A 72,089-nucleotide genomic window follows, 5' to 3' on the forward strand; every position below is an offset into this window, starting at 1 on the left:
GTTTCACTGTTGCAGTCATTACATTTGGGTAATCTGCTGGCAGGTTGCCCTCAGTCGGCCTGAATAACAAAGTCTTGGGTCCTGTGTTGGTTGCTGTCCCTTCTTCCATGACGTCAGGTCATCAGGGGTATAAAACATGCAGCCAATGCCATTTTAATTCGTCTTTCTTGCCGCGCGGTGCCCAAAGCAGAAGCAGTTCGCAAGTGCCGGTCAGCCGAAGTCTTCAACCTAAAGCTAAGTACCCCATTGGGGAAACTTTTTCTTGCTCCTTACTGATGTCAGTAAAAGTTAATAATTGTATTACTTGTGAAAAGCAAATACCTCATAAGGATTTTAATTTGTACTGTATTTCTTGCCTAGGCACTGACCACAACGTGCCTTGCTGTCGGTTTTGTGCTAAATTTAACCAACGCACTATTAAGCATCGGTATATTTTTGCTTCTAAATATTTTGGCTCAAGATTTAACTGTCCAGAAATGTCGTCAGTTAGCAATCCGACAACTGGAATTCACAAAAAATGCAAAGAAAAAGACAGAGACAGACCGTCGAGGTCCAAAACTGATGACGAAGCTTCTCCTAAGCCAGTCGCCGGTTCACCGGTACTCAATGAGGCACTTTTGCAGCCCTTGATTCCCTCTACTTTTGATTGGCAGGCCTCTACCGAGACCCATTTGGAGTCTGGTATGCCGCAAGACACTTCAAGTATTGAACCCACGGATGTCTCTCCCTTAGATGGGTCTGGAGCCACTGAGCAGGCACCGGCTTCTGAGGGTGTTTTCAGGCCTAAAGATTTGTATATTAAACCAATGCCATCATCAAACACAAGGCCAAAACCAACATCTATGTCTAAAAAACCAACGCGTGGGCCACGTGTTCAGGCCCCTATGCCTAAAAAACAAATGATCAAAATGGCCGAGGATTTAATTACCTTGATCGGGGGTTCCCAACCCCCTCCTGCTAAGAGGCCTAGGCAAGGCACTGATTATGAATCTTCAGATCAGGTTTCCATTTCTTCTGATTCCTCTTCTGATCAGGAATTTTCTATTCAACCTTATGAGGACTCCGATGCAGAAGAAACCATCCCTTCTGCTTCTCCTCCTGAGGATTTTTCTTTTGGAGAAACTTTGCATACCTTAAGGGAACATTTTCATTGGGAGAGTCAGGATTTTTCAGAATCCAAAAAGAGGCATAGGGATTTCCTTCTTCTTCCTCAGCATAGGTCTTTGGCTATACCTCCTGTTTTAGACATTGTTGATTATGTGTTCTCAGAATCCAGCATGGCTCCTGATTCTCTGCCTCCGGCTCCTAGTAAGCCAGACAGATATTACAGGGTTCCTGACTTCCACAAGTTTCTTTTTAAAAACCCTTCTGCTGACCCTGAAACAATTTCTCAGGGTCCCAAGGGTGTTAATGCTTCTACTGCTAAAAATCCTACCCCTTCTAATAGAGACTCCAGGGCACTGGATAGATGGAGTAAGAAGGTTAACAATAGCATGTCATGGGCTTACTGAAACAGAAAATGATGTTGATTTCTGACTGTGTGGAATATAAAGAGTTACAGGATTTATTGCATTCAGCTGAACAAGTTGGAAAGCATACTTTGCAATGTGGTTTTAATTCCTTGGAGGCCTCTTACAGGGCCGCCGTAACTGGATCTGTGATAAGACGGCATGCATGGCTCAAGGAGCAAAATCTGCCTGATCATGTTAAAGCAAAAGTGTCGGATGCTCCTTTACAACAGGACAGTCTATTTGGTAATAAGGCAGAAGAAGTTTTGAAAAAAGACAGAAGACAGAGCTAAATCTATGCAAACTGTAAAAGATTTCCTACAAGTGCAGCCACCCAGGTTCAGTAGGCACTGGCCTACTAAGAATTGGTCCTTTCCAGTACCCAAAAGAGCAGGTCAGGTCAAATCCAGACACTCCAAAGGCTCCAGGTTTCAGTCACAAGGAACTTACAGAACAAAACAATGGGGTGCCTCCACTTCCAAATCTGGAAGTAGCAAGGCACCCCCCTATGATAAACAGTCTCAATGACTTTTCTCTGCCATTTCTAAACACTTATCTTTTGGCAGCCCCTTTGGGGGGAAAACTAGCACTTCATGCACAAAATTGGCATCTAATTGTCTAGGACAAGTGGGTTTTAAGTATAGTATCAAAGGGATACAGATTTAATTTCCACATATTGCCAATTCCAAACAGATGGCCAGATCTGCCTCCAAATCAGTGGGCAGAGGCCCAGAAACAAGTTATGTCCCTCATGGATATGGGGGCTATTCAACCAGTACCAGAAAAGGAAAAAGGACAAGGTTTTTTATTCAACACTTTTCCTGGTACCCAGAAAAGATAAATCATGGCGTCCATTTCTGGACTTATCCATTCTAAATACTTTCCTGGACATTCCAAAATTCAAGATGCTGACTCTACAACAGTTACTGCCTATGCTGGGCAAGGATGCCTGGTTGGTAACTCTAGACTTAAAAGAGGCTTACCTGCATATCCCAATCAGGGAATCTTGCAGAAGATATCTTCGCTTTAAAGCAGGCTCTTTGCATTACCAGTTCTCTGCACTGCTCTTTGACTTATCTGCTGCGCCCAGGGTCTTCACAAAGTGCCTAGCACCAGTAATTGCATTTTGCAGACAAAAAAACATTCAAATTTATCCTTATCTGGATGATTGTCTAATTCAGGCAGAAAACAAGGACATTCTTCTACAGCGTCTGGCGTTTGTAAAAAGGCTTCTAACATGCCTAGGGTACACTATAAACGAAAAGAAATCACAACTGGTACCCTCTCAAATAATTACATTCCTCGGTGCAAGCTTGAATACAACTGCCCAGATGGTTTACCTCATGCCAGACAAATAAATTCAATTGATGGCATACTTCAAACAAGTGACTACAAAAACCCAGCTATCTGCAAGACAAATTCTGCAGGCCTTGGGGTTCATGGCTTCCTGCATTTTACTAATTCCATATGGAAGACTGCATATGAGAAAACTTAAATGGTACCTAAAAATCTTATGGAGTCAACATTGTCACAGCCTGGAAACAATGATTCCTATCATTCCTTGCCTGCAACAAGAGTTCCTATGGTGGGCAGAGGCCTGTCACCAAAACAAGGAACTGTCATTCATTCCACCCCCTGCCACCCAAACCCTGACTACAGACGCATCAGATTATGCTTGGGGGGCCCATCTGGCAGGGAGACGCATTCAGGGCGAATGGAGCCCAAATCAAATGCACCTACATATCAACCAGAAAGAAATGCTCGCTGTACAGAATGCTCTGACAGCCTTCAAGGACTTTCTTCATCCAGGACAACTACTGATAAAGACGGACAACACCACAGTTATGTGGTACATAAACAAGCAAGGGGGTACCCACTCCTACCCCCTATGCAGACTAGCCATGGACTTGTGGAACACAGCCTTGACTTACCAAATACATCTACAAGCTCAATTCCTGCCAGGAAAGCAAAATACTCTGGCAGACGAACTAAGCAGAAATCTTATGGACCCACACGAATGGAAACTGGGTCCACAAATCTTCAGCATGTTGACACGAAAATGGGGGAGCCCAGACATAGATATTTTTGTCTCTCCCCAAAACTATCAGTTGAACAAATTCTGCACACAAATTCATCACAAAAAAGCTTGTAAAGTGGATGCTCTATCCTTCAGCTGGAAAAACTTATCAGTCTATGGCTTTCCCCCTCTGCCTCTGCTCTCCAAGGTTTTACTAAAAGTCAGACAGGGAAAACCGAAAATTATTCTGATTGCTCCAGACTGGCCTCACCAACACTGGTACCCGCTCCTACGTAATATGTCACACCTTCCTCCATGGTATCTGCCTCAGACAACTTATCTACTGTCTCAGCAGAACTATCAAATTCTGCACACTCAGCTCCAAACTCTGAATCTTGCAGCATGGCTAATCAACTAATTTCACCAGTCACATCTCTCAGTAAACCTGTGATGGATGTCATTTTGGAGGCTAGAAGGCCTAGTACTAGAAAATCTTATGCTGATAAATGGAAAAGATTCTGTGTCTGTGGAACCAAGCACAAGGAATAAACACAGCAATGCCCAATATTCCTCAGATTCTGCAATATTTAACTGAGATGCTTCATAAGGGCCTATCTTTTTTTCTATAACAATCCATGCACCTCTGCCATTTTGGCTCATTACAACACAGAGCCTCCTCTCTTTTCTTATCCCCTGCTAAACAGTACCTCAAAGGGGCCAAAACTTTGAGACCTCCCAGGAGAGCACCAACTCCTACATGGGATCTCAATTTTGTGCTGGAAAAACTCACCCTTCCTCCTTTTGAACCAGCTGCTACTGCAGACATAAAATTTCTCTCTTGGAAGACAGCTTTTCTTTTAGCAGTCACTTCAGCTAGAAGGATTTCAGAACTGCAGGCCCTCATGGCAGTGGAGCCTTTCATTATCTTTTATCCGGACAGGGTGGCCCTCAGGACCAATCCATCCTTTATGCCTAAGATGGTATCCAATGTGGCTCTTAATCAGACCATTCATCTGCCAACTTTTTTCCCAAATCCACAGAATGAGGGGGAGCAGATTCTGCATTCATTGGATGTACACAGACAACTAAGATTCTACTTAAACAGGACAAAATCTCTAAGAAAATCTGAGCAATTACTGGTGGCATTTGCTGCAGGGGCAGAGGGAAAGGCTATTTCAAAGCAGACTATTTCAAAATTGATAAGCCATTGTATTCTTTTCTGCTACATGCACCATGGTAAACCTGTCCCCAAGGGGATAAGATCCCATTCCACCAGGGCTGCATGTACTTCTGCAGCTTTTCTCAGAGGAGTTCCTACCAGAGACATTCTAGAAGCTAGTACCTGGAGCTCAGTTCATACGTTCACCAAACATTACCATTTACCTCTATTCTAGAAGCTAGTACCTGGAGCTCAGTTCATACTTTCACCAAACATTACCATTTACCTCTCTTTTCTAAATCCAGAGCAGGCTTTGCCACTGCTGTCCTGCAGGGTCTTATAGCTGCTCCTAATGCTATATAATTCCATCCTCCCAACCATAGCTTTGGGATTCTACCCAAATGTAATGGCTGTAACAGTGAAACACGAAGAACATAGTACAGTTGTGTACACTTACCATAAATGTAGATGTTCGAGTGTATTCACTGTTGCAGTCCTGGTTACCCACCCGCCATCCCCCTTTTTCTCTCTTATTATACCTCTTCTTTCTTTTACTATGCTCAAAAGCCTTTTTGGTGTGTTTGATTTTAGTTGGAGGTATATTTTTTGTGTTCTAAATTACATGCATATATATATATATATATATATATATATATATATATTGCTCCCCATTTGAGGGGGCACCTGACATCTGGGGCAAGAAAAACTGATTAAAAGGGTGTCGGCTGCATGTTTTATACCCCTGATGATCTGACATCATGGAAGAAGGGACAGCAACTGACACAGGACTCAAGACTTTGTTATTCAGGTCAACTGAGGGGAACCTGCCAGCAGATTACCCAAATGTAATGACTGCAACAGTGAATACACTCGAACATCTACCTTTATGATAAGTGTACACAACTGTACTTTTCTTAGTTTCTGTTTTCACATAGGAAGACCTAAGTCAAGCTGTTGATGTGCAGCCATCTTGGAAGTCTATCGTATTTGCTTTGGGGCCTTGCAGTCTGTGGTAGTATCAGCACAAACATTTGTCTTTCTTATATGATATATTGCTCAATTTACTGATTTGTGAATTACTCCGCAGTGGTGGTGCTGTGGTAGCGTTGTCGCCTCACAGTAAGACATTGTCCTGTTCGATTCTCAGCTAGAGCCTCTTCTGTGTGGAGACATGCATGAATGGGCGTACGTTTGTTGAAGGTTGTGCGTCAGGGCTGGCAACTCGGCATTAAAAATCTACTGTCAATCATTAGCGGACCGAAGTTCCGCTGTGGCAACCCCTAACTGGGAAAAGCCAAAAGACACAACAACTGATTTGTGAATCACAGAGAATAGTGGTGGGTACCATGTGCAAATCAGTTCTGTACATAAACTTTTATAGGTACACATTACCATTACTATATGCATATATTATAGGGAATAATGCACCTTTTGTGAATTATGTAAGGCTTTGGTGTGTGGTCTTTATCTTGTACCAGTTTAAGCAACTGCAGTATAAATTTGTGAATCTCACGCAAGATTTGTAAATTTAACAGGTGCTACACTGATGCTTGGTTAAGGGTGATGAAATGGGAAACACATGGACATGGCTTCATTCAGGTAGGTACATCTGCTACATCTTATTGGCCAAACTTTGGACTTGGTGATTTAATTTGGTGTGTCTAGTTTTGACACAGTGGAACAATATTCATGGTCTGGCCACCGCCTTGCTCATTTCACAGTGCAACTACTCCAGTTATAGCCCCTGATCTTGAAAAGGTTGAATGCAAGGATTGGTGTGCCATAACTTATTATCAGTTTGCCACTTTCCTTGAAGGGCACCTTATGGTGCCAAGTGTAGGTGGTCCCATCTCAGCCAATAATGTGGCTGTGCATTCCTTACTGGACCTACTTGTTATGTATGCCATTTTTCACCTCAAGCCATGTGAGCTATGGTTTGACCTGAAGCTCCATGATTTGAGGAGACAATGATAAAAAGCTTGAGTATAAATGTAGACGCACAGTGCTACTTTGATTTTAAGGTTATGTTTGATAAAAACTGCACAGTTTATCTGCTCTGTACTTCCTTTGGTCACTACTAACATACAGTACAGATGGCTACAACTAGAAGTCCATCCATATCAAGCAAACTCCTGTTTTAACTCATTACATCCGACTGACAACTCCAGGTGCATCTGCAGTTAACTCCTACTGCCACCTCTAGGCATCAAACATTGTTTGTTCATATTTGTATCAATAATTACAAAACCATGCTATATACAAGGTTTTAAAATATTTCATCTTAAAGCTTACACAATGGCAAACTCAACTACACTGACTAATACTTGACTTCTATCTAGTGCAAGTAAATAGATATTAACTGTTGTTTTTATGATATTAATTTATGTAGCTATACTTTTCACATTTTTCTAAATATCTCAACAACCAAGTAACATAGACAGAACGCCTTAGCCTCATATGAAAGGTCTTAGCTAGATGAATAAAATGCTGCTGACAGTATGTGTGTAACTTGAATGGTTGCTGAGATATTGTAAGTTGTTTACAAAATATTACAAATGCAATAGTTACTCCCCAGGGTTCTCAAAAGCCTGCACAGAGTGCAAGATGAGTGCAGTATCTCACGCAGGCAATATGTCTGCCATGTGATCCAGGAACAGCCGGCAGGGGGGTGCATGAGAGCTCCAGCACTAATCTTGCACGGACTAAGCCCTGGTATGCAAATCACCTCATTTGCTGAAGAAATTCATGCAAATTAGGTGATATTGCAATCCAGGAAGCTTGCAATAGTCCGTGCAAGACAAGTGCAATCTGCAGAAATGTACCTGGTTACTAACCGAGTACATTTCTGCATATTCCAAAACAGAGCTATGACAGCTCCAAATAAAGGCTGCATATTATTGAGGAAGCATGCCAATGGTCAAGTAGAAGGCCATTGGCATTGCAAACTGTTTAAAAAATTAATAAAACAACTTTAATTTTTTTTCTCTGATCTCGGCTGTTTAAGCAAAGGGCAGCGGCGCGCAAACGGGATCGGGGGAAAAATAATAAAATAAACTGAAAATGACCATTCTAACAAAAATCAGTATTCTGCCATGCAAGTCAATGGCAGGCAAAAGGCAACTTGGCCAATGAGTAGTGGTTGCTAAGGGGGAAGGCTCAGTGTGGGGCATGTAACTATGCATTAGTAGGCAACCCTATGCAAATGAGGGAAAGGTTAGTGAATCCCAGATTTTCCCAGATTGCGTGGCAGGTCCCAAAAGTGTAAGAGTATAAATAGCTATGTGCAAGACTAGGATATAGGTGACATCATGGCAGGGTTGTCAGGCATATTGTAAGTGGATTGGCGACCTGTGGCTTGAGATTGCTCCTAGGTTAGCACAGCTAAGCCAGGGGTGTGTCTAAGCCTGCGTAGCACACTTTACAAGGTGTAAGCGGGTGTGCATGCTGCACCCAGGTCCTACAGGAAGAAAAAGGAAGTTAAACCAGGAAAAAGCAGCTCTGTGCACATATGAGCACTCTGTTTGCATGGTGCACACACGGGCTTAAACAGGGAGGCAATGGGAAGGGAAAACAGCAGTAGGAAGGTAATCAGGGAGAACTAGCTTAGCTGACAGGTGAAATGTATTGGAATTAGCCAATTATACAGGCAGCAGACCAGCCCAGCCCAGCACACCACTATAAATTATGCAAACACCTTTCCCCCTTGTTCTCCCAAAAACGCTGCACCACCAGTGTATACAGACGGGGAAATTTTATAAAATGAAAGCAAGAGTAAATATGTTGCGGGCTGCTTTTGCTATCATAAACCAGCATGTGAAAGAGGCTGAGGGTGGTGAGGATGTGAATGCTGCTGAGCAACCCACAGTGAGGAGACGGAGAAGAGTGTACAGACCAGGGTAACCTACCAAGGGCTACATGAGCTGGAGATAGTGGAGCACTATAGGGTGGACAGGGATCTCCTACAGCAAATTGTTGAGCTGTGCCGGCCATGCCTCACACACAGAACTAACAGAGGGGAACCCATCCCAGTGGATACCAAGGTATGTGTAGGTCTAAGAATACTAGCTACAGGTACCTTCCAAAGGCCAACTGGGGATATGATGGGGATTTCACAGGCATCAGCATCCAGAGTACTCCACTAGTTCCTGGATGCCATGTCAGCACATGTCGGTGAGCATGTATTTTTCCCCATCACCAGTGAGGTGTTAGCCAGCAATATGTGTCTCTTTCACCAGATAGCAGAATACCCTGAGGTAGTGGGTGCAATAGACTGCATGCACATATGCATTAAAGAACCACCAGGTGAGCAGGGTAGGGTCTACATCAGCTGCAAGGGCTTCCCCTCCATCAACTGCCAGGTCATGTGCGATAATGAATGTGTGTGCTGGCTGCCCTGGAAGCTACCACGATTCCCACATCTGGCATCTGACGCAGCTGTACCAGAAATTTGCCAATGGGGACATCCCATATGGCCATCTAGTGGGGGATGCTGGATACGCACTGAAGCCATGGCTGATGACACCCATCAGAAATGCACACACACTCGAACAAGAACTCCATAATGACACACATGCACAAACACAAATCATAATAGAGCATGTGTTTGGGATGCTCAAGTCATGGTTCCGGTGCCTGGACACATCTGGTGGAGCTTTGCAGTACTCACCAATTACATGTACCCAAATTGTCCTTGTATGTGCCATGCTACACAATATGATCCTGCAGAAACAGCTGCAGCAGGAACAGCATGGGGAAGGGCCTCACAGCCCCCCCCACCAGTGCCAAGGCCTGCACAGGCACAGAGTGACTCAGAGGAGGGACAACCTGAGCCTGCTCCAGTAGGCAGAAGGAGCCGTGCCCAGTATGCCCTGGCCTTGGCCAAGAGGCAATGCATAGCACATGCACTGACACATTAGGGACCCAGGGAATGATACTTCTCTCTATGACTTGCACATACAGTAAAAGGGATGCCAAACATGACACTACCTGTTGTCAACCATGTATAGGAGTGTACTATGTGCATCCGACATACGCAGCTCTGCATCACCACCCTCAATACTGGGACACCCACAAGGTAAGTGACGCAAACATGCCAGTTGGGGGGGCACATACCCAACATCAGTCACAGCCAGCAGGATAGGTGTAGACAAACACAAACAAATGCTGCACTATGGCCTCTGAATGAGCCCCATGGGTAACCACTACCCCAGCCCTACACAGACAGACTACAGCAGGCCAGCCAGTTGGATGTCAGCTGTGAAGGCTAGGAAGTCAGAAACTAATATGTAGGGAGTGAAAGCTATGATCTGTAGTACACTGGTATGCCTCTAGCCAGCATGATAGGTAAGACTACAGACAGAAATGGTGTACCTGACATTCCAGTACAGTCCTAGCAAATGTGTAAAAGTGTAAGGTGTGCCCCACCATCCCATGTACACTTATTAACAGTCAGGTGTGCCCCTCACCCCTGCGTAGAAATGTAGAAACAGTTTGGTGTCCCCCCCTGCTAAGCAGAAATGTAGCAGCAGTCAATGCCAAACGACTGATGTATACCCTGCAGACACAGCATTCTACCTGTCGGTGTACAGCACAAAGGTCAGCACCACAATACGAACCACCTGGACTTGATCCACGCATGCATTATATAGATGGCCATACTAGGCATGCTCACACACTTAGAGGAATGAAGGCAATGTCAGTCAACAACATACTGAAAGCCCATACTGGGCATGCTCACACACTTAAACACAAGAAGGCCATGTCAGCAAACAACAGTGGACCAAACATATCTGGCAGTTGCAGATCTCAGTGCAGACACATGTCAATATGCACCACTCCTGCCTTGCATACACAGTGGATAGGAATACAGACATATATGTAAGGACAACACACTATTATAAGCCAAAGGTAGATGTGCATGGATGTGTTGAAGAGGGTGACCATGACAAGGAGACATCTGGGCCTGTCCCACCCAGCACAAAGCCAAAGGGCCCCAAACACATGAGGTGCAGGTGTCATTCACTGCAGATACTAGCCACCAGTATCTGTCAGCATGACGGCATGTTGCATGTGCCAGCTGCGCAATATGACTGTACAAGGAAGATGTCACCTAGTAGCTGTATACATGTACCTGTGGCATATGACCCTGTGTGTGCCCGCATGTGGCATGTCAACCCCAACATGAATGTGTTACGGCCCATGCACACACTGCCCTCCCCATAGCAGTATCATGACAAGCCTGCTGAGGTCATCCAATGTGAAATACATCTTTGGGGGAGCTGTATCTCAGTAATACCCATGGCGCATCCCATAACCATGTACTGCTGTACTGATAAACTAGTTAGGTAGCAGTCCTAACCCCAGACTTGGCAACTGTGTGAGTGTGTGTATGTGTGCGCATCTTGGTCTCTGGCTGTGTAGAGAGAAATACTTTCTAGGCTACTCCCACTCAGTACAGTTCATATACACAACACTGGCAAGGCTGCAGATGTCATGCACCTAGAAATAGACCTTTGTGGAAATAATAGCCCAGTAATCTCCACAGTGTGCCTTGTAACTGTGCACTGTTGTAGTGTGATAAAGTAGTGAGGTAGGTGTTCTAACCCCATACCTGGCAATTGTGAGTGTGTGATGGTGTGTGAATCTGTGTGTATATGTGTCTGAGTAGGGAGCAATGTTTTTAGTTCACTCACACCCCATACAATACACATACTTGACTTTGTCAAGGCTGCTGATGTCATGCATCTAGAAATACACCTCTGTGGAAACCATAGCCCAGTAATCCCCGTAGAGCACCTTGTAACTGTGTACTGCTGTAGTGTGATAAAGTAGTGAGGTAGGTGTGCTAACCCCAGACCTGAGAACTGTGTGTGTGATGGTGTGTGAATTTTTGTGTGTGTGTGTGTGTGTGTGTGTGTGTGTGTGTGTGTGTGTGTGTGTGTGTGTGTGTGTGTGTGTGTGTGTGTGTGTGTGTGTGTCTGACTGAGTAGGGAGCAATGTTTTTAGGCCACTCACACCCCGTACAATACACATACTTGACTTTCTCAAGGCTGCTGATGTCACGCACCTAGAAATACATCTCTGTGGAAATCACAACCCAGTAATCTCTGTAGTGTGCCTTGTAACTGTGTACTGTTGTAGTGTGATAAAGTAGTGAGATAGATGTTCTAACCCCAGACGTGGCAACTGTGTGTGTGTGTGATGGTGTGTGACTCTGACTGAGTAGGGGAGCAATGTTTTTAGGCCACTCACACTCCGTACAATACACATACTTGACTTTGTCAAGGCTGTTGATGTCATGCACCTAGAAATACATCTCTGTGGAAATCATAGCCCAGTAATCTCCGTAGTGTGCCTTGTAACTGTGTACTGTTGTAGTGCGATAAAGTAGTGAGGTAGGTGTTCTAACCCCAGACCTGGCAACTGTGTGTGTGAATCTGTGTGTGTGTTTGACTGTGTAGGGCACAATGTTTTTAGGCCACTCACACCTTGCACAATACACATACTTGACTTTGTCAAGGCTGCTGATGTCACTCATGTAGAAATGCACCTCTGGGGGAATCATAGCCCAGTAATCTCCATAGTGTGCCTTATAACTGTGTATTGCTGTAGTGTGATAAAGTAGTGAGGTAGGTGTTCTGACCCCAGACCTGGCGATTGTGTCTGTGTGTTTGATGGTGTGTGTTTGTGTCTGACTGAGTAGGGAACAATATTTTTAAGCCGCTCACACCCCATAAAATACACATACTTGACTTTTTCAAGGCTGCTGATGTCACTCACCTAGAAATACACCTGTGGGAAGGTCATACCCAGTAATTTCTGTAGAGTGTCCTGTAACTGCGTACTGATGTAGTGAGGTGTAGGACCGTGGTAGGGTTCCATCTCCATCCATGGCAGTTCTGCATGTTTTGTGTGTGTTGCAATGTCTGTGTGTGGAGCAATGCATCATAGGCTACTCACACGCAGTACATTTCAAATGCCCTACATTGGCAATCCTGCTGATGTTATTCAATGTGAAGTAACAATTTGGGGAGAAAGCTCTTTAGTAATGCCTGTGGTGTGACCTATAACAGCTCTATGCTGTGGTGTGATACAGACCTCAATCAGAGGTTCTATACCCACACATGTCAGTTGTGGATATTATGTGTGTGTCTCACTGGCTGTGTAGGGATGCAATACATTTTAGGCTAGTCACTTGCAGTACAGTTGAAATGCTCTACTTTGGTAATCCTGCTGATGCCATTCACTGTGAAATATACCTGTAGGGAAACAGTACTCTAGTAATGTCAGTGGCACGTACTATAACTGTGCAGTGCTGTAGTGTAATAAAATAGTTAGGTAGGGGGTTCTACTCCCAAACATGACAGGTGTGTGTGTGTGTGTGTGTGTGTGTGTGTGTGTGTGTGTGTGTGTGTGTGTGTGTGTGTGTGTGTGTGTGTGTGTGTGTGTATGTGTGTGTGTGTGTGTTTGTAACCCATATCCTGTGTAGAGATGAGTGTGTGTCAGCTGTGGGCATTGTGGAGGGGGGTTTGCTAATTAATTTTATGGTGGCCCTACTATATATCACAATGTTGGCCATACAGGGATAACTGATGTAAATTATCTGGGAGGCTGGTGTGCAAAGCCATACCTATACATGTGACATCAAGGCCAGACAATCCAAGTTAGCAACCCCACTATTACCCAGAGCACACACTCAACATGTGTCATATGAACATACATGGCTAGGCAGCATGCAATTCGTGGGTAGTACACTGCATTTTGGCCACTGATAGTAGCTAAGCAGTGATAGCAGTGGGCTACAGAGGACATGCCACCCTGCCCATCTGTCCAATATGCACATACATTCAGATAGTGCACCTCTACCATGTTCCCCAATGGACACCTGCACCACCTGTTTTGCCTTCACATGTGACTCACAACGGACATACCATGCCTGACAACATGTCCTGTATGGACAGATGACACTGACATCAGGGAATGCTGTTGGCATGCCATCAATGTAGGTGAAGGGTAAACCTGCTGCCCAGTACCAGTCCCTGCCACAGGTGGGCAAGACTGGCACATCTGATGATAATCTGTGTTCACAACATGGGCCCGACACCCCAGGTACAGTTCCACATGTCACTGTACATGCATGTGGGAGGTGTGCACATCCCAGACACAATCCATGTCATGGACTAAGGAACATATGCATGGCATGTGGTGTACAGCATAGGCCACACACAATAGTCACCCAGGTGACTGGATGGGGGATGCAATACCCACCTGTGTGGGTAAATGCAGTAATTACAGGCCTGAGCCACAATGCAGACCATTGTCATGTGGCCTGACGCCAAGGTATACCCATCGTCTACCCTTGTACAGCCTGCTGGCACAGTTGACCACCACACACCCGTGTAGACATGCATCCATGCATGTCAAAACTGCCATCCTGTGTGTTCATGGGTATGTGTTGTATGGTGCATATGTCCACATCCACAATCACTACAACCCCCCAGGGCATACTGAAGCATGCTGTCTGATGTGTGACATCTCCTCGTACCCTTTGCCCATACGGCCTCCATATGACCAGTGTGGTGCATGTGATACCTGCACATTGATGTGTTGTAGCAATCCCACTAATGACGAGTTGCACTCCTGGCCTTGCCAAGTGTGTCAATGTGTGTGCGTCCCTGTGAAAGTGTGCCTGTGGTGACGCTGGCACCTGTACATGCAGACAGGCATGTGTACGACACCTACTGTATATCTACTGTGTCCCTGTTGCAGATGTCACTCACCCTCACATATATGTTCTGAGTGCTCCACATCAGGTAACCCATGTGGTGCATCCAATAACTGCATCAAACTGTGATAGCACTACATAGTTGTCGGTGGTTTGATACCCTGTGCTGGTAGGTGTGTGTCACGCACATGCTTCAGTTTTACACTCCCACCCCTCCCTGACATGTATTTGCCTCTGTCTGCCTCCCCCACTCCCTCTCTGGTGGATGTGGGGACCCACACCTGCCTTGCGTAGGCAGCAGCATGTGTATTTTATGTGATGCTCATGATCAGCTGGTGGTCTCTGCATGAATTGCAGCCCTCCCCTAGCTGATTGCATGTGGAACAGCTGTGGTAACAATCCCATAGCCAATTGCATGGAAACACATTCCAATACCTATGAACCTCATGGTGGTGTTGAGCCTTTTCAGTCACTGTGAGCAGGAACTAGATCTGCTGTTTGGCAAACAGCATCCCAGATGGATAGTAGATTTACCTCCAACAATGTACACTGTGGAAACAGGCCAACAAACAGGAGGGGGGTGTGCCTGATCTGACTACAGACTGTAAGTGCTGGTATACTGCATTTTGAGTAATGTTGGTTTAATAGTCTTTGTCTGGATATGCCTGCTGTACATGTAGTAATACCTGCCATGTCAGTTCCATGTATATGAGGAATCCCCATCTGCAGGGACATCTGCAGACTGGACAGTGTTGTGCCTATGGTTTCATGTGTTATCCACAGTGCATCCCTCTGTGTAATGCAGATGGTAGTGTGAGGATTGCAGTCTGTTGATGGTGAAGGCCGTGACAGTTACTGACTTCATATCCCTCATAGGACATATGTTGCAACAAACACCGTTACAATGGAAAATATGCAAGGTTATCACAGCAACATGTCTATATTGGCCCTGTGTATGCACTGTCAGCCACACCACTGTCAACATTTGTACATATGGTATGCATGAAGTGGTGCATATGTGCTGTACACCATAAATAGTGTCATCATATCTGATAACAAGCCAGTGATATATCAGAGTGCTACACATGTCATGTACAGTAGGAGTTATAGTCCATGACATAAGCTGGACATTCTTTGGATGTTTGTACAGTACTGAGGTCTGTGTAGTAATGGTGAATGTCAGCAGTGTGTGTATTGTTAATATGTGCTTTAGCCTGTGTACAGACTGTGGTAGATGTCATTGTCCTACTTCCCTGTCTATCAGATGTTACATGCTGCCCCACTGTATGGTACCGTTTTGCCATATACATTTGTAGGGCCATATACACACATGTCCAAAACCACAGACAGCCATCAGACCAAACCGTGTATCATCCCAGTATATGTAGGGACATTCTGTGACTAGCACATATGAGGATGGTGTAGAACAAATAGTCCATATACTCTAATATTATGCTAGCCTACCATATGCGGCTGTGGCTGTGTTCACATTGGTTGTGGTAATGCACTGTCACACAGGTGTATCTTACCCTGTGCTGTGACATGGCTGTTGAGCCTTCTATATATGCAAGTACATGTGCATTCCCCCATACAAGATGTAGGCCAGTGTTGAGCCAGTCTGCCTGTAGCCAGCACAGTGCATTGTTACATGCCTAGCAGCGTAGCAGCATTTAACCAGTGGGATGTCACGTGCAGATACTTGCTAGATGTACTGCTGCCAGGCCTCCCTTAAACATCAGGTATGTCAGACAAACCAGTGGGATGCTGCACAGATGTATGTCAATATCTAGTGGGTAGTATGTGTCCATGGCACCCCTGTACCAGCAGTCATTATGTGTCAGGCCAGACAGGAGTGTGTGACTCCAACACCTATGGTGCCAAATGTATAACAGTCGTTATGTGTTATAACCATCTACATGGCTGTCTACATCCATATTGTCAGGCCAAGTACACATGTGGTGCACTAAGGGAATATGTGCATACCTCTGGACTGTGCAGGATGTGTCTGCAGTTCCATATAAAGTGGCCAATATCTCTGCTGCACTCCACTGAGGCATTACATGCTAGCAACGGTACATTACAATGATGTCCGTAGGATGTCTGTCATTACCCAATGGCACACATGTTATAAGCAGATGTCAGCATCAACACACCTCATGTCTGTGAAGACAAACCCAATGAAAGTAGCAACAGGCTAGTAACATACCTGTGATACATACCTGACATCCCCTTACACTACGACATTGTGCCTGTAGGGGCTGGGGTATTGCTACACTCCATGTCCAGGACATATGGTGGAAATATATGTACACATACCAATCCAGATAGCCATATATATATATATATATATATATATATATATATATATATATATATATATATATATATATATATATATATATATATATATATATATATATATATATATATATATATATCTATATATATATATATATATATATATATATATAAAATGACATGTGTACTACATTGAATTACCACTGTCATGGCAAGCACCCACTATAAATCCCTCTTTCCTGTGTGATGGACATCAGTCCTGTGTGTGGGCATCAGTGATACAGGCAGCAGGTAGCAAGACCTCTTACAGGAGCACATGCACACTCAGAGCAGACACATTTGTAGGAGGTTTAGGAACTACAGACAGACTGTGGGTAGATTTGTGTAATGCTTTGCATAATATTGGTGTTACAGGGTGTGTGTGTGTGTGTGTGTGTGTGTGTGTGTGTGTGTGTGTGTGTGTGTGTGTGTGTGTGTGTGTGTGTGTGTGTGTGTGTGTACATACTAGTGTACCTTGGAATGCATTCTATCTGCTTAAGTCACTACTGTGGGCCTACCTCTTGCTGGGCAGATGTATGCATATCATATGATGTCCAACCACCACACAAGCCCTGTGTCAGATATGACACTGGCAGTGTGTGTGTTATGTGCTACCAATACATGGCTACACCCATATCTATATCTAACCTCAATTCCCTGAGTAAGGGTATGTTGCAGACTATCCTGTAACACCAGCACCTTGCTTGTGTATGGCAACAGTGTTCCACATATATGCCTGTGTTCCAGCCTCTGTCCCCCATCTACATACAAAGCTCTGCACATTTGTCATGCTGTCAGGGGTTGTGCTGTAGAGAGTTGTATGTATATTACACTGCCGTTGCAGCCATTAGTACACTGCTGTTGTATCCCTTGCACATACACTGGGCTGGGGCCATATATGTGTGGGCATCACCTACACAACACATATGCACCCTTATGCACTGCAGAGGCCAGTGTATGTAACAGTGGTATATGGTCTTGTATTATTGAGTCCAGGTGGGGAGCACCATAAATGGCCAAGGCTGTTTCAAATATGGGGGTATCAGGGGTGAGCTGCCACAAGGTATGTGGATGTACAGTACTGTATACTCCACCTATATTGCAACTACTAACATGACTTGGGGTACTGCAAGCCTACTGCTCCCTACAATACAGACTGTTCTGTGCATTATGCCTTGATATGTTCCAGGTACAACCCACTGGATTACACAAAGAGGCTGGACTCTGCCCTTCTGAGCTGGGAATTTCTGGTTAAAGGCTTATAGTGCCTGCATATTTGAACTGTTTCTAACTGAAATTGGTACACCTTGTTTGCTGTAGCATAGACTAGATCCAGGCCTGCTGAATCTAGCTTTGTTTGTATGCTTGTTGTTTGTTTGCTTGTTATTTCCCTGAAACACTAATTCCACCTAAAACGCAGCTTTTCAGCGCTTCTGTGGATCCCTAGTGATATCTGCATTGCTTACTGTACTTATTTTCTTGTTTCACTTGAAAGAAAGTTACTATTTGTCATTTTTGCATTTAAGTTACTGTAACACATTGCATTTAAGTTACCTGGCACTTGCTCACTAAAGCAATTATATAAGTCAGCACTAAAAAATTAAAAGCACTACACCCTCACAAACTCCCCTTGAGTACCTTGTTCCCCATTGGCCCTTTTTGTCAATTATAAAGGAATTCCCAATACTATTCTAGCATGTCCAAAGGTCAGTTGTCAATCTCCTCTCCGGTCCAGCTGGTGAATCTGGGAATCTTGAGGCAATGTTACAACTGCCTCATGTACACAGACAACCCTCTCCTCCTCCCAACAAACTCCAACACATGTGAGAGATGCAACCATATAGCCAAACTGGAGGCTAATCTCTCTCAAATCAGTACTGGCATAACCAGTCAGGAGGAGAAGGAAACCACACTCACTATGATTCCAGTCTCACATAGACCTACCACGACAGCAAACCAAACACATAAACACACAAAAACATACTCGGAGGCTCTAACTAAAAATCTGCCTAAGCAGCAGAGACCTCCAAAGCAGACACCCAAGCAACCGCTACCCCAAAACAAAACATGTGCAACACATAGCTCACAAAGCCAGTGTGCCAAACAGTCACAACCCTTAAGGCTAAACAACACGCCTGATACACTTGTAATAGGTGACACTATCACCAGGCACACTGACATCCCGCTCACCAGGCTGAACAAGGAGAAGGTCACGGTGAGCTGCCTGTCGGGCGCTAGGATCCGCCACATAACACAAGCACTCAGGTCACTCCAAGGCAAGTACAAATATGACTCGGTCATTGTCCATGATGGTGTGAATGACCTGAGACATACCTCCCTGGACTACATGAAAAGAGACATAGAGGAGCTCTCTGAGCATGTAGCCCAGGCTGGTATGACCCTGACCTTGAGTAGCATCTTACCCTCACCAAGAATGATGCCACAATATGAAGACAAGATGATCAATTTCAACAACTGGCTTAAGTATTGGTGTCATTCAAAGGGGATCCAATGCCTGTCAGCCTGGGATGACATGCTCGACATGCCACGATGCTTCGCTAGAGATGGCTTGCACATGTCACCCCTGGGCTTTCGGATATTGGCAAAGGCTCTTGCTTCTCCCATAGTGCCTTTTTTAGGCAAGGCTCAAAAGATAAACCAACCTCCATAGGTATCACATAGAATAAGAAACTAAGAGTAATGCTACTTAATGCCAGAAGTCTAAACCTCAAGATGCACACACTCAAAACTATCCTTAACATGGAGAACATCGATATCTGTGCAGTAACAGAAACCTGGTTCAAGGCTCCTGAGAGCACTCCAGCACTACCAGGTTATACATCATACCATGCTTTTCGGTCCCAAAACATGGACCGAACCACAAAAGGAGGGGGAGTATCAATATTCGTCAAAGATATGCACACCTCCAGGTTGGTGGCACAGCATGAAGCATCAGAGACTATCCATGTGCAACTAACAGTGGGTAAAACTGCCTTCCAGTTTATAGCCTGCTACAGACCACCCTCCCAAACCCAGGAACCCCACTCAGCCTTCTTGAGAACACTGGAAAATATGAAGTTCTCTCCAAACACCATTATATTGGGTGACTTCAACTACCCAAACATAGACTAGGAGCATTACTCAAGCTCCAATACCCTAGCCCAAAGGTTCTTTGAATTTATAAAATCAAATGCTATGGAACAACTTGTTACCACTCCCACAAAAGGGGAAAACATACTGGACCTGATCATCACCAACATGGGGACTCTATGCTCCAGAACAGAAGTGTATTCCTCACTAGTAAGATCAGACCATAAACTAATCTCACTGGATATTCACATCCCGACCCCACCCCCTGCCCAGAAAACCACAGTAAAAAACTTCTCTAAAGCAAATTTCAAGCTCCTCAAAACCGAGGTGGAATCCTTCAAAGCCCCTGAGCCTGTGGAAAATACGGCCCAGACCGCAGAATCCTTTATAAACACATTCTATGAACAACTTCAGGAATGCATGGATCATGATATCCCAAATAAAACAAAGACCCAATACTCCAAAGGCAGACGTCCTGTCTGGTGGACCCCAGCCATAAACAAACTATACAATAGAAGGAGGAAGCTACTACATGATAGAGCAAAATTCCAAAAAGGGAAGGCATCTCTGATCAGTATTAGCAAAAAACTACAGGCACTCATAAAATCGTCTAAGGCCAGCTTCGAGAGAAAAATTGCACAGGACACTAAGGATAATCATAAGGCTTTCTTTAGTTATGTTAGGAACCTGGGTGGGAATTTCCAGATATGCTCAGAATTAGTCCAAAATGACAAAAAATACATCGAACGCACAGACATTGCCAACATCCTAGCTGACATGTTCAGCGCAAACTTCTCCCTCCCCCCACCAAAAGGGCAAATATCTATCCCAGCAGAGTGCTGCCCCCCTGACATTTCAGATGCTCAGGTAAGAGCCGCCCTCTCCAAAGCAAAAAACACAGCATCAATGGGACCAGACGGTGTCCCGGGCTGCGTCCTACATGAACTCCAAGAAGAGCTAAGTCCAAACATAAAACTACTGTTCAATCTCAGCCTTACTACAGGATATGTACCCAAAGAGTGGCATACAGCAACAGTGGTCCCTCTCCACAAAGGTGGTGCCTCAACGGATCCTGGAAACTATCGCCCCATAAGCCTGACTAGCTTGGTCTGCAAAGCTATGGAAAGGATCATCATGGACCTCATAAATAAAGATATTGGGGACCTACAGACACTGGATCCTACCCAGTTTGGCTTTGTTAAGGGCAGATCCTGCCTCTTAAACCTGGTCGATTTCTTTGAAACAGTCACCAAGGCCATTGACAAGGGGAAGGTGGTCCACACAGCCTACCTGGTCCTCGCAAAAGCCTTCGATACAATACCCCACTCGGGCATTATAGATAAGCTCACCAGCTTAAATATAAACCCCTATGTCACTAGATGGGTTGCAAACTGGCTCAAGGACAGAACCCACATGGTTAGAACTGCTGGAGCCATGTCAGACTCCAAACCAGTTACAAGTGGCGTCCCACAAGGCTCAGTCCTGGGACCTCTCTTGTTCGGTATATATTTATCGGAGGTACAGGCCAACACGGAAGGACTGTGGCTGAACAAGTTCACAGATGACTGCAAACTGGGCGCCATAATCGACTCTCCAGCTGACACAAGCATCCTCTAAAAGGGCCTCATAGAAACAGACAACTGATGCCAGAGCCATGGCCTCAAGCTAAATGCCAAAAAGTGTATAGTCATCCCCTTTGGCAAAAACAAAGTGCCCACAAATTACCACATAGGTGGTAATCCATTAAGTACAGAAGTAGTAATTAGGGACCTGGGGACCCAAGTTGATAGCAATCTCTCATTTGACAACCACATGGCCAAAGTGGTTAGAAAAACATTTTATATAGTCCACCTAATCATTAAGGGATAAACATCTAGATCAGGGGAGGTCATCATGCCTCTTTACTCATCCCTCATCAGGCCCATAATTGAGTACAATGCCCCTTTTGGGATGTACCTTACCAGACACCTGCAGCAACTGGAAAGACCCCAAAAGTACCTCACCAAGAGGATCAAAGGGCTCAAACAGATGCCATATGCTGCCCGGTTAAAGAAACTCTAGCTCTACTCAGTGGCATACCATCTGCTCATAGGCGATCTGTGCCTGACGTATAAAGCCATGACCAACCCGGAATTAATGGACATGCTGCACCTCAAAAAATCCAAATCCCATCGAGCTAAACGCTCAAGAGACTTGAACCTCAGAACTGAAATAAATAGGACATGCTGGAGGGACAGATTCATAACCCAGAGGCTCCCTTCACTCTGGAATAAAATCCCAGTCCAGGTTAGGCAGAGTCCCTCATTGACTCTCTTCAAGAGGAATCTTGATGAGTGGATGGGAGATCGTAGATTTACCCTGGGTATCACTTCTGTGTCACTGTTAGACAGAGGCACATTATACTAACCTCGAAAAAGGGTATAGCAAAATTAATTTAAAATGGGTGGCGAAAGCCAAACACAATCTGGCTAGACTTATAAATGCCCTAGGGCAGATAGCCTAGTATGAACCTATGAACCTATGTCTTTACCTCCTACGGAGATTGTACAGAGTGTAGTTAGAGGCTACTGAACTACACACCTGCAGTACATACTGTTGATTGTGTGGTACCCTGTGGCCCAGTCTATCAGCACTATTGTACATTCTGAAGGGCTTGGCTTGGACTGCAAAAGTTGTAAACCTTCAGACTACTGTATAAGTGTAACTGTTTCACAGTTGCAGTTCTCCGTTTATATGGTTGTCAGTATTGGAACAGCTATATGATATGGCATATAGAACCATTATGGTACACAATGAAAGTAGTCCCATTCCTGCAAACCCGCGTGTGGTGTCTGTACTATGACCTTTCTATGGGTATATGTTGGAGGCAATGATTGACATTTGTATGTTTAGCCCATACAGTGTCCAGTTGTTCAGATGTTAACAACAGGCATACTGGCTGTTCCATATTGTGTGCACCTCCTACATACATATCTGCTTGTACATATATCTGCATGTGTATGTGTAGTTATATGTGTATATATATATATATATATATATATATATATATATATATATATATATATACATGTATGTATATCTGTATCAGCATATATGTGTATGTGTATGTGTATACTGGGGGACGTCGATGGCTTCCACATAGTACATGTCCTGTGAGAGGCAGACTGTACTTGGTAGTGTATTGCAGGGAGCAGGTGTTTGTGGGTGGATGCCTATTCGTACAAGAGGTATAGTGTGTGGGCCCTCTCAACCCCATTAATGGTGCATGTGGACATTGGTGTATTTGTCAATCTGCAATTGCTATCTACAGATTTATGGCCATATAAACCTATATAGATATATTAACCTGCTAACAGATATATAGGTTTATGTGCATAGATAGCAATATATATGCATATAGAGGTAGTAAAACAACATATATATTTGAATACACGTGTATCTATACATATATGGGTATGTTGCATCTGTTAAGGTTGCACTATAGTTACACATGCAGACATCTAGAAGTTGGTAAACATTCTCTGCACTGTTGCATGATAGGACTGGCTGATATCTTTCTGAAACATTGAATATCTGTATACCTGTCATGGCTTGATGGTACATCAGTTTGCCTAGGGTGTGCAGGGTCTTTGGTTTGAGCCTTGCCAGAGTAGTTTAACTTGTTGCTGGCCAGACCATGTCCTGTTGGATAGAGAGTGATTAAGGCACTGTAAAGCAGTTGTAAGCAGGTTTGTGTGTTCTGCCCAGCAACAAAATAAACAGGTCCTGCAAGGCTTGTAACCAGGACCCTGCACATCATACACAAAGTAATTTACCTCTAAACCATGGCAGATATGCATAATCATGATGTGTCCATATACATATCATCTAGCCCAGGTATCCAACACTACAGGGAATGTATTCCACCATGTACATGTATTTGTGTGTGTGTATACATATATATATATATATATATATATATATATATATATATATATATATATATATATATATATATATATATATATTCATCATTGACTGGATATCACATATCTATATATGTAGATATAGGTATAGACATATCTATATACATATATATATATATATATATATATATACATATATATATATATATATATATATATATATATATATATATACATATATATATATATATAAATATATATATATATATACACACACACACACACAAGCCAATACATACATAGATATGCATACAGCCAAAGATATATATGTATATATCCACATGTCCCCAGATAGACAGCACTAGGAATGCATATATGTTAGCATATATATGGCTCACCTTTCAAAGCGAGAAGTCCATGTGTCCAGAGGCCGGTAGGCCTATAGTATGTTCCCAACATTGTACAATCCTGCAATACATGCATAGAATCTGCAATGTGCGAATGTCAGTATGCATTCGCTCACTGCAGATTAGGCAATTTGCTTGTGGATGCCACTATAGTGGGGATGGGGAATAATTGCCTATCCCCACTGTAGTTCACACTAGGGGTTCATATATCACAGTAGGCTGGTTGTGGGGGGCCCGGCCCTCCAGAGGGAGGGTGCAGTGAGTCATGCACCCTGCACCCTCTCTCTGGGGGGGTGCAAGGAGTCATGCACACCGCCACTACGATATGTATTCCAACTTGCAGTTTGAGTGTCAGCGAAGGTGCCTGTAGAACTGCAGTTCTCTTAACTGTGGTGCAGTAAGAAACAACTGGTTAGTCCTTTCTGTTTGCAGAAAGGACTGTTCAAAGGAATGATTGTCCCCCTGTCAAAGGTGAACACATATATATCAGTATAGGCATATATGGACATACATCCATAGATGGAACTGGGAAAGTAACCCCAACATATATGTCCACATGCACCATTGATGGGTTTGAGAGACCCAAACAACATACATCTGGCATGGATAGGTACCCCCCCCAGCCAAATATGTCTGGCCTGCAATACACTACCAACCTTAGCAGATCCCATAAGCAGGACCCTACATGACAAGGGCAGTACACGTTAACAGTTCTCCATCCCATCTGTAGGATGTAAGGCTGGCAGTACTAACATATCATGCAGTACAGTCAAGTGGCATGTCATGGTTGGGGGAACCCCCTGGGCAGGTGCATTAGGTAGCTGGGATCCTTCATACAATCCAATAGCCCTACATCTGACAATGGTTTCACCAATGTTGGTAAGGACATCCACAAACCCACCATGTCAGCTGGGAACTACCACACGGTAGCTGGATGACTGTAGTCTGCAGGGACATGGAACATACCATCAATGAACCCATGGCCAATATCACTGGTTATCTAAATACACAGGACCCCTGCCAATGTTGGACTTGTCAAAGGCAGAGAATGCAACCTGAACCCTGTATACCTCCTCAACCCAATCACGACAGGTGTAGATGAGGGTTAGGAGGTGCACAATGCCTATGTACATCATAGCAGGCTTTTGTACACCACCCTACTTGTAGAAATGTGGGTAGTTGTTAGGGGACCTACCTCTGTTCACAGGATATGTTTCCGCCAGGACTGCTTGGCATATGCCAACATACCACAGGCACCATCCCATGGACATACAGTCCTTCACAGATCACAGATGTGTCAATGCCCTCCTCCACACTGTTGAGGTGTGCAGCACTACTGGGGTTGCAATAGCTCACTGAGTGTGGCTGTTGTGGACACGACTGCCATAACTGCAGTTACTGTTGCATCTATCCGCATATCTGTCTGTAATACTGTACAGTGTATGTAATCAGGTTGTTAGTTGTTGTCTACACAATTCACAATAGTTGAGTGCTTCACACCCTCCTAAGGGTAGGGCTATGCCACCGGCATTGGCACACACATGTTACTTAGGTGAGGATCACGGTGGAGTGGGGAGAGGGACATACACCCTGCTGTTAGCGTGTTCAGTGCCATCCACATTGCAGACCGCATATATACCACTGTGTGGTTGTGCCTATGCTGTCTTGGTGGGAGTACATGTGCAACAGGTGTGTTATCTGCATGGTGACATACCTCCATGTGTACAGTCCTGTACCTGTACTGCATCCTGACCAAAGGCACTGTGTGTTGTACCCGGCCATGGCATGTGTACCACCCACTACACTCACTGGTGTCCACTGTAGGAGGCCTGCTGACACCACTACACCCATCAGCCATGTGGAACATGGACAAACACAACACAATCTGAACAGATACTGGTGACAATAATACAACATTGTTAATTAAAGCTAGGATGCATCATGGCTGCACAGCTAAACCTTCTAAGATATTAGCATTTCACTTTACTACTGACAACATGTTACACATCTGTGCATCAGAACCATGTTAGCCTGTCCCTGTTACGGATGTCAGGCAGTGGCACAGGTATCATTATATGCACAGGGTGTGTTGTTGGTTTGCCAGAGGCCTAGGCTGAGCCATACAATTGACAACATATGTGTGTGTGAGGGGGGTGAGTATTGTTATGGGCCACTGGTGATGTCATGTGTGCAGGTATATGCTAGCCCTAGGTTTGTTGTTTATGCGTGTGTGTCTGCATACACAGATTTCCTCCATGTGGCTGCACTATACAGGGAATTGTGGGACAGCTGTAGACTGTACCTGGCAGGGTTTGCAATTCACAGTCTCTGGCCATGGACACGGGACCTGTGCCTGGCAGAGGTACTACAGGCAGTATCAGGTACAGAGCCAGAACACGTACTGTCCCCCGAGTTTGACAGATATCCACTGGATCCATGTCTCTCTTGGGACTGGCCAGGGCCACGTGCACATGGTCTGCTCTGATGGGTTGTGGACAGCCCCCCCTCACAGTGCTGGGGCTGGTACTGCCACTATGAGAGCGGCTGTGACTGTTTGGACGTCCATGTTGACCTCCAGCTGCTGGTGTTGCTGGCATACATCCATGTGGCCATTGCAACCATCCCGCCATATCCTGATGCATGGACATGACATTTTGGATGAGTTCCAATGTCTCACCCCACCGTCTATCCATCACCTTGGTGTAATTACGGATGGCACCTGCTAGGTCATGGATGCTGTCAGTTACAGAGGTGTGATGAGCCCTCTGCACCATTAGACCATGCCTGGTGTACTGTTTCATTTGTGCCTGTGCCTCCATGACAGTCTGGTACATGCGTGTGGTTGAAAAAGGGGTTGCATGTCTGCCAGGAGCATGATGTCCAGCAGTGCCCATATGAGTACCCCTGCACATCTGCCTATGTGATACCCCACCAGAGATTTGGCTATGGATGCTGTGCCCTGACACACGTGCCATAGATACCACACTGTCCTGGCCCATGCCAGCTGTAGGGTGTCCCTCAGCTAGGAACAATGGTGATGAGGTGTGTAGAGGCAGTGTGACTGTGTGTGTGTGTGGATGGTGTGGATATGTGTGGGTTGTCAATTGGTGGCTCAGCTGCAGCCCCTGATGACCCTTCCTGTGCCTCAACACATCTATCTTCATGGTCACTGTCTGTATCAGTGACATCAGATTCCCTGAGGGGGTGGACCCAGTCCCACATCACCACCTGTGAGGGGAAAACAGGGAACAAACTGCAAGACCTGTACAACACCACTAAACAGTAAATACACACACACACACACACACACACACACACACACACACACACACACACACACACACACACACACACACACACACACACACACACGTGTGCAGACATGGACACACACACAAACATACACACATGCAGTCGACATACATAGCAACCCATACACTACACCAGACAGCACCTACAGACAGCTCCCACAACCCCATAATACACACAATAGCAGGAGATGGTGCAGTACCGTATCACACACATACCTGTGAATACACACATGTCAGCATGCAGGACATGTGGGGCTAAACAGCATGCAGTGCAACTGTAGTCAATCCCCGTTACCAACATTATACATAGCTGTGATGCATGGCTTCTTTTTGTAGGTGATGGCCGTCCCCCTGGAACCCACTGCACCCATGTCCACAGCATTGCTGTGCATCCATTCAGCACCCTGGCATGTACTGTGCACCATACCTCACAAATGTAAACATCATTGCAGGATGTGTCCCTGTGTGTCAGGTGTGTTTCCGTTGCTGCTCACAGCCTCTTTGTGTTCCTGGATCATGTGTGGACATGCGTTTAGTGACTGCTTGATGTGTATTCACATACGTCATCATAAGTGGTGCATGTATGAGTGGTAGATTACCATTAGACGAACCACACAGACATTGTACTGTACCTATGGTGAGTGTAGAAACCATTATTGACAATGATTGGGCCCTGGCTGATGTTGCCTGTGGTACACAGAGGTTCATAGTTGAGTACTGTTCTATTGGTCCTGGGGCCTACATACACCTAGCCACAGAGGTTCCCCTGCCATGCACCACCCACTAATGTTATTCCGCTTTGCCCCTATCAGGCTGTGGCACACACATGCTACCCAGGGTGTATTCCCCATTCCCCATCCAATTGGAAAGTGATTCTGTCAAGAGGGCCAATGAGTAGCATTGCCTGACATGTATGAGTAGTCCATTCTAGAGTGTGGTGATTCCCCAGGACAGGGCACTATTCCTCCAGTATGTTCTGTGTAATGTGTTGATTAGGTGCAGGACCCTGGAGCATGTGTTAGCAGAGGGAGTGGGATGTCATTATATGCAGCATATTCAACTGCTCTGTGTATGACATAGTTGTGTATGTTGGGCAGATGTCAGCTGTGCCTGGGCAATGTGCACTGGAGTGTAGCCACAGTTGTCTGAGATGGACTGTGTATTGCATGTGTTTGAGGCTGGTGATCCCATTAGTGAGATGTGTGCTGTGTCAGTGCACATGTACAGCATGCATTATGGGTCGGTGTGTTAGATGTGTACATGGCCTACACCTTAGCTATGACATGCACAGTGAATTGCCAAGCATAACCTTAAACCATACTCTCCAACATCCAGCCAGTACCTTGCTGGTATCCCAGAGGTACCTACAATGACATGGGATAGAGTTGATGTCAGTGACCACAGCTGTGGCATTGCTACAGGTGGCTGAAATATTACAGTACAACTACAGCTGAAGGCCACAGTACTACAGTTTATGCATTACTGCTTATCGGTACTACACAGCAACATACCCCACATCTCACACATGCATGGTCTACCTGTACAGATGCATACAATACAGTACTCTACTGATATGTCCTGGAACCTTACCTGCATGCTCAGTGTGTGGTGTGTGAGTAGCACCCACCTCCATGACCATATAGGTCTGGAGCTCTTGCGGGCGGACAGGTGCTACTAGGCTGATGAGCAGCTCCTCCATTCTGGTAAGGGGGGGTGGAAGTTATGGCCCCCCCCCTGTTGTGAGGTGGTCACCCCACATGGCAGCAGCATGACGTTGCACTTGTCGGAGCAGGTCATTACAATGGTGGTGGACCTGCTCATAGGTTCGGCTATGTAACCCCACCTCATTCACTCTGCGGACCACATCAGTCCACATGGCTGTTCTCTCCTGCTGGTCCATGCTTGTCCATGATAAGAGAAGATTATAGTTGTGGATCATGCTGATGATGATGATCTCCTCCTCAGCAGCACTGTATGCAATGTTTCTTGGATGTGCCATACCCCTGAAAGACATAATGATAGAAATATGTCTGAGCAACTTATATGTCAAGTTTACCATAATACAATACACATATCAGTCTCTTGCCACTATTTCAGCTCCAGCATAATGTTCACACTACGCTACTGGTATGTGTCAGGGATGTGTACCTTTGGGTCATATATTGTATTGTACAACACCTTCTGCTATGTGGTTATAGACATGCTCCCTGTGGGGACACTAGAGTTACAGGGCTGTTACAGGGTATTTCACCTGCATGCCATTGTCACTGCCACTATGTTTCCACATATGCATGTGGTAGGCCTGCTATGGGATTGCTACACATCTGCCATTCTGTAGTATTGAGGATATCTATGCATGCTGTTGGACATGTTCTGGGATTGTGTGGACTATTACAGCCCACATATGTTCCATACCAGTTACACACCACTATGTGTAGGGGGTGTTTGCCAGCAGGAACACCACTCCAACCTAATGTGCACGTTACCAGTCCACATCACATCCATGGCCCACCATGGAACCTCATTTTCTACTGTTCCATCACTACCATCATGTGGAACCACCTCAGGGGATGGTGTCCTCTTCCATGGAGCACACACAGATATGTGCCTGTCATCCAGGTAGGTCACGGGTATTGGGCATAGGGAGGTCCACAGTGACATGGGGTATGTGCTACATCACCTGGAGGCATGCAGTATACATACACAAAGTTCGACATGCATGTCCAACCTGCCCAGCACACAGCCCAGGCACCTTTATGTCCATGTAGATGCTGTCATGACTGTCCATGGGTGGACACCATGTTCCCTTTGTTCCCATGTGGGGGCTCAGTGGCCTCCACATTCCCAATGTAACTACCCCTCCACAGTGTTTAACCACCACATGTGCCATATACCAGCCCTGTATACTGTCTTGTTTGTCACCCAACCAGACCTACATACCAGTATGTGCCTTTTACCCTTCGCCAACATATATACCCCACCATCCCTTACAATTGCAATATGTACCCAACATGGGTTACACACCTCACTCCACACTCCATCTTGCAGCCATGTACTGGTGTGTAGGTATGTTGTGTATTGATGTGTGATGTTCTCTCACACATGTCATGGCAGGGAAACTGTATTGCCATGTATATATATTTTATATGTATATATATATATATATATATATATATATATATATATATATATATATATAGGTTTACTATTGAAATGTCGATCTCGACATGTGCGACTCGTCTTGCACGAACGCGGAACTGCGATCGCCACTACACCGACTCCCAGATGTGCGAACGGCAAAACCTCGCCCCTATCCAACCCATGGTAGCATGGATGTGGAGGTGTTGCACGGCCGGTAATGTCGATCGTCGAAGTTTTCGCGGTTTCGGTTTGCTAGCGAACAGTTTTCACAGTTTCGGTTCGCGCAAACACATCGATGAGGTCGCCGTTCGAACGAAGTGCATTCGCACATTCAATAGTAAACCTATATATATATATATATATATATATATATATATATATATATATATATATATATATGTCGACATACACCCACATATATCTGTCTGTATATATATATATATATATATATATATATATATATATATATATATACATATGTGCATATATGTGTAGATATCATTTTGTGTTGTTTATATACCTATATAAATGTAAAACTGTCTGAGGTTCTGTATACATACACAGCTGTGAATATATATCACACATATATGTATCTATTTGTGAGGTGTGTACAAACATCTGGACCACACTCATGTACCCTCTTTACTTCACAGCTGAACTGTTCTGCCTTGCTGCAACACAGACAGTTGTCACATGTGAACACAGACTAACATTATGGGGGTATATATGATGACAAACTTTAGATAAGCATAACACTACCCTGAGCTTTGTGAACCATCTTGACAATTTTTTCTCTCTCTCTCTCTCTCTCTCTCTCTCAGTCTCTCCAGTAGAGTGATTGAGCTGGTTTGAATAGATTGCAGCATGCTTTTGTTGGTATTGCACATGATCAGGTGGTGGCCTCTGCACCAGTCAGTGTGCATCAGTTGCTAATTGCATGCAGCCTGCTGTGTAGTACTTCAGATAAACACTGTCATGGCAACCCTGCACTATAAATTCCTGCCTTCTGTGGGCATTGTCCCTTCACCTTTACAGTATGGAAGACATCCTTCCTGTGTGTGGACATCAGTGTTACAGACAGCAGGTAGCAATACCTCTTACAGCAGAACCTGCAGACACAGGCCATATCCACATTTGGGTAAGGTTCCAGACCTACAGAAGCATGAGTAGTGTTGTTGTGTGCAATGTATCTTGCTGTTCTTGCAGGGTTTCTGTGTACATGGTACTATTTCATGGAATGTTGTCTGTCTGCATAGCTCTCAACTGTGGGCCTATCTGTATGATACCAGGGTGATTGGCTATTAGGTTTTGTCTGGGCACCACACAGATATTGTCCCACATATATCTGTGGCATTCTGTCTGTTGAGTGCTATCCGTACATGGCTACATCCATACGTATTTGAATGTCATATCCCTGCATAAGGGTATGCTGCAACAAATCCTTTAACACCAGCAATTTCCAGGGTGTGTAACAGCAATAATGCAAATATGGCCCTATGTTCCTGCCTCTGTCCTCCACATTTATGCCAGTCTTTATCCCGCTGTGATACAGGAAAGGCTGTTAGGTAATGGCCTATCATTATTTACCACTAGCATTACTGTTATCATCCCAGTCATGTCATGGACTCCCACACCAACCATTGGGCCATTCCATAGATATGGGGGCAACAGCTGGTGAACACATTTGTGCCCTTGTACATCCCTGAGGTAAGTGTGTGGTACACAGTGTTCCTTGCCCTTGTACAGCCCTTTATGGAGGGGTTCTATGACATTAACCTAGGCTGTGGCACCTTTCCAGTGATATAACTGTTAAGATGAGGGTCATTCAGTATGATAATGAGGTGTTAGGTTAAGCAATGATATGTACAATATACTGTGACATTAACACAAGTACTACCTTTCCCCCTAGGGCTTCACTACAGGGTGTAATTGGAGTCTGCTGAACTACATCTGCAATTGTTTATTGTTACATATCCTGAAGGCAAATCCTGTTCCTACTGTTGTACTAATTGAAGGCCTTGGCCTAGACAGCATAGTATGGTATATATACACACATTGCTTGCATTTACAGTTTTGTGTGGGCCTTACATTCTTGACTGATTACATATTTCAAACCTTATGTGGTGTCAGTATTGGCATATATTATTGTATAGTACAGGAATACAGGTTATCTGTGTATGCGTACCTGTGTGCCATGTCATGTCCTTTGATTTGTGGGTGGGTATATGTTTATTGTCAGTATTCTCATTTCTGGGAATGGTTACTATACTACACATTTCACAGGTGCCAGTTGAGGGGGCTTATAACTGAGGGACATACTTTGCACCCAGTACTTCCACACTACTTCTACATATGTATGGCTACTGATACCTTTAGTGTGTGTATATGTGTATGTACCTATATATGTCTCATATGGCTATATCTATATGTATATGTATCTATAGATATATACATCTGTATATATATAATATATATATATATATATATATATATATATATATATATATATATATATATATATATATATATATATATATATATATATATATATATATATATATATATATATATATATATTATATATATATATATATATATATATATATATATATATATATATATATACATATGAACATATGTATGTATCTATATACAAGTGCTGTTTTATGATTATTTGTGAGTCATACATTAATATATATATATAAATATAGCTGTCTATCTATCTACATTTACAGATATATCTGTCCATATGGCCATGCATGTTCGGCTCATATTTTGGCCTGTTTCTCATTCACTTGACAATTGTCATGGATGATTATAGTATTGAAGTCAGTAACTAGTGGCAACACGTTTGTGTTTCATACTTCATCTCCTTCTACATATGTGTTCTAATACATATAACGGTGTATCTAGCAACAATTTGAGTGTAACAGAGCATTAGTTGACATATATCCCTATTTGTACCCACAGTGTGGCATACTTTGTCCAGACTTCTTGCATTAACAGGTTATGTGGTGTCATAATAATACTTTACCTGTACTGTTGACTGATTGTGCTGCAGGGTATGTTTGTGCAAACTTTAGGCTATGTATATCTGCCATGGTTTAGTGGTAAATCACTTTGTGTATTGCGTGCAGGGTTCGAGCCTTGGAGAGGCAGTTTGTTTTGTTGCTGAGCAGAACAAGAGACGTTGGCTACAGAGTGATTGAGGGACTCTTAAGGAGTTGTAAGCAAGGTTGCACGGGTTTGCGCAGAACTAAGCAATGCCTACACAGGTTAAGCAATTCAGCAGGTAACTGAGTATAAGAAACTGTAACCTGATTTTGGCAGTGCTTACCCCTATACAAACACACTTAAACACACTTACTACTGCTTATTTGTGCTTGAACCTGCTTACTACTGCCTAAATACATTATGACACTGACACTTCACATGTGCATTTCATGCAGTACTCCAGTTCACATTTAAATGTTATTATGTAGGTTTTACGGCAAAAAAATGTACGAATATGTTCATATACAGCTTTCACATGGAAAATGATATGTGCAGCAGTGGGACTCAAACTGGGAATGCCTGTTCATTAGGCGGGTGCTCTAACCACTACACTGTTGCTGTGCTGCTTCATTTGCATATATACCCATATACCCATGGATCCTAGTTCCCCAACCACCCACCCCAACACGTCACTGACACATCAGTCGTCCATTCTCCAGTTGGAAACACAGTGTAGCCACACCATGACACAATGGCCACTCCCTACTCCTCTGGACCCATCCCATGGGTTGACTCAATCCAAGTATCCTCAGACATCCCAACCTTTTAGTCCACAAACATTGGTGACATGAGTGACCACTAGGACACTATTCCCAATGTTTGGGTTGTCCTACCTAGGACACACATGTATTTATTTCAAGATTAGACTCTATACTTTATTACTTCATTACTCCAGTTAACAAGACACTAAAATAAATTGATAACTAAGGCTATATGATAACGCACACATTACACATGTAAACCAATGACGTTCGAATTCGGCAACATAATATTACAGATAAGACCGGTTTAGTGATTGGCGTTGACGTAGCCGGCAAACCACATAAATGATTCAAATATTTCATAATAGGAAATTCCTCACATTTTATTCTTTTGAGAACAGCACTAACTTTGAAACTAAATACACAACTCTGAATTATTGCAGATTCGTCCCTTCCCTCTATCTTCTCGTAACTCTAATACTATAGTACTGCAATATACAACGGAAGCAAAACAACAGCTTATTTTGCCTTGGAAGTTTATATCCCAGCAGAATCGTGGAAATGTCGCAAAGACATAAATATATATATATATATATATATATATATATATATATATATATATATATATATATATATATATATATATATATATATATATATATATATATATATATATATAGGTGACAACCATTTCATGACAGTCTAAGTAAGGCCTGCACTGTTACAAAGGCCATGCATTTGGCATGAAATTGAGTCGGGATATATAAGCCACAGTGCAGAGAAGGGGGTCACTGTCTTTTCTATACTGGTCTATGAATAAACATCTATTAACTGAGTATGTAGACTGTTCCAATGAGTCAGGACTCCATTCAGTCATGACTTGAGCCTTAGAGGCCAAACAACACAACTAAACATACACGAGAATCATACCTCTCAACCTCTTAATGTAAGAAGTCTAGCCAAAGCCTAATATAATTGGGGTGGGGGTCAAAGATTGGGACATACTTGGATCAATTCAATAGCTCTGCTTCACAGAGGCCTAGTAAATTGATCAATGGGGTGGCATGAGCCAACACACCTTGCCTAGGCTTATAAATGCCCTTCAGCAGATAACCTAGTACCTACCTATGAACCTATTACATGTATGGTTATGCACAACTTATTATTCTATCTACTGTTGAGGTTTGTAGGGGCACTTTCATGTTATTTATGTCTGTAAAAGGAATGAACGTGGTACAGGGAATGTACTTCTACATATAGATATATGTATGTGTGTATGCATATATATTTATGACAAACCCGCTGACCTCCACGAGGCAGTCCAATTAGAACCGGGCCATCTAACCGTGACACGCCTGTTTCCATATTTCATACCCATGGTTCCTTGACCCCATCCGAGTTCCACATACACACAAGCCATCCATTCTCCAGTTGCTATCCCAGCCATAACACACCTCCACACATCGCCCTCTCCCCAGCGTTAGGGGCCCTACACGTATGTTGTCTCCACCCATGTATCATCAGGCTCTCCAAACCTTTTAGTCCTTGAACATATGTGCCCTGGCTTGTGTACTGGTCAGAAGTCCAAACAACCCGCACTTTTTGAGTAGTCCCACCAGGGACTACCCTGTAATTGTTTGGAAGGTAGACTTAACAAGTGGACAATGTTACTCCCACTGGTAGTATCCTGCCTGTGGTTTGTAAAGCAATGATTTGCTCACCCTTGCCCAGCTTGATATGACATAAGATGACAGCAGTGATTGAGGGACTCTTAAGGAGTTGTAAGCAAGGTTGCACGGGTTTGCGCAGAACTAAGCAATGCCTACACAGGTTAAGCAATTCAGCAGGTAACTGAGTATAAGAAACTGTAACCTGATTTTGGCAGTGCTTACCCCTATACAAACACACTTAAACACACTTACTACTGCTTATTTGTGCTTGAACCTGCTTACTACTGCCTAAATACATTATGACACTGACACTTCACATGTGCATTTCATGCAGTACTCCAGTTCACATTTAAATGTTATTATGTAGGTTTTACGGCAAAAAAATGTACGAATATGTTCATATACAGCTTTCACATGGAAAATGATATGTGCAGCAGTGGGACTCAAACTGGGAATGCCTGTTCATTAGGCGGTGCTCTAACCACTACACTGTTGCTGTGCTGCTTCATTTGCATATATACCCATATACCCATGGATCCTAGTTCCCCAACCACCCACCCCAACACGTCACTGACACATCAGTCGTCCATTCTCCAGTTGGAAACACAGTGTAGCCACACCATGACACAATGGCCACTCCCTACTCCTCTGGACCCATCCCATGGGTTGACTCAATCCAAGTATCCTCAGACATCCCAACCTTTTAGTCCACAAACATTGGTGACATGAGTGACCACTAGGACACTATTCCCAATGTTTGGGTTGTCCTACCTAGGACACACATGTATTTATTTCAAGATTAGACTCTATACTTTATTACTTCATTACTCCAGTTAACAAGACACTAAAATAAATTGATAACTAAGGCTATATGATAACGCACACATTACACATGTAAACCAATGACGTTCGAATTCGGCAACATAATATTACAGATAAGACCGGTTTAGTGATTGGCGTTGACGTAGCCGGCAAATCACATAAATGATTCAAATATTTCATAATAGGAAATTCCTCACATTTTATTCTTTTGAGAACAGCACTAACTTTGAAACTAAATACACAACTCTGAATTATTGCAGATTCGTCCCTTCCCTCTATCTTCTCGTAACTCTAATACTATAGTACTGCAATATACAACGGAAGCAAAACAACAGCTTATTTTGCCTTGGAAGTTTATATCCCAGCAGAATCGTGGAAATGTCGCAAAGACATAAATATATATATATATATAGGTGACAACCATTTCATGACAGTCTAAGTAAGGCCTGCACTGTTACAAAGGCCATGCATTTGGCATGAAATTGAGTCGGGATATATAAGCCACAGTGCAGAGAAGGGGGTCACTGTCTTTTCTATACTGGTCTATGAATAAACATCTATTAACTGAGTATGTAGACTGTTCCAATGAGTCAGGACTCCATTCAGTCATGACTTGAGCCTTAGAGGCCAAACAACACAACTAAACATACACGAGAATCATACCTCTCAACCTCTTAATGTAAGAAGTCTAGCCAAAGCCTAATATAATTGGGGGTGGGGGGGTCAAAGATTGGGACATACTTGGATCAATTCAATAGCTCTGCTTCACAGAGGCCTAGTAAATTGATCAATGGGGTGGCATGAGCCAACACACCTTGCCTAGGCTTATAAATGCCCTTCAGCAGATAACCTAGTACCTACCTATGAACCTATTACATGTATGGTTATGCACAACTTATTATTCTATCTACTGTTGAGGTTTGTAGGGGCACTTTCATGTTATTTATGTCTGTAAAAGGAATGAACGTGGTACAGGGAATGTACTTCTACATATAGATATATGTATGTGTGTATGCATATATATTTATGACAAACCCGCTGACCTCCACGAGGCAGTCCAATTAGAACCGGGCCATCTAACCGTGACACGCCTGTTTCCATATTTCATACCCATGGTTCCTTGACCCCATCCGAGTTCCACATACACACAAGCCATCCATTCTCCAGTTGCTATCCCAGCCATAACACACCTCCACACATCGCCCTCTCCCCAGCGTTAGGGGCCCTACACGTATGTTGTCTCCACCCATGTATCATCAGGCTCTCCAAACCTTTTAGTCCTTGAACATATGTGCCCTGGCTTGTGTACTGGTCAGAAGTCCAAACAACCCGCACTTTTTGAGTAGTCCCACCAGGGACTACCCTGTAATTGTTTGGAAGGTAGACTTAACAAGTGGACAATGTTACTCCCACTGGTAGTATCCTGCCTGTGGTTTGTAAAGCAATGATTTGCTCACCCTTGCCCAGCTTGATATGACATAAGATGACAGCACAAAATAATACAGGTGTTGCCGTTGCTTTCCTTCTCATTCTTTTTGTATGCTTTATTGTCACGACGTTCATTCTTCACATATATATATATATATATATATATATATATATATATATATATATATATATATATATATATATGTGTGTGTGTGTGTGTGTGTGTGTGTGTGTGTGTATATTACATCTGTACATACACATGCACATATATCTACATAACTACATACATTTCCTATACTGTTAGATGCCTGTGCTGGATGATGTGTTTGTGATCACAGCAGCTGAATGTGTATCCGCCATGGCTTAGTGGAACTCACGTCAACTATAGTGTGCAGGGTCGGGGATTTGCAACCTGGCAGTGCAGATTATTTTGTTAATGGCCACAACAGCAGCTGTTGGCTACAGGGTGATTAAGGCACTGTAGAACATTTGTAGCAGGGTATGTGCTTGTTTGCATGAAACACAGCATTACTAACCTGTAGTTGTGGAGTCTTGCACTCAGCCTCTACATTGCTTCACCAGTGTGGTACTCGCATACCGGCGACCAAACAGGTTTACTCCCGCTTGCTCCCGCATACACACATGCAGTGTCATGCATTTTGTTCACATATGTCAACCAGGACAGTCGGACTGTATACTTGTCCATTGTCAGTGGTGGCCCAGGGTGTAGAGCTCTACATTGACCCCAGCTACGTATCCTAATTAATACTGGGGTGTTCGCATTCATAGAGGGTAACAGACATAACATACCTACATCTCCCATTAATCATGCTTAGTTTACTTTGAACTGTCACTATTATCCATGCTTAGGTCAGGTTTACATGTCAGGTATGACTGTTGACAAAGGTCAGTTTAAGGTGAGGTAGGATTCCTGTTTCACAGGTCTGGGTAGGTTACATGCAGGTATTTGGGGTAGGTGTAGTTATTCCATACCTGTGTGGTACAGTAGAGGTGAATAGCTAGGGAGTAGGTAGGTAGGTAGTGGGGGTGACATGGTAACTGTATAGTAGCCTGTAGGTATAATTGGATGGGGAGCAATAGGGAAGGTATGTCGGATGTTGGGATTTTTATGCGAGGCAGGACAAGAGGTGTCAGTATCACTAGTTGATGTAGTGGTATAGAGTGTGAGGTGGGAGGGTTGCAAGGTGGTGAGCCTGTGCTGCTCCAGGTGTGCTTGTGGTGTTCCTTCATGTGTTAGTTACATGTGTCCTGTGGGACAGCTGTGATACTACATGTGGGTTGGGGTTCCAGATACTGGCAATATAGTGTGGGAAGAGGGTGTCACCTACATGTACCCGGAGACATTAATAGAAATGGAACAGGGGCTGATACGTACATGGTGTGCATGGTGCACAAAAGGGGGTGTTAGTAGGGGGATTATCCAGGGATGTGCAGGATGGCTGCAGGGAAGGTCCACAGCTGGCCATGTTGTCTATGACAACAGCTGTGCATATGCACTGCATTTGGTGTTTGCGTCAGACACTCACACCGCTGGGTGGGGGTGAGGACTACAATAATACCTTGTAATGCCTATTACATCGGCTTACATGCCTACAGTGGGGTGTTGCGACCATGTGTTCATAAGTGTTGTGTAGTGGAATATGCAACAACACATATGGTTATAAAGTATTTAGCCATGTATACTGGACTGTGCTGCAGTGAGACCCATATCGGGAATGGCTGCCCATTAGGCAATCTGCACCTGTCTGGCAAATACCTGGGAACTGACACCATTAAATACAGGCAAGTAATTGGATTTAGGACCCCACATCCTTCAGCCAAGTCATGCTAATGCATAACCTATTATTCTATCAGCTTTCTGAGGTTATAAGTGGAATATGTGCTTTCTGTCCCTATCTGTTCCCCCAATGGTTTAGGTTCTGTCCAGTGGTTCTGCTCTTAGGGCTGAGAGGTATGGGCATAAGCTCTGCCCAATTTGCAATATTACTTACATCCCCGGGGCTGTCCTAATACAACTGCGCCAGCCAACACCTGCACACCTAGGCCCATAATTGCATACCCATAGATCCCCCACCTGCCCCTCCTCTACAGCACTCATCCTTACTGTGGGTGCAGGTAGGTTCTAACCACACCAATACACACTGCCCACTCTCCACTTTTATATATATATATATATATATATATATATATATATATATATCCAGATATATCTGTATATGTATGCATACATGTATATTTTTATATATTGCTGTATATATATATATATATATATATATATATATATATATATATATATATATATATATATATATTTAACAACATATGGGTATATGGGTGTCTGCATATGTATATATCTATATTTATTTTATTTATTTTGTTTTACATTTGTTGACCGGGCTAGTCTGGCTGGATACATGTCCATTTTCAGCAGAGGCCCGACGAGAAAAGCTCCACTATATACTGGTACATTACATAAAATACATTACTATAAGATACAACTTATAAGGATTAAAGAACTAATTGAATGTAGGATATTAACAATACAGAAGCATTTTTACAGAAATGTACAGTTCTTAAATTACATCATTTTTACAGAAAATGTATAATACTTAAAATACTAAATACTGTGTAGAATTCCTAATCCCATATTATTAGGAAAAGCAAGAGTAGTAATTTTGAAAAGAAAGAAAGAGGTAGCACATACAAAGGTCTATACTATATAGTATTGACAGTTATGATAATACATTTGTGCCAGGGCACCAGTTCTAAGAAATAGAATTGCACAGCAGGGAGCAAAGTGTAGGTTTAAGTGAGAGGGTAGATGACAGGATCCAGAGGTGTATTGAGTAAAGAGAAGAGATGTTATAGGAAAAGTAATATCTAAGTGGATATAAGGTGAGCTACAGAGGAGGAGTGATACAAGTAGTAGAGACAAGTAGAGAAAGTAATGGAGAGAGTTGTAAAGAGAGTTGGGCACTAAAGTTAGTCAGGATTAGAGCAAGGGCATAGCCAGTTGGATTTGAAATGGTACCTTAGTTGTTTCTTGAAAAGTTTTGATGAGCCTAGGGAGGTCAGTTCTATGGGAAGTTTATTCCAGTAAGAGCCAACAACATTTGTAAACAAGGAGTTGCCAGCTTTATTGTGTGATTTGAGAGTAGTGACTAGCAGTTTGTTTGCTGAGCGGAGGGAAGTAAGATTCTTGTAAGGGGTGACAAGGTTATTAAGTATTGGTGTATTATTAGGGTAATGGAGAATTTTATAGGTGATAACTAACTGGTGGAGGAGAATTAGATTTTGAAGTTCAAGCCAGCCGAGTTTTTTGAGATTATCACAGTGATGGGTACGAAATAGGGAACCTGTGGCAAATCTGGCAATGTTATGGTAGGTTGTGGCAAGTTTCTGAAGGTTTGATTTTGAAAGGTTGATAAAGGATGGGGAGGCATACAGTAATGTAGAGATGAGATGAGTTTGGGCTAGAGACACCCTGCTAGTTGGTGTAAGAAAGGGCTTAAGTCTATAGAGGGCACCTATCTTTTTATTTACAGCTTTGATGGTTAGGTCAATGTGGGAATCAAAGTTCAGTTGATTATCTATTGTAAAGCCTAGCAGTTTAGTTGAAAAATCAGGTGTAATGATAGTGCCATTATCAGACACAATAGAGAAGGAGAAGGGGGTAGACTTAAGGGTAGGTGAGAAAAGTAATAATTAGTTTTTTTTGGGATTGAGGAGGAGACAGATATGTTGGAACCATTTTTCTGCTGCTGTAGACTTTTTGGGTGGAAGAATGGAGTTCAGCTGGAGATCCAGCAGAGCAGATGAGAGTTGAATCATCTGCATATTTAATACATGTGGATGTTGGAAGTGAAATAGATAGGTTATTGATAAATATGGAGAAAAGAAGGGGACCTAGGATGGATCCTTGAGGGACACCGATAGTGACTGGGAGCTGAGAAGATAGATGGCTGGCCAAAAGCACAGCTTGTTTTCTATCCTTCAGGTAAGAGTCAAACCAGTGCAATGGCATAGAGTCAAGTGAGAGAGATTTCAAAGTGTCTAGCAGAAGCTGATGGTTCACCATATCAAAGGCTTTAGACAGGTCGAGAAATAAAGCAGAGGAGAAAAGGTTGTTATTGCAATTTTTGTTGATATTGTCTGTGAAGGAGAGAAGAGCAGTAGAAGTGCTATGGAAAGGTCTAAAGCCGTGTTGGGAGTCTGCTAGTAGGCTATTATGTAAGAGATGATTTAAAAGTTGTTGGTGTATACAACGTTCCATAATTTTAGATAGAGGCGATAGAAGGGCTATGGGATGGAAATTCGTAAGCTCATTAGTGTTTCCTCCTTTATGCAGAGGAATGATGTGGGAGACCTTCCAGAGGGAAGGAATAGTAGATTCGGTTATTGTTCTGTTAATTAAGATGGAGACTGGGTATGCTAGTTCTGCTGCTGCTAGTTGTAGATATTCGGCTGGTAGTTGGTCGGTTGATGGAGTGCATGGTTTAAGCTTTGAGAGTAATTTACGTATGTAGGTAGTGGAGACTGTCTTAAATTTTAGTGTGGGGGTATTTATTTGAGGAGAGGTCTTTTGAAGGGAAGTATGTGGGTATGTATATGTATTCTGTTTCTGTATGTATACATTTGTACTACGGACAGGGAAAGGTATATCTCCATGTAGCTATGGGTAGATATACACACACACATTCCTCTACATATATACATCTAGATCTGGTTATTCCACTCTTTGCCATGTAGCTTAGACTTTGCTGCAGTGGGACTCATAGCAGGTGTGGCTGCTCGTTGGGTGACGCCTCTGCCCAATGAACACTTTTGCTCACATCCCTGGGGCTGTCCGTATAGATCCACATCAGCCAACACCTGCACACCTAGACCCATAACTAGCTACCCATAGTTCCCCCACCCGCACCTCCTCTACAGCACCCATCCTTACTCTGGGTGCAGGGCGGGTCTGAACCCACCACTACACGCTGCCCACTCTCCACTTCACGGGTCCCATGTCAAATGTTGTCTCAACCCGTGGGTCATCAGGCTTTCTCACCCTTGTATTCTGGGTATGTACACACCCCAGCCAGAATGGTCACCGCATCGGCTTCCTTTGGTTATATGTCAATTTTTGGGGCATCCCACAAGGGACGCTCCTGTCTGTGTTCCAAGATTAGATTTCACGGGTGGACTCTGTATCCTCCCGGTTGTATCCTGCCTGTGGTCTGGGGAGCAGGGGACTATTTACATTGTTTGTGGGTTTGTGTATATGTTTCCTCTGTCTGGCTGGGGTGGGGTCATGCTATGTGTTACATGTTTCTTGCTTGGGCCCCTCACTTCCATTGGCATAACCTGTGAACATATGTCAGTCTTGTGTGCTATTTCCTGTCATAGCTGTATATTTGTGCATATCTATGCATATACAAACACACACACACACACACACACACACACACACACACATATATATATATATATATATATATATATATATATATATATATATATATATATATATATATATGTCTATATATATATATATATATATATATATATATATATATATACATACATATATATATATATATATATATAGATATATATATATATATATATATATATATATATATATATATATATATATATATATATATACATGTGTGTGTATACATATATATATATATATATATATATATATATATGTGTATATACATATATGTATATATATATATATATATATATATATATATATATGTTTATATATATATATATATATATATATATATGTACAAGGTCCTGGGTTTGAGCCTTGCTGAGGCAGTTTATTTTGTTGCTGGGCAGAACTTGGGCCATTGGATCCAATGTGATTAAGGCACTTTACAGCAGTTGTAAGCGGCTTTGCGAGGGTTTGCGCAACAGTAAGCACTCCTAACCTCTGGTCACAGTTTCTTACACTCATTATCTTCTACTTTGCTTACTCTGTGTGGGCAATGCTTACCCCCGCGCAAGCACACTTGGACACGCTTACCGCTGCTTATTTGTGCTTAGACCTGCGTACATGTGCATTATTCATTATGACTCTAACACTTCACATGTGCATTTCATGCAGTACTCCAGTTCACATTTAATTGTTATTCTGTAGGTTATACGGCAAAACGATGCAAAATTATGTTCACATACAGATTTCCCGTGGAAAATTATTTGTGATGCAGTGGGACTCGATCTGGGAATGCCTGTTCATTAGGCAGATGCTCTAACCACTCCACTATTGCTGTGCTGCTTCATTTGCATATATATTCCTTGTTATCCTCTTCAGCCTTTTCAGCTACTTTAAACATAGCTAGGCGATGGTCAAACCCACGCACCTACGGTTAGCTGTACTTGGGGTTTTAAAACACATCAATGATAGGAATTCTTCATTTTATTTGACTGTACTGTTGCTGTTGAACACATGGGGACTGTTAGTGGGGATATGTGGACACTTGTGACCTGTCTCCCTCATTTATTTACACATTCTTCTGTTCTACTTTGCAGGGGTGTGTTTATTCTGTGAGATCTGCTCTCAGACATGCTCCCTGCACTCGTCCACGCTCCATGTAGCATTTGTAGTTCAGGCAGCGTGCCTTCATTAATATGCATGGTGTGCTGCCATCCTCCTCTTCAACTGACTCTTCCGTGCAGGACTAGTTTAGTCCTATACAGAAGATTAGTAAATCTGGGGGACTGTGTTTACTGTGGCTTATAAAATTTGGTTTATGATCTAGAAACTAAAGAATACTGCTACTATAAAAATAGTTTATGCTGAAGAGTTTGCCATTTATACTTCTTTCATAATCCCTATGGTTCCAGAGATATGAACATTTGTTTGAAAGGTGAGGACATAATTTGATTCTGGCAAAAGGCTTGGGCTCTGCCCATTGGAAGTTACAGGCAATCTTCCTGAGCTCCATTGGAGTGAATGAGTTAAACAAAAGAATATAAGCAGTTGCTGAGTTGTATTATTATATAATGGCTTTGTACATATTTAAATAATTGTAAACCTGATTTAAGTAGAATTTAACCAAAACCATGGCATTTGTCTCTAGTGAAATTTGTATCCCAAATGCTTGGAAAAATCAAGTGCTTTTTGCCTTTCTTTAACTGTTTTCATTGTATCTGCTGTTTCCCTACATTTAAACTATGAAATGCCTTCATTTTCACTACTCTCTGAGCACAGGTCATGGCTGAAAATGGTCAACAGACCAGGCCAGCCCACTTAGCCAGTAAACAAATAGCAAATTAATAAATACATACAGTACATGAATTAAATAAAAAAATAAATAAATCTCCTGGAAGAAGGCAATGCACCTGTTAAAAGTAGTTTAGTCTGTGACTAATTTACCATCCATACTTGTTTGCATGGCTGACAACTTGAGCAATCTAATTTGTTTATTTTTCCACCTGTAGGGTACTTTCTTCTGAAGAATGTGAATTGACTGATTTTTCTGACATACTGTGAACTATATAATTTATCTTGATAAGCCAAAAAAGATGTCGGCTGTACTTGCATGGAGTATTCAGCTCAGACTTGGTGTGAGATTCAGAAGACTAGAGGGTGTTTGATTTCAGCATGACTGCATTAACAGGAGATACTGTGCTCTTGGTACATTCCAGCCTGGTTTCTGGATCGGGCACAGTACTGATACTGCCTTTACCAGAGTCATGAATTACATCTTAATGACAAGGAACCAATAGTATTTCTCTGTTTGGCTAGTTCTTAACCTTTCTTCTGTATTTCATATGGTATATCACAGTAATTTTCTTTCTCGGCTACAAATCTCATGTTCAGCTATGGGTACTGTGCTCAAATGGTTTGCATCTTACCTTAGCCCAAAGGTTCCTAGAATTTATAAACTCAAATGCTATGGAACAACTTGTTACCACTCCCACAAGAGGGGAAAACATACTGGACCTGATCATCACCAACAAGGGGACTCTATGCTCCAGACCAGAAGTGTATCCCTCACTGGTAAGATCAGACCATAAACTAATCTCACTGGATATTCACATCCCGACCCCACCCCCTGCCCAGAAAACCACAGTGAAAAACTTCTCTAAAGCAAATTTCACACTCCTCAAAACTGAGGTGGAATCCTTCAAAGCCCCAGAGCCTGTGGAAAATACGGCCCAGACTGCAGAATCCTTTATAAACGCATTCTATGAACACATTCAGGAATGCATGGATCATGCAATCCCAAATAAAACCAACACGCATTCCTCCAAAGGCAGACATCCTGTCTGGTGGACCCCAGCCATAAACAAACTATACAATAGAAGGAGGAAGCTGCTACATGATAGAGCAAAATCCCTAAAAGGGAAGGCATCTCTGATCAGTATTAGCAAAAAACTATGGGCACTCATAAAATCGTCTAAGGCCAGCTTCGAGAGAAAAATTGCACAGGACACTAAGGATAATCACAAGGCTTTTTTTAGTTATGTTAGGAACCTGGGTGGGAATTCCCAGATATGCTCAGAATTACTCCAAAATGACAAAAAATACATCGAACCCACAGACATTGCCAACATCCTAGCTGACAGGTTCAGCGCAAACTTCTCCCCCCCTCCCCACCAAAAGGGCAAATATCTATCCCAGCAGAGTGCTGCCCCCCTGACATCTCAGATGCTCAGGTAAGAGCCGCCCTCTCCAAAGCAAAAAACACAGCATCAATGGGACCAGACAGTGTCCCGGGCTGCATCCTACATGAACTCCAAGAAGAGCTAAATCCAAACATAAAACTACTGTTCAATCTCAGCCTTACTACAGGATATGTACCCAAAGACTGGCCTACAGCAACAGTGGTCCCTCTCCACAAAGGTGGTGCCTCAATGGATCCTGGAAACTATCGCCTAATAAGCCTGACTAGCTTGGTCTGCAAAGCTATGGAAAGGATCATCATGGACCTCATAAATAAAGATATTGGGGACCTACAGACACTGGATCCTACCCAGTTTGGCTTTGTTAAGGGCTGATCCTGCCTCTTAAACCTGGTCGATTTCTTTGAAACAGTCACCAAGGCCATTGACGTGGGGAAGGTGGTCCACACAGCCTACCTGGACATCGCAAAAGCCTTCGATACATACCCTACTCGGGCATTATAGATAAGCTCATCAGCTTAAATATAAACCCCTATGTCACTAGATGGGTTGCAAACTGGCTCAAGGACAGAACACACATGGTTAGAATTGCTGGAGCCATGTCAGACTCCAAACCAGTTACATGTGGCATCCCACAAGGCTCAGTCCTGGGACCTCTCTTGTTCGGTATATATTTCTCAGAGGCACAGGCCAACACAGAAGGACTGTGGCAGACCAAGTTCGCAGGTGACTGCAAACTGGGCGCCATAATCGACTCTCCAGCCGACACAAGCATCCTCCAAAAGGGCCTCATAGAAACAGACAACTGGTGCCAGAGCCATGGCCTTAAGCTAAATGCCAAAAAGTGTATAGTCATCCCCTTTGGCAAAAACAAAGTGCCCACAAATTACCACATAGGTGGTAATCCATTAAGTACAGAAGAAGTAATTAGGGACCTAGGGACCCAAGTTTATAGCAATCTCTCATTTGACAACCATGTGGCCAAACTGGTTAGAAAAACATTTTATATAGCCCACTTAATCATGAAGGGATTCACATCTAGATCAGGGGAGGTCATCGTGCCTCTTTACTCATCCCTCATCAGGCCTATAATTGAGTACAATGCCCCTTTTGGGATGTACCTTACCAGACACCTGCAGCAACTGGAAAGACCCCAAAAGTACCTCACCAAGAGGATCAAAGGGCTCAAACAGATGCCATATGCTGCCCAGTTAAAGAAACTCCAGCTCTACTCAGTGGCATACCGCCTGCTCAGAGGCAATCTGTGCCTGACGTATAAAGCCATGTCCAACCCGGAATTAATGGACATGGTGCACCTCAGAAAATCCAAATCCCATCGAGCTATGCACTCGAGAGACTTGAACCTCAGCACTGAAATAAATAGGACATGCTGGAGGGAAAGATTCATAACCCAGAGGCTCCCTTCACTCTGGAATAAAATCCCAGTTCAGGTTAGGCAGAGTCCCTCACTGACTCTCTTAAAGAGGAATCTTGATGAGTGGATGGGAGATCATAGGTTTACCCCGGGTATCACTTCTGTGTCACTGTTAGACAGAGGCACAGTATACTAACCTCGAAAAAGGGCATAGCAAAATTAATTTAAAATGGGTGGCAAAAGCCAAACACACTCTGGCTAGGCTTATAAATGCCCTAGGGCAGATAGTCTAGTATGAACCTATGAACCTATGAATCTATCAGCATATATTCAGCAGATTGTTTTATGGCTACATTTTACATCTTTTATCTTGTTATATCTGAAGCTCTGTAGGACTTATATTTGGGTCTGTGTTTTCCTCTGCATAACTGCTTTCATTGGGTGAGCTAATCAGAAAGCACATATTTATCTTGGCTATTCATGTGATACAATCCCCCCTCCTTTTCTCAGGATAGGCTGTCTGCTTTGGATTAATTAGCTCATGATCTAGAATGCAAATAGAATCGCATGACTTTTAAACATCTGCAGATCAATATGGTCAAGACTGCTGCCGTGGATATTCATGCCACCTTAAGGAAATCTAATTGTCCAATCTCCAGTTTTGTTATTTACAATATTGATATGACAGTTTTTGCGAACAAAGTGAAAAATCTTGGTGTGATCTTTGATGGCAGATCAGCATGCTGAAACCAGATATTACTTGGGATTCAGTAAATTCAGTGTAGTCTTTGTGCGAAGCCTACACATAGTTTATGTGTTTGTGCAGTGAGCAGCAGCATTGCATATTCATGCCACACACCATATTTAAAATAAATATGTGAGGTTTCCTGGCTGGCAACAGTGTTGCCAGACAGGAAACTGTGTAAGCAAACATGGGTAATACGTCTGTTTAATTCAGAGCACTGAAGGTCCACGGTTTTGTGTGGAATGTCACAATGATCTCCAGGGAGTAATAGATATCTCTCAATCTCTTAGTGCAAGATATCTGGACAAAAGGCAACATAATGTGGGGACAATGACATAGAAATAGGGAAATATTTGATATAATTGCTCTTTAGAAATGTGCTACAATAACAAGGGATTTGTGTGAAGATTCAGCTTTTGAAGGATTTGAAGTCTGAAACCCAAATTTATGTAATTACTGCATCACATCAGTCCTGAGATCATCACAGTGATATGACAGACAACCACAAATTTGGTAAGGAACACACCAAACAATATATAAGGAAAGAATCTGGACATTCTGTGAAAATCTGGATAGGTGAGAGGTCTGATAGTTCATAGGTTCATAGGTTCATAGGTTTATACTAGGCTATCTGCCCTAAGGCATTTATAAGCCTAGCCCAAATTTTTGTGGCTTACGCCACCCCTTATATGAAAAAATACTGCACCCATTAGTTTGTTGTGCCTCTGTCCAGCAGTGACACAGAGATGATTCCCGGGGTAAACCTACGATCTCCCATCCACAGGTCTAGATTTCTCTTGAACAGAGTCAGCGAGGTGCTCTGCCTCACATGGACCGGGATTTTATTCCACAGCATAGGGAGTCTCTGAGTGATAAATCTATCCCTCCAGCACGTCCTATTTATATCCGTGCTAAGGTTTAAGTCGCTTGCTCTAGTGGTTTTGGTGGATTTGGATTTTTTGAGATGGAGCATGTCCATTAATTCCGGGTTGGACATGACCTTGTATGTCAGGCACATGTCACCTCTGAGCAGACGGTATGCGACTGAATAGAGCTGGAGTTTCTTCAATCTGGCAGCATATGACAGATTTTGGAGTCCCTTTATCCTTTTGGTGAGGAACTTTTGGGGTCTCTCCAATTGCTGCAGATGTCGGGTGAGATACATCCCGAATGGGGCATTGTACTCGATCATTGGTCTGATAAGTGAAGAGTACAGGGAACAATGACCTCACTAGATCTGGATGTGAATCCCTTCATGATCAGGTGGGCAATGTAGAAGGTCTTTTAACCACTTTAGCAACGTGAGTGTCAAAGAAAGGCCACTGTCAACCTGGGTCCCCAGGTCCCTGATAACCTTTTCTGTGCTTAGTGGATTGCCACCTATATGGTAGCTTGGGGTTACCTTGTTTTTCCCGAAGGGTATGACTTTACATTTTTTGGCGTTTAACTTCAGGCCATGGCTCTGGCACCAGCTATCTGTTTCCGTGAGTCCCTTCTGAAGGATATCCGTGTCCGATGCACTTTCCACTATGGCGCCCAGTTTGCAGTCGTCTGCAAACTTTGTCAGCCAAAGTCCTCCCATGTTGGCCTGTACTTCTGAGAAGTAGATGCCAAACAATAGGGGGCCAAGGACCGAGCCCTGTGGGACACCACTTGTGACCGGCTTGGAGTCTGACATAGCGCCAGCAACTCTAACCCTGTGGGTTCTGTCCTTAAGCCAGTTTGCAACCCATCTTGTGACATATGGGTTTACAGTTAAGTATATATGGTTCATAGGTTCATAGATTCATAGGTTCATAGATTAGTACTAGGTTAACTGCCCTTTTTTGGGCCATTTGAAGCCTAGCCAGTTACCCCATGTGAGAATCAAACCCTGCACCTTGTGTCTTTAAGGTAAACATCTTAACCATTATGTCATCCTCCCACCCCATGTAACACAGTAAAGGACAGTGGCTACAGTGCAGAGTATTGTGAAATCCCATTCCTGGCATTCTGTACTGAAGTTGTGTAAATGATCTGTATGGTTACATGGACTACCATGTAAAATAAACTCTCAGGGGAAGTGTGTGCATCAAATAGGGACATACAGATGAATTATAGGAATGAACACAGTGAAAGAGATCAGGTGAAACAATCTAATGTACAGCAGTTGAGGGCATGTCAATGGAAGAAAGTTGTAGCAACAACACCAGTCACGTATCAATATAGTACAATAAGGACTGTATAGTGAAAATGTGTATTATGTGATGGTCACACAAGGTGACATAACAATGGGGAGGATGTCTGTGTGAGATAAACATCCTTACATGAATAATGCAGAGGACATGTATCATGGATGTTGCATACAATTGTGGTAGTGTGTGTTACATCCCCACGCAGGAACAGTAATCAAGGAATCTGAATCCCCACCACTGACACTGGAGAGGGACATGCACTTGAAATACAAATGGATACACTCTGTATTTCCAGATGAAGCTCTCTCTATATCAAGCACAATTTCCCTTAAAAGCACACAAAGAACACACTCAGGCCAAGGTCTAGATTTGTCTTTATCTGTCTCCAAACAAGTCCTCAATAAGACTCCCACTGATACAGCTGTAGGGTGAGGTTCTCAGCCAAGTGTCCATGCCAAGTCTTCCTGCACCCTCTCTGTGAAACTAGTGCTTTGTGTCCCTGACTCAAGTAGCTGACACACACAATCTCTGAGATTTAATTTTGACACACACACACACACACACACACACACACACACACACCTGCTGTGTCCCTTTCTACCCAGAGTATAAGGTAGTTATAACTGCCACCAGACACTCCACAATCAGCTACTCTAAGGCCCTTAACAAAGGGTGTCCAATTATACTGTGTAATATTAATACTAAAACAAATGGTAGTAGTTGACCAAGACAGCTAGGCCTTTTGGAGTGGCCCACACAGTCTCACCAAATATATATAAGTACTCTGAAAATTAAATATTTTCTAAAAGGGACCAGCCACAATGAAAATTTTTAATATATTTAATAATAAATAATAAAAGAACAAGAAAATATTAAATATACATTTACTGTGAACCACAGAGTTCAAATCACAGGAAATATTGAAAATAACGTTGATGGACAGACACATACAATGAAAGAAAAACAAACACTAAACTAAGCTTTAGTATATTCCTGACTGAATGTAGGATAATTACTATTCCCTAATAACTTACTTAATAGTACAAGCCACATTGAAGTATGTGAGCAGACTTTCTAGTCAGGTTCCCCAAAACAGAATACTCAATCATCAGAGATTACTCCCTGTAAAATATAATATCCAAGATGACTTGCAGAATGACCTCATCTAGTCACCTGACTTTAGGTCCTCACAGTATCCCCCTTTGAAGCTGAGACAGGAATTTAGCATGGATGACTATAATACACATCTAAATGTTTATGGCAGTGCCTGGGGCTTTTCCTATTTTTACTGAGCTAATGAACAAAGGCTTCTTCCAGACCCACTATCTGCAGTGGTATTCAGCACTGTGGGATGCAGTTTTAATGGTTTAACAGTTTATTTACATTTCCCTTTTTTTTTCTTAAAGTAAGCTAGCTGATTAACCTCTGCTGTCCCAGTATCCTCTATTAAAACATATACATTTAATTAAGTCACGATAATACATGTACATGTCTTTTCATTCTAGCAGGGTGCACTGTTGATACATTTTAACACTAGCAAAACTCACAAATACATTTTCAGCACAAGCATCTGTACAAATCAGTTTGATATACAAATGACATATAATTATTTACAAAATTCTAGCTAGATGTAGTTCTGAAATGGCTGTCAGTACCTCCTATCATTACAGTGCATATTGTGAAGTTGTGCAAACTGATTTGCCTGAATATAAGTGTAATCTCAGCAGAGGTCTCCAGTATGTTGGACACAGGTAAATGCTCATGGACACCATTAAAAGAAGCAAGCACAGTCATGGACAGTATTAGAATAATACCGTGTGATTTAGAGTGATCAGTGATGATTCTGCACAAACACACTTGCACAACTATTTTGATACATCCACACTCTATGAAAGTAACCATACAGACTATCCTGGCAATGTAACATCTGCTGAAGGTGTTAGGAGAGACACTGCTATACTGCTATACCTGTATGATACAGGCTAATTGACTGGTGTGCATGGTATATCGATCTATACACACACACACACACACACACACACATATATATATATATATATATATATATATATATATATATATATATATATATGGCACAATACACACTGTCATAAATGTTACCCATGCAATTAATATTGTCAACGAGCTATGTATGTACTGTATGCATAACTATATCAACTTGATGGGGGTTCCGCACCATCAGATAGTAATGTTTATGCCACAAAAGAATACCTAGCCATGGCCAATAAGATGTGTGGCAGCTCACTGTGACAAAGGTGTTACACTTCAGTTACACATCACTAGAAGATGTGTATGGAGTTACATGAAGAACGGTGCATTGTGCTCAGTTACTGGTGTGACAAATGCTGTGAACTATGGAGATATTATGGCATTAGATGTGGATGTATTTCACAAACTCAGTAGTTGTGTTACATACAAGGAAATAGTCAGCACTGTGACCACATGCTGGTGGATGTTCCACATACCATCTACCTCAAAATACAGGTCACATACCTATTGATTTGATTATAGGGTGTGATGACTACATTATAGCTGGGTTGTGTCTTTGTTTTCCCTAACATAACAAATCCCCTCATGTTTTTGTGTCATTGCAGGTGCTGTCATGGTGTGAGCTTATACTGTCTGTATTATACTAATATCACAGTTGGAGTCAATGATTGCCCACAGTCTGTAGTCCTTCAAACAGCTGTTTGGACACAGGATGTGTATGTCATCTGCAATGTTCATCACTTAAATAATGAACAGGAAAGGGCCTAGCAGATAGCCCAGGTGTATGGACCTGATCACTGCCCCTGACATACAGGTCACTTCATACATGTCAACATATTTGGATGCCATGCATGTGATATAGTGGTCTGCCTACCAGGTTACAATATGAGTACATGGCCACATCTGACAGTGTTGAGTGAATACCTCAGTGTGTGTTTGTGTCAAATGCCTTGGGCTTGTCAAGTCCAAAAGGATGATAGTGTTGTCATTATGCATGTCCTCAATGACCTCTTTGAGGACAGCTAACATATGTAACAGACATTATGTAGCATTAACAACTCAAACAGGTTTGTTTCAGCCAGGAAATCAATAGTGTCCATTTAGAAAAGGTCCATGAAGACATGTTGGTCTACCTCACAGATGAAGAAAGTTAGGAATTGTCTATACATGCATGCATCTGGTGCTGTACCTCCGAAATCAGACAGATGGATGTTGATGTATATCCCTCTACAGGGACATAATCTGTGAGGAGGGTTTGTTGAAGTATATATTCAACCATGTCAGGAAGGTGTATGTGCTGAATCATGCTCAGTGATGTGTGATAGGCCTGGATGAAGGTAAGACAGTGCATACTGGCTAGCCTCAACTGGCCTAGGGTTTGAATACAACCCCCCATGCAGGATCATTGAAAAACATTCCCAGCTGGAGATTAAACATTACATCACTAGATGGGTAATGAACTGGCTCATTGACAGAATACATACTGTGAAAGTTGGTGACTCAAACTGTACCAGTAGAGCTGTCACCTTTGGTGTACCCCAGGATTCTCTACTTGGCCCTTTACTGTTTGGAATCTATTTCTTGACAGATCAGGCTACAGTATAAGGCATTTAGCATACTGCGTCTGCTGATTCTTGCATACTGGATACAATCATTGAGCCCAGCTAGGATGAATCATACTACAGGAGGGGCTAACATGGACAAATGATTGGTGACAAAGCCACAATGTTTACAAATAAGTGCAAAAAGGTGTCCTTATATTGTCCTTCTGCACAGTGGAATTCCCTGCTAATTACAGTATTGACAACAGTCCTGCTATGCTGAAACCCAGTAATACAAGTAATACTGGGAACACACATACATAACAATCTGAACTTTGACCACCAAGTGTCCACACTGGCAATGAAAGCTTATGTTGTGCACATCATAAGTCATGCCAACGTATTTCAGTCTCAGAACTATATTACAGCACTGTACTCGAACCTCATCAGAACACTAATATAGAGTATAAAATTAAAAAAAAAGAGGTGGGTACACAAGACCCAGGAAAAAAAAGTGTCCAATCCTGGTAGGCACACTGGTACCAGGACTGTAAAAGATGGCAGTGTAGAATCCTCAAAACATGGAAACATTCCTACAATGGGGCCAGGCCCAGGGGGAGGATGGACCTACTGTGGTAGAAGGAAGTTGTAGTAGTCCAGAAAAATTACAAAAACTGACAGGCCAAAGAAGAGCCATAAAGATGATAAAGTGGACTATTGAAGATAAGAAAGAAATTATGTATTGTTACTATTATGCAAAAGCCCAGAATTTCCAGACACAAGATATACAAAATAATTAAGAGAGAAATTAGAGGAAAGAAAAAAATACTTCCACAGGAAAAACTATCAGAAGCTTCAAATGGAAATTTGTGTTCATTAATAAAACAAATTTGTGAAAAACAGTATATAGATCAAGAAACTTTGATCTGTTTGGAAAAAGAAACATCTGAGGAAGTGTAAAAATATAAACAACAAAACCTAGAGATATTTTAAAAGTATAAAAAAGAAATATGGACATGGGAAAGAAAGAGAGATTTGATATGGTGCAATATGTATGGAAAGGAGAAAGCCAAATTAATCAATATAAAGAAGGCAGCCCCAAAGATATTCGAAGAAAAAAACAGACAAAAGCATCCGGATATGGAAAATTTCACACAAAAAATATCACAAAAAGGCAACATAGAAAAGAAGGTTAGTAAAGTAGAAGTTAAAAAAAATAGAAGTTGGAGTTATGGAGTGCCTGTGAAGTGAAGGATTTGGTGTAGAAGGTCTAACACAGGTTACATCCCAGCATGATGGAGTGAGTCTCCAAAGTAAGGAGCAGCAGGAAGATCAGGAGACATCTGAGACATGGGAAAGAAAAAGAGATTTAATATGGTGCAATATTTATGTAAAGGAGAAAGCAAAACTAATCAATACAAAAAGAGCAGCACCAAAGATATTTGAGGAGAAATACAGGCAAAGGAATCTGGACATGGAAAAACTTTATAATACAAAAAATAAGACAAAGAGGAAAAGCAGAAAAGGAGATTAGTAATGGAGAAGTTAAAGAAATAGAAATTGAGGTTATGAAGTACATGTGAAGTGAAGGATTCAGTGTAGAAAATCTAATTTAGAAAGCACCACAACAGAATAGAGCAATGGATATCAAAATTAAAGGTAAACCAGTGGAACAGCAAGCAATTGGTCAAGTGCCATGTGAAGATATGTTGCAGCCTTCCACAGGAAACCAGTATAAAGATTCACTTGAAGATATTCAGCAAAGGAAGGAACAGGAAACTGTGGAAACCCAGATGCAGTCAATGTTGAGGAGTGATAGGCCAGTGAGTTCCCACATGACAGAGCCAACGGATGAAATAGGATGAAATTGAAGAGAATGTGCCACGGGAAGATACTATAGAACTTTTTATAAAATGCCAGTGGGAAATGGAAAACAGGGGATGTGCCCTCAGTTTTGAAAAAAATGAGCTAAGAGAAGAGTTGCTTGATTTAATAGACATTGATAGATATATTAAGATCAATGAAAAGAAATAGACTGCAGAAGGTCAATAAAACCCAAAAAGTCAGAGGTTTGATAAAAAAATCAACACAATAATTAGGACTGTCCATAGAGATCCATGTGATATAACAGAATTAAACAGGATATATTACTGTGTAGCTAAATTAATAACTGATAAAGATCTACGACAAGAACACAGGGTAGTGAAGGAAAGGAAGGAAGGGGAGAAATTGTATAACATCATGGAAGTATCGAAAAGAAAACTATAAAGCAATTAAGACAAGAAGTGTCACTGTTAGAAGACTATAAAAGAGGGAATAGATCAACAAAAATACTAAGAAAGATAGATGTGATAAAAGCAATGCACAGTATTAGAAAAGACCAGGATCTATCATGCAAATAAACTAAATATTTCAGCATAGGTGGAAAAACTTAGAAGATACACAGATAAATATAAAGGAAAAGTACAAAATAAGCAATTTATTGATCACCTGAAAAAGTTTTATAGAGAACTGGGAGACAAGGTAAAATGAATTGAAAGACCACCAAAAAAATAGACATATTTTGGAGAAATATCTATGAAGATTGGAACATAACAAAGATGCTAAATGGATAAAAGAAGTAAAAGAAAGAATAAGAAGTTTAAAAGTATGGGATATGAAATGGGCTGAAGTAACAGCCAGAGAGACTGAAACAAAGTTAAGAAAAGCCTCAATTTTGAAAATCCCAGGCCCAAATGCAGTACATAACTTTTGTTTAAAGGTATTAACATCTTTGCATGAAGATTTAGCCATGAGTAAGAACTATTTATACGTGCACCCTGAACAGACACCAACCTGGATAACAACAAGAAAAAACAATGCTCCTACTTAAGAGTGAACCTGCAAGCTACCCTAAAAATTATAGACCAATAACTTGCCTTCTGACAACATATAAACTACACATGGGAATTGATGCCGACAGAGTTTATAGTAATTTAGAAGAAAGTTACTTTTCTGTTATCAGGGCAACACTTCTAATCTTAGCCCACCCTCACAAGGATTTCACAGCTGCTACTGATGTGAGTACTGCACACACTTATTTTTCCTGTCACGATGCAGTAACGAGTGAAAGACAAATATGTTTTGTTGTCATCAGCAGCAAAAATACAACATCGCTTGTTGAACTGATGAATATGTAGAGTTAACATATTCCATTTACATGCTAGGGACGGTATTTTCGTGAGTAAAAGCTTTAGGAACTTCGGTGATCCATGTTAAACATCATCATTCTTTTATTTATGTACTTGCGTGGTTTGTTGGTTATAGGTAAAAACTTCATTTGGGAACAGCATGCTGTATTCAAAAACAGAAAAATGGTTGGTACACTACATAAACACCAAGTAGCAAAGAAATCTTGCCATTCTTCCACACATGTCATAATGAGGTGTATCATTCCAGTTGTAGCTGAGTTCACCTCAAATTCAAAACAATTTCCTCGGAATATTATTTTAGCAAGGCTAGCTTAGTTTGTCAGCATTTACCACCACTGATGTGGAAATGGAGGCTGCTCAAGCTAGTGTTTTCAGCTCAAATGTAATGTCTCCAATGCAATCCACGCTTCTCTTTGTTAACCGCTTAAAGTTGCAATCCCACTTCAGTGGTCTATTAGTTTGTCAGCATTTACCACCACTGATGTGGAAATGGAGGCTGCTCAAGCTAGTGTTTTCAGCTCAAATGTAATGTCTCCAATGCAATCCACGCTTCTCTTTGTTAACCGCTTAAAGTTGCAATCCCACTTCAGTGGTCTATATGTATTTCTTCCAAAGTGAAATATAGAAAGGCTGTTCACAAAATGCTGAGTGGTTGGATTTAAACTGCTATTTTTCTGCTCAGCCTCTAACGTTATATGTGTAATTAAAACAAGGATATAAATTGCAATTTTACTAAGTACTAAATGCGTGTTAGAAAAGACGGCACTTTCCCGATGTTGCCCCGATAACGGAAAAGTACCAGAAGAAAACTCAATTATGGCAGTAGAACAAAAGGGCAATAAAAGAAAGCCATATGGAGCAAAGGATCATTTGTTGTCAAATTAATCCATAGCGGAGAACTGTAAAAAGGGAAAGAATCTAAGAATGGCATGGACTGACTACAAAAAATGTTGATAGTATCCCACATTCATGGATAAAATAGTGCTTAAAAACATATAAGATACACCCTAAACTAATCAACTACATTACAGTGACCATGAAACAGTGGCAGACCACTTTGCAATTAAGCCATGATAAAGGACAAACTATTATCCTAGGGATAAAAATTCAAAAGGGATATTCCAGGGTGACTCTCTGTCACCATTGCTATTTTGCCTTGCCATTAACCCATTGAGCTCTTTACTTAAAAGTTTAGGCCATGGCTATAATTTGGCTCCTAAAAAACAACAAAGTATAAAACTTCTTATCTTCTCTTTGTTGATGATTTAAAACTATATAGTTAATCAGATGAAGAACTCAAAACACAACTGCAAGTTGTCAAAACTTTTTCAGATGATATAAGAATGCCATTTGGTCTTGATAAATGCGCAAAATCAACCTTTAAAGCAGGAAAACTGCAGCACCAGGAAAATATCAGTTTGGGACAGGAATGTGACATAAAAGAAACTGGCAAGAGGGAGTGTATAAATATTTGGGAACTGATGAAGGTTCAACAATAAAACATGAACAAATGTAAATAAAACTTACCAAGGAATACTTTAGAATACATAAATTAATCCTGGCAACAGCATTGATATCTAGGAACAAAATCCAAGCTATAAATTAATTTGCTCTTCCTGTCCTAACTTACCATTTTGAAGTGATTGACTGGCCTTAAAATGTGTTGGATAGATCTGATAGGAAACGAAGAAGGATGATTCATGCTCACCAAATGATTTATAAAAATCAATGTATACCAAGATTATATATTTCCCATTCCAAAGGATGATTGGCCTCCTTGAAATTGATTACATATATAGATCTGCAATCATGGGACTCAACATATATCTGCTGACCTCACAAGATCCAAACATAGTGAACATTTTGAAACATGAGGAGAATAAATCTAAGATAATGTATCTGCTTAATCTGGCAGAAGCATATCTCTGTCAAACAAGAATGGAAATCAAAGCAGAAGTAGGTAAAAATCAGGCAGCAACTGAATGTGCCAAAAAACAAAAGAAAGAATATAAGGTGAAGGACGAGATGAGAAGGCAAGAAATGTGGAAAATGCATAAATGTAGTTCCAAGTATAGAAAACTTCTGGAAGAACCTCATGTTGATCAGGAATGAATGCAGGAATGGTTAAGAAGAGGCAAAATCAAACAAGAGATGAAAGTTTAATATTGATGGCCCGGTCTACGTACACTTTGGTTTACAAAGTGCATTGAACATGTGGGAGAAACAGACAAATGTAGGTTTTGTAAAACTGAATTGGAAACAGTCACACACCTCATTGCTGGTTGTGACATACTAATGGCAGAAGGACTGTATAGTGAAAGGCATAATAATGAGGCAAGATTGTTGCACTGGGGATTGTGCAAATGTTATGGTATTGAAGTGGCAGAAAAAACACTGGAAACATGAGCCACAAAGCATCATAGAAAATGATGAAGTTTACATCACATGGGATCATCCATTACCAACCATTCAAAAAATAGATGCTAGAAAAGTGGACGAAAGAAGATAAATGTAGCATTGATAATTGAAATTGCCACACCCAGTGACTACAGTGTGTTGTGTACAGAGAGACACAAAGTCATAAAATATCAGGATCTGCAGGCAGAAATGAAAGAACTGTGGAAGAAAGATACCAAGACAGTTCCAATAGTAGTAGGAGCAATGGGTCTTATAAAAATTAATCTACAATTGTATTTAGATATATTACCAATCCATGTAAATCCATATGAATTGCAGAAGGAGTCATTACTGGGCACACTGCGTGTACTGTGAAGAGCACTTCTGGCTGACATCAAAGATTGAAACAATACTAATTTCATGAACTTTAACTGTACTTTGACATAGGAATGGGGGTTCATTCCCATCATGGTATTAAAAACCCAAAAGATTTGAAGAAATTAAAAAAAGAGTATAATGCTCTCTTTTACATGTACCTCACCAGACACATGTAGCAGCTGGAGAGACCACAGGGGTTACTCACTCAGAAAAGACAGTGCCTACAAACCATGACATGATGTATGTGGATAGACATATCCATGCCACAGTAATCTGTACCTTATAGGATGAGGTGACTTCTGCCTGACCTCCAGGTCAGTCTTTGACCCTGCCTTACTGGGAATAGTGCACATCCACAAATCAGATATAGCTGATGGCATCTGCAGTGTCTAGTGAGGAGAATATGGCAATAACAGTGTCCTGCATGCTGGTGTAAAAGGCTCTCTGTAATGTGAGTCAAGTACACACACACACACACACACACACACACACACACACACACACACACACACACACACACACACACACACACACACTGTCAACTACAGTGAGAATAGAACCCTTAAATATCTATGTACACAGACTACATAACTACATAACTTTGTATTTAAGTCAAGTGCCACAATTCAAGTCTGACTTGGAGTGCCTGAGACAACACTTTATAGATGATGGCATTAGCACTGTCTGGTGAGCAGAATACAGCAATAATAGTATGCAACATGCTGATATAAAAGGGTTTCTGTTATGTCAAGCAAGTGGACACACATGCACGCACAATCCAGATGACTGCAGTTAGAATAGACCCCCCTGCCTGTCAAGGTACATAGACTACAAAACTCAGACAACACTTTATAGCTGATGATATCAGTGGTGTCTAGTGTGGGGAATATGGCAATAACAGTGTCCCACATTATAGTGTAAAAGGCTGTCTGTAATGTCAAACAAGTGCACACACACCCGAGTGAGAACAGAACCCCCTACCTATCAAGATACACTGACTACAGACTTTAGTACCTTACATAGAACTTTATGCAAGCACCACAGCACAAGTCTGACTTTTACAAAGCTGCAGGACAATTTATAGTGGATGACATCAGCAAGGCATGTTGGAGAGAAGATGTTGGAAGGCTTGCAACATCTTCTCAACAATGAATGAAATGAATGTGTAGGCATGTGAAAGTATCAGAATACTGTCAATCCATGGGGCTGAAGCAGTAAAGTACAGTTATGTAAAATCTTACCATAATGGTAGATGCCCTTGCCTTCACTGCTGTAGTATTCATAACAGATGTGATTCCCTGCCATGGAAGACCGAACATCTGGCCAGTCTACCAAAGACTACTTGTTGGCTTTAAAAGGTATGCTGAATGTCACCCAGATGCTCCTTGCATAGCGTAGGGCATAAAGGTGCTGTTCAGGACTACCATAATCAGAACTGAATTTCCCAGTGGGAACACAGTCCAAGAAACCCAAGAGGTAACCTGTATATCCAGGAAGGCAAAAGACTAGGGGGATGGTGGGAAGGAGTGAATACTGCAGTAGTGAAGGCAAGGACATCTACCATTATGGTAAGATTTTACACAACTGTACTATGCCCTTACATTCACTGTTGCAGTATTCTTAACAGATAGGAGACTGCCAAACTTCAAGAAGAAACTTGGGAGGGGAAGGTGCAGAAGGGCCCCCTAAAAAGTCATGAAGAATGGCACAAGCAAAACCAGCCCTGGCTCTAGAAATACCATTGAACATGTAGTGCTTGGTAGAGGTATGCACAAAAGTCCAGGAAACTGACTCAATAATATAATTAGTATTTAATCCCCTGGAAAAAGCACCCGAAGAAGCCACAGCTCTAGTAGAATGACCCTTAACTGAAGAAGGAAGGCTCTTTCCATGAAAAGTGTAGCAAAAGGGAATAGCCTTAGAAATCCAAGAAGAAATAGTTTGCTTGGATACAGCAAGTTCCAAGATCTAGGATGAAAAGAAACAAATAACTGATCAGATTTTCTAATAGCCATAGTCTTATGCAAATAAACCCAGAGTTGCCTATGCACATCCAAAGTATGCAGCACCCTCAGAATGTGTTCAGAGGAAAAACTAGGCATATTATTAGACTGATTCAGTAATAGTTCATTAACCACCTTAGGCATAAAAGAAGGGTTAGTGTGCAAGGACACCCTGTCCTCTTACCATAAGGGCCTGTGACTCAGACACCCATCTGGCAGAAGTAAGAGCTAACCAAAGAACAGTCTTCCAGGAACCATGTAGCAAGGAAACTGAAGAAGCAGGCTGAAAAGGAGCCTGAGTCAACTTCTCCAAAACAAACTTAAGATCCCAGGGATTAGGAACAGGCTTCCTGGGAGGCCTAATATTAAGGACACTTTTAAGAAATTGTTTAACCTCAAATCTAGAAGCTGAAGGGGGAGTAAAAGGAATCTAAGCAGGCATAGCTGGTAAGTGGTCCTTAATAGAAGTATAGGCCAAACCAGCTTTGAGAACTCACACAAATAAGAGAGAACCAAAGGAACATCCCCAGTACGTGGGTCCAGGTTATGATATAGACACCAAATAGAAAACCTCTTCCATTTGGATAAGTCAGATTTTCCTTCTGCTCGAGTTCCAGCACATCCTCAGGAAAAAGGTGTTTGTGAGGAATCAAAATCCTATCACCCACAGTGTCAGTTGAAATGTGAACAGGTGGGGATGAATAAGAGACCCCTTGTCTTGTAACATTAGATCCACCCTGTGTGGTAACTTTTGATGATTGCCCCTGGCTAGATGCAGAAGTAGAGGGGAACCAGTGCTGTCATGGCCAAATGGGAGTCACTAACAAGATTTTGAAAGCAACTTGTTGAATACTGAACAGGACTTTCGAAATGAGAAGAATGGGAGGGAATGCGTAAAGAATCACCAACTTCCATGAAAAATAGAAGATGTCCACATTCCACACCAGAGGACCTGGGACTCTGGCACAAAACAGAGAAAGTTGTCTGCTCAGAGGGGAGGCAGAATGATCCACTTGAGGTGTATCCCACTGGTGGATAATGTTCAGAAACAAATCCCTGTGAAGCATCCATTCATGGGACTGAGTTAAGGACCTGTTTAGAGTGTCTGCCACAAAGTTCTGACTGGAAGAGATATAAACTGCCTGAAAAGTCACTTAATACTTGATAGCAAGATCCCATTCCAGAAGTGCCAACAGACAAAGAAGAATAGATGTCATTCCTCCCTATTTGTTGATATACCACATCACTGTGGTATTGTCTGTGAATACCTTGAGAGGGCCTGGACAGAAAGAAGATGAAAGGCCCAAAGAGCCAGCAAAAGAGCTCTCTTCTCTTTAACATTATTGTGCTCCTTCTGCTGATGAGGTGACCATATCCCCTGTACTTTTAAGGAGTCAAATGTTGCCCCCCCCCCAATCCATGTCTGAAGTGTCTGTGAACAATTGCTGAGAGGGAAGAGGGGGATGAAAAGATATCCCTGGATTCAGAAATAACTGATGAATCTACCAGTAAAGTTCCTGTCTGAGACAAGGGAAAAGAAGAACTGCAAAGTCTAGTGGATATGCATGTTGGAGCAACTCTGATTTCAGAAACCACTGAAACTTTCTCATGTGAAGTTTGGCCATAGGGAGCATCAGAATGGTGGATTCCATGAAATCCAGAACTCTCAGAAACTCCCTGGTGGTAATGGAAGCCACAGGAAGAGGACTTTGAAAGAAAGAAATAAATGAGAGCTAAGGCCTTTGGGGGGCAGGGATGCAAGCATTGGCACCTTCTGAATCCTGCAACCCAGAAAATCATGATCCTGAAAAGGAGTCAAAGAAGACTTTTTAAATTTATAGTGAGCCCCAGGCTCTGAAGAAGGGAAGTGGCAAAATTAAGATTTCACAAAAGAGTCTTTATAGTGGACACCTGAATCAACAGGTTATCTAAGTAAGGAAACATTTGGATCCTTTGAAGCCTGTAAAAAGCAATTACAGGAACAAGACATTTGGTGAACACCCATGGGCAGTAGAAAGGACAAAGCAGAGAACTGAAAATTCCAGGAAGCACTAGAGAAATGCAAAAACTTCAGAAAAAGGATGACTCAGAATATGGAGATAAACATCCTTGAGATCCAGAGACACCATATAGGCCTGAGGGAGCAAGAGAGGAAGCAGAATCTAAAGGGCCAACATCCAAAAGGAAAGCACTTTCAGAAAAGTGTTTAGATGAGTGAGGTCTAGAATAGGTCTGCAATTGCCCTTTTTTCTGGGCACTAGAAACAGTCTACAGTAGAACTCTTCCCCCTTTGGGATACAGACACATCTTGAATAGTATCCTGAGTCAAGTGATTCTGAGAACCTCTGGGAAAAAGGGAAGTTGCTGAAGAAGCTGAGGAATGCCCATAAAAGGAGGACTGGATTTCCACACCATGAAGTATCCCTGACAAATAATCAACAGAATCCAAGAATCCTGAGTGATCTGAAGCCAAACAGGAAGAGAAAGGCGAAGAGAAAGAGGAATGTGGCTGGGAAGAGACGGAGAGTCATACAGCACCTGGTTTGTCTGGAAAGGAAAGCTTCAGAGTCCCTGAAAAATGAGAAGGCTTAGCAGGAGAAGCCCATTTGCAAGTCTTCTTACCTTTAGTAGAAGGATGGGATTGCCTATGAACAATGGCAGGCTTAGTGAGGCAACTTATCTGAAATGTAGGCACACGAGAAACAAACACATCTTTAACCTCCTGTAAGCTCTTACCCTTATCTTGAAGGGACTTAAATAAACCAGCAGCAGCTTCCCAAAACAAAAGTTTAGAATTCAGAGGAGCATCCATCAACTTAGCCTTAATATCATCTGGTAGAGGTTGAAGCCTAAGCAAAGAATACCTCCTCATCACTGAACCAAAAACAGCAGCATCACAACTACATTTAATAGAATGTTGAATGACTTGAGAGGAAGTCCCTAGCAAGAAAAGAACAAAAGTTTTACTGTCAGAGTCTGAAAAATCAGAAATAAGTTGACAGGCCTGATAAAGAAGAGCCAATACATACCTAGATATATGGGTTTGATAATTAATAGCTTTAAAGGCTTGGGTAACAGAAGTGTAAACCTTCTTACCCAGCCTTTCCATAGCTCTACTATCCTTGTCAGAAGGCAATAACTTGGGAAAAGGAAGCAATAAAGATGGCTTATCTGAAGCTACAGACATGACAGACGTATCAGCAGCAGGACATTTATATAGGATAGAACAATCCTCAGGCACCCTATAAAACCTGTCAGGCTTCTTGGGAGTAGAGGGCAGAGAATCAGACATATGAAAGGCATTAGAAAAAGCATTCAGCAAAGCAGCCAAAACAGAGGTAATGGCTGCAGGTTTATGGGAGTAGAACTGCAGCAACTCATAGTACTTCTTATGGATATCAGAGACCTGAGCACAATCCCACTTAAAAAACTCCATCATCCTAGAGAGTGTGTCCCTAAAAGAAAATACCTCAAAAGGAACATCTGGACTAATAGATTCCCCCTCCTCTGACCCATAGTCTAAAGGAGAAGGAATTTGAGTGGAATAAGTCAGGAATATATTATCTGAATCTGACTAATCCTTAGAAGAACCAAGGAGGAGCAAGAACTGAAACCCATTGAGGAAGCTTTAATGACACTAACACAGCAAACAGCCCCTGAGTGAAGGCCTGCCACTCACTTTGTGGATCCCTATAAGCAGAAAAAAAACATGTTTAATTTTGGTTTCTTCTTTAAGGGAACATCCCCTCCAGAAAACTGAGAAGGCTTATACCCAGGACAGCAGTCGAGAACTACAGTAGGTACTTCTTCCCCAACCAAAAACTGAGGAACTCCCCCAGGCCCCTCGCAAAAAAATCAGGTTCCCCCTGAATGTACGAGATGGATGCATGCAAAGCCTCTCTGGATGTGCTGCCAGCCAGACTCTTACTGACCTCTGACATGGAGCCGGGCAAGCCTCCAGTTTGCAATAATCTCAGGAGAAACACCTGGCAGAGGCTGGACAGTGGAAGATTCCGGTCATACCTGTTTCACCTTCTTCTTCTATAATGGTTGACCCTTGGGGTGGGACATTCCTCCCATTGTACCTTTAGCAAGAGCCTTAGGACACTGATTCTCAAGATACAAGGAAAGGGAGGAAAATTCACCTTTGTACTCTATGATGCACAAGGAGCATTTAGGTGACATCTGGCATACCTTTTAAAAGTAATAAATAATCTTTGACAGACTGGCCAGACATTTGGCGTTCCATGGCAGGGAATCCCATCTATTAAGAATACTGCAGCAGTGAATTTAAGGACATCTGTAGAATACACAGTTCTGCTTTTCTGGCTAGGCACACACACACACACACACACACACACACACACACACACACACACACACACACACACACACACACACACACACACACATATACAGACTACAGAACCCAGTACTTTATGCAAGCACCATGGCACAAATTATGTCTTTTATAGGTCTGCAGGACAACTTATAGTGGATGACATCAGCAGGGCATGTTGGAGAGAAGATGTTGGGAGGCCTGCATGAAATGGATGTGGAGACATGTACAAGTATCAAAATACTGTCAATGCATGAGAATGGAGTGGTAACTGTATGATACACATGTTTGCTCCTCTGGCTAGACACACACACATAAAGTTGACCACAATGAGAACAGAACCCCTACCTATCTAAGTTTACAGACTGCAGAACTCAGTACTTTATGAAAGCATCATGGCACAAGTCTGACTTTTACAAGGCTGCAGGACAATTTATAGTGGATGACATCAGCATGGAATGTTGGAGACAAAAATGTTAGGAAGCCTGCATAGCGTCATAGGTTCATAGAAGGTTATTAGGCTAATGGCCATAGGGTGTTTACAAGCCTAGTCATGTAAAAACACAAGTGCTCCTATTGAGCATAGTTATATGGCTGTTGTTAGCAGGTCAGTTTTGTGATCAGCACTGACTGCTCCTGTACTTGAGGGACATAGTTGCCATGTTACGCACCAACCCTGGCATCTCTTTGCAGGTGATGAAATCATCACCTCTGCCTCTGCTCCCTGGGGGTACCATGGCACCAACTTCTAAGTCAGTAATACTTGAGGGTGCAGGTAGTGCACGAGCAGCAGAGGCAATGCTGCCAAGTTGGCTCCCAGACATGCTGGGCATCAGTGCTGGAGCTGGTGGAGAAGGGGTAGGCTGATCCACTGGGGCTTGCCTACCTCACTGTGCTGTGTAGCATTTAGTGATGTAGTACACATGGATGGCATTGAGGCATTCTGAAGAAACATAATAGAAAATAGAAAAAGAGAGATAAGAGTTGGGGTGAAAGGAAAAAAAAAAAGAGATAAAATTGATACCATCATATGTGACATACACTGCATTAACACAATTATACAACTTTTTTATATGAAGTATTACATTTAAATATACATCCTAACAGATACACACTATACTACAGATTGCTGAACGTAATCCTTGAAATGTGCATATATTGCACATACATGTGTTCCAGTTATACAATTATACAGACTACAGTTAACAGCAGGGCATTTGTACCATTGGTATAGAGTTTTTAATGTAATGTAAATATTCTTAAAGAAATACTAGTGTTAAAAAGTAGTGCACCATGGTATTTGAACCCCTAATCTCTGACTGCATTCTAATCTTTGACTCCTACAACTGGTGCTACAGACTATTTCATGCATAAATGCTTCTACAGTTGGGATATGCATGCTCAATTTGATACAACTGTATAAAAGACTCAAAAAGCTAACTTTACCTTTTAAAATCATAATAACCATCTCTTCTGCTGCATACATAGCACTTGCTTCCTTCAGTATCTCCAGTTGACAGCATGAGCCTGCTATTGCACTCACATTTGTTGGCAGCTGAGGAAAGAGCAGAAAAGGACAAAAGGGCATTATGCATACCAGTCTTGCCTATATTTAGCTTTCTAAGTCTTACAAGAACTGTCTTAGTGTCATACTTACACATCTGTGGGATGTCGACAGTCTTAAACTCATGCAAAAACAACAGAGAATATTCCTTTTATGCCTGTTTATGTCATTAAAATGATGTCTACACTGCTCTCCAGTGAATGGGACACCAGTGACACTGGATACAGCCTGGGCCAAACTATTCCATGCCTCAGACTTGTATTGAGAGCCAGAATACTCCCCCTGCAGAAGGGTGCTTTACTAGGAGTCCAATAAATATTCTGGGCTCCTGGACACCCCACCTCTGTGCCCTAAACTGTGTACCTTCCCCTCTAATGCCAGCCATGTCCACCAGCCAAACTAGAGCAACGGAAACTGATGTTTTCCCGCCAATTCCAGTTATCATGTTTACTGGTAGTGAGCAAAGCCAAGCAAAGATGTCAACCACATTTGTGCAATGTTAAGTAGAGAACAGCAGTGCCAAGCAGGGAGGAATAAAATAATTAAAACTGGAAGGTTATTTTGACACTTGGCCTTAGTTTTATGGCTGCCTACTGATATAGCCTGGAAATATGTATTGGAAGTTGGACGTTAACTGTTAGGGAGGTTAACTTTGCAGACATGCACTAGAGCATAAATGTAATGACCTAACACATTTGTTTTTACTTTATACACTAAGGAAAATTGATTTTCACACTGTGGGATTCAAACCTAGGGATAAGGGACAAACATGTTTCCACATCATTGATTTCCCATCTTTGCCACAGAAGAAGTACTGCTCAGACTTAGTCAGGACTCATACAAAATTGCAGGTGGCAGTTTGAGCTGTTATACATGTATGTGTGTGACCTGACAAGGTTATTGGATATAGATCCAGTTGTGTGTGTGTGTGTGTGTCTCATGTAATTGTGAAGGCCATGCAAGACCAGATAGCAGAATTACATTTACAAAAATATAGTAGACAGTATACCCTCATTCATACATCTGAAAACACAATAATGGTTATTCATCCCTCATACATATAATTCATATCAACTATTCTATCTAAAGTGTTATAAATGACAGTGAATATAAGGGGAAGTGGAACCAAAGTGTATAGAATATCCTGTATTAGGACCCAGGACCATGTGTATAGCAATTCTGCACTTACACTTATTGCCAGAAGAATGTTGAAATAACTTATCTATTTTCAGTTCTTTGTTATAAGCTGCACTGTCCCAACATTAAAAATAGATTACATGCCTTATACTAGAACCCAGGACCATGTATATATCAGTCCTACACTTATACCTGTTAGCACAAGAATGTTAAAATTCTACTTGCCTATTTTTCAGTTCATTGCTATAAATTGTACATCACAATAGTAAAACTATCTTTCCCACCCTGTACTAAGGGCCAGGACCATGTTTATGGTAGTCCTACACTTACACCTGTTGCCAGAAGAATGTTGAATTTATATGTGTCTATTTTTCAGTTCATTGCTATAAACTACACTATGACATTAAAAACTGATTGCACACCCTGCACTAGAACCCTGGACCACCTGTACTACACCCCTACACTTACACCTGCTGCCACAGGACTAGTTATATAGTATTTCAAGTTCATAATCATTCTTAAAGTCTCTGTGTTAACCATGGCGCAACACCGTTTAGCATGTTTACATGTCACCCAACAGAATTAACTGAATGTATCCTGTTTCATTTATTGGCTGTCTGAGTCCTGTCTTCATGTGTTCTGTCTGATTCCTGGGTGGACCATTAGTCCAGTTTGTGCACTCCTGCAGTTTGCACAAATGGGATAAGCACAGCCAAACCCAACATTAATTTTCTCCATTTCTTGCATTTGCGCTAAGCCACTCATTGTGCAAACACTGCCCTCCAAGAAAAAAAATGTAAAAGTAAAAGTAATTGAAATGATAAAAAGCAACCTATGACAGTCACACTACAAAATATTAGTACAAATGAAATATTTAAACATAGGTCTGGATTTGAACTCTCACTCCTATGAACCTTCAGAACACAGTCAGGGTGCCTTATCCCTCTTTGCTACACAAACACCTTTGCATCAAGGAACTGAAGTCATTTTCCATACAATCAACTGCAACATCATCTACAGTAATATGAAACCATATAACAGTTTTTTGTACATTTATTCATTTTGGATGTAGTGCACTGAGTGATCACACAGCCAGTTATTAGTATTGCTTGCAAATATGCAGCTCTGTCTTACCTCTCTTCATTTGCTGCTCATTCTTCTATCTGACAAATAATCTGAGACATGCAGTCTGTAGGCCATTCTATATCACTCTCCTTAAAATGTGTGAGGATATTAAATGACAATAATATAATATGCAGTTGCCAACAAATGAAGCAGAGGTTTGCCGTTAATGAAGAGAACCTGTGAATTGTGTGCTGCTTACTTACATTTCCAACCTTGACAAACTTACATCTAACAGTTTGTAAGTCTAACCTGACACACCCATTGGATGTATTGCTGTTGTGTTTTCCTTCTCCCTACCAGTAATCATTCACAGTTGCAAACCATTAAAACAAACATTGAGGGAGTACCTGCACTACATTTACATCTGATACATGAAGTCAGGTATTTGGAATTCAGCAATTCTAATGAGTTTACACCTCATTTGCATCTTCACCGTACTGACAGCCCTGAATCTACACCATAAAAATGCAACTATGTAGCTAGGGAAACTAGCATGTTTGCATGTCACCCAACAGAATTAACTGAATGTATCCTATTTCATTTATTGGCTGTCTGAGTCCTGTCTTCATGTGTTCTATCTGCTTCATGGGTGGACCAGTTTGTGCACTGCTGCAGTTTGCACAAATGGGATAAGCACAACCAAACCCAACATTCATTTTCTCCATTTCCTGCATTTGTGCTAAGCCGCTCATTGTGCAAACACTGCCCCCCCAAGACAAAAAAAAAATGGAAGGGGGCGACAAAACCCAACACATTCCGGCTAGGCTTATAATTGCCTTCGGGCAGATAGCCTAGTACCTACCTATGAACCTATGAAAAGTAAAATTAGTTGAAATGATAAAAAACAGAAAAGAGGCTATTATTTTGGAATATATCTGCATAGAGGATTACTGAGCTTGAGAAGGTATGCTTTCATTTTGTCAGCTACATAATGCATATCATGAAATGTAATTAGGAAAAATCTATTTAATAGTTTATATATATATATATATATATATATATATATATATATATATATATATAGATTAGCAAAGGCTTTTACACTTGTTTCTGTATGCATTAGTTAAACTGTACTGATAGCTTGGGCATGTTTGTCTGGGCATTTCACAAGTATACATGATTGGCAATACCTTAACATTGAATGTTCTGTGTTAAATCTGTAGACATGTTTCAGGTTCAGTTTA

Source organism: Protopterus annectens, chromosome 3.part1 (genome assembly GCF_019279795.1).
Source record: "Protopterus annectens isolate FY-2018-M chromosome 3.part1, PAN1.0, whole genome shotgun sequence".
NCBI lineage: Eukaryota > Metazoa > Chordata > Ceratodontiformes > Protopteridae > Protopterus > Protopterus annectens.